Source organism: Microcaecilia unicolor, chromosome 9 (genome assembly GCF_901765095.1).
Source record: "Microcaecilia unicolor chromosome 9, aMicUni1.1, whole genome shotgun sequence".
In the NCBI taxonomy this organism is placed as follows: domain Eukaryota; kingdom Metazoa; phylum Chordata; class Amphibia; order Gymnophiona; family Siphonopidae; genus Microcaecilia; species Microcaecilia unicolor.
The window spans coordinates 222475799-222547887 of record NC_044039.1 but is presented as its reverse complement, the minus strand read 5'-3'; positions in this window follow the sequence as shown (position 1 = coordinate 222547887).

Here is a 72089-nt window from a genome sequence, read left to right as displayed (position 1 = left end):
AGTGTTCTATTACTTGCCTTCAGTTTGTGACCTGTGCTGGCACCAACAGTATAAGCTGGTGCCTTCCACTTGTCATATGACAGAGTAAGAGAGTAAGTACATGGAGCTTGCATTCTTTGTTGGTTGATGCAGCTGGATTCATTATAGGATGGAGAGCAGCTATGCTCTCCATTCATTGCAATGGCAACAGAAGCAATGAAAATTGTGTTGGTGGGAGCTGTGTTAGTGCTGCAACAGCACATGCCACGATCCAACTTAAATGCCGAATCTCTGCAACACAACCAAACTAAAGCACGTAATGGACATAACACAACTCTTCCGTTCTCCGATTCCCTAATGTGGCTGTGCCACATGAACTTGATCTTACCACATCACCCTGTATTTGTTCACACCGGAGCCTGCAAAGACCTCTCCGGTACTGTGTAAGCCACATTGAGCCTACAAATAGGTGGGAAAATGTGGGATACAAATGTAACAAATAAATAAATAAAATGCCACAGTACCACTAGCCATCAAGGCATGCATTCTGGGCTTCTGGTTTACTGAATGGCTGCTCCCCCCACCCTCATACCAAGGAAAGGCTAAAGAGGTTAGGACTCTTCAGCTTGGAGAAGAGACAAATGAGGGGAGAGATGATTGAGGTCTACTAAATCTTGAGTGCTGTAGTACAAGTAGAAGTAAATCGATTTTTTACTCGTTTCAAAAATACAAAGACTAGGGGACACTCGAGGAAGTTACATGGAAATACATTTAAAACAAAAAAGAGAAAATATTTTTTCACTCAACGAATAGTTAAGCTCTGGAACTCTCTGCCAGAGGATGTAGTAACAGTGTTTAGGCTATCTGGGTTTTAAAAAGGTTTGGACAAGTTCCTGGAGGAAAAGTTCATAGTCTGCTATTGAGACAAACATGGGGAAGCAACTGTTTGCCCCGGAATTAATAGCATGGAATATTGCTACTATTTGGGTTTCTGCCAGGTACTTGTGACCTGGCTTGGCCACTGGTGGAAACAAGATACTAGGCTAGATGGATCATTCATCTGACCCAGTATGGCTATTCTTGTGTTCTTATGAGGAAAGCTCTCATCACAAATGCTTGAGTCATCTGTGCAGCCCAGGAAATACTATGTCGGCTGATGTTTAGACTCTTATGATATATAATCCTAGAGCTTCCCCCTAAACACTATTATTCATAGTGAAATTGTAATAAATGGTAAACTGTGCAACTTTAATCACATTTCTAATGAAAAATGAGAAGTACTTTTTTATGCACTTGGCTCCTCTCTAACAAAGTTCAGTTCTGCAGTGAAGAAAATAAGTCCCCAGAGCCCAACCCAATGAGTTTCATTGAGCAGTTCTTCAGGGGATGGGACATGTAACACTGCTATTTTCCAAATAGAGCCCTTTTTGCTTATTTGTATTTGCTTTGATCCTAATTTGGGGAGTATATTTTGTTGATGAGTACTATGGAGACAGCAAATTGAGTTACTGATAGTGTAACATTTGTAGAAAAGTAATTCTGTGGATTACCTGTCCTCATTAAAGTGATGAAGGCAAAGTGAAGGCAAGATTGGAGCAGATGCTGGTTGTCTATGATTGAATTTCTTCTCAGGGTTTGCAAGACCTTCAAAAGGATGGGCCTCAGTGCATACGCTTTGTCTGGTTGGCTGACGGACTGCATCTCATAAGAACAGAAGAATAGCCATACTGGGGCAGATCAATGGTCCATTTAGCCCAGTATCCTGCTTCCAGGAGTGGCCAATCCAGGTCACAAGTACCTGGCAGAAACCCAATTAGTAGCAACATTCTAGGCTACCAATCCCGGGGCAAGTAGTGGCTTCCCCCATGTCCATCTCAATAACAGACTATGGACCTTTCCTCCAGGAACTTCTCCAAACTTTTTTTTTAAAGCCAGAAACACTAACAGCTGTTACCTCATCCTCCAGCAACAAGTTCCATACTTAACTATTCTATGAGTGATAAAATATTTCCTCCTATTTATTTTAAAAGTATTTCTATGCAATTTCATTGAGTGTCCCCTGGTCTTTGTACTTTTTGAATGAGTGAAAAATCTATTTACCTTCACCCTCTCCACACCACTCCCCCCTCAGCTATCTCTTTTCCAAGCTTTACTTGTGCCCAGGCTGGGGGTCGTGTCTCAGCTCACAATGTGAGAGCCATGCCTGCTTTGATAGCCCACTTGAGGTCAGCTTCCATTGAAGAAATTTGCAGAGCTGCGATGAGGTCTTCAGTCCACACATTCACATCTTTGTACTGCCTTGAACAGAATACACGACGCGATAGCCGGTTTGATCAGGCAGTTCTATAAAATTTGTTTGGAATCTAGAATCCAACTCTACCCTCCTAGGCCCATTTTTCTTCTGTTCCAGGATGCACTATCACAACAAGACTATATATAAATTCAGGCTACTTGGTTTCTACTTGGCTATGCCATTGCAAGACCCCATTGTCTTTTGTTTGTTGTTTTCGGGTGAGCTAGGTAGATAGAGATTCTCACTTGTGAGATTCTATATCCTGCTTGTCCTCGAAGAAAGTGAAGTTGCTTACCTGTAGCAGGTGTTCTCCAAGGACAGCAGGACAAAAATTCTCACAGTCTCTCCCACTTCCCCTAAGAGTTGCATTCTTTATGCTTTTTGATCCAACTGTGTGTTCCACATGACTTGGGCAGATAGGAAGAAAATCATGCATGAGTGGTGTGGGCCTATCAAAAGCTATGTGAATACTAGGAATACTGACTAGTGTCCGCATCAGGGGACATCACCTACTTGTGAGAATCCTTATCCTGCTGTCCTCAGAGACCACCTGCTACAAGTGAGTAACTTCACTTTCTCCAAGGACAATGGGACATGGAAAGGGTGTTCCAGGGCAGAATACTCTATACATGTAGGCACTGATATTCAACCAGGTATAACTCAAAGCATTCAAGCCAACCGAATAAGTAACACGCATAAGTGGTAAATGGTGGTATATGCGTAAGTAGACATGTAGCTTACATGGGTATTCTCAGCAGCACAAAGTACACGTGTAAGGCCACTGAGGATACAGCTAAGCTACATGTGTACTTATCCTATATAATAATTCTCACCTCCAACATTCTGATTTGCTGCCTGGGACTGTGGCTCATTCTGAGTTGGTCTTCTAGGCTCCGTAGATCAGGCTGACATCACCGTAGCCATTATGATGTCAACTTCAGAACCCGGGGGACAAAAAAAAAACATACCTCACAGCTGATCCATGTCCAGAGGAGGGTCGCTGGACATGGATGACTGCAGGGGGGGCAGGGGAGAAAGGAGGGTCGCTGGACATGGGTGGCTGAAGGGGAGCAGAGGAAAACCTTGCTAGCGCCCGTTTCATTTGTGTCAGAAACGGGCCTTTTTTACTAGTATGTATATATTGACCTCATAATATTTCTGTTCCTGGAGGGCTCATAATTACAAAATAAATATGTATACACTTGAAAAAAGGAGAGAGATGTGATATGCTGTTGATGAACTAGCATAGCTTGTGAGGGCTATGAGATTTGTGCTCGTTGAGGCTTTTTCCTTCTATTTTTGATGTGAGTTTCCCTTATTGGGCTCTAATTGAGAACTATATTTTATTGGAGGTGATGTGATACAGACATTTAAGTACTTGAAAGTTATTAATATACAAACAAACCTTTTCCAGAGACAAAGGGGCAGTAGAACTAGAGGACATGATTGGAGGTTGCAGGGAGGTAGACTTAGGAGTAGCATCAGAAAACCCTTTTTCACAGAGAAAGGAGTGGACGCCTGGAACATCCTTTCACAAGAGGTGGTAGAGTCAAAAATGGTTTACAAATGTTTAAAATGTGTGGGATAGACACAGGGGATGCCTAAATAGAAAGAGGATGAAAATGCAACATGGCTTTTGAGGTGTGGTGTTAGACAAGAGTAGTGGGAACTAAGGCTGAAGCTGGATAGACTTCTATGGTCTGTGTCCCACAAATGCCAAAAAACTGAAAGAAGATTTAGCCAAATCCAGCATAGGGGAACTAAGGCCAATGCTGGACAGACCTCTACGGTTTTTATCCCACGAATGATGTAAGACAGGTGAAGTTCGGCAACTCCAGAGTTGTAGATCACTTTTGGGCTCATTTTCGAAAGAGAAGGACGCCCATCTTTCGACACAAATCGGAAGATGGACGTCCTTCTCACAGGGTCGCCCAAATCGGTATAATCGAAAGCCGATTTTGGATGTCCCCAACTGCTTTCCGTCGCAGAGACGGCCAAAGTTCAAGGGGGCATATTGGAGGCATAGCGAAGGTGGGACTTGAGTGTGCCTAACACTAGGACATCCTCGACCCATAATGGAAAAAAAAGGGCATCCCTGACAAGCACTTGGACGACTTTACCTGTTCGTGTTTTTCTTACGAACAAGGCACAAAAAGGTGCCCGAAATGACCAGATGACCACTGTAGAGAATTGAGGATGACCTCCCCTTACTCCCCCAGTGGTCACCAATCCCCTCCCACCCTCAAAAAATATCTTTCAAAATATTTTCTGCCAGCCTCAGATGTCATACTCAGGTCCGTGACAGCAGTATGCAGGTCCCTGGAGCAGTTTTAGTGGGTGCAGTGCACTTCAGGCAGGCGGACCCAGGCCCATCCCCCCCACCTGTTACGTTTGTGGAGGAAACAGTGAGTCCTCCAAAACCCACCACAAACCCACTGTACCCACATCTAGGTGCCCCCCTTCACCTGTAAGGGCTATAGTAGTGGTGTACAATTGGGGGTAGTGGGTTTTTGGGGGGCTCAGCACACAAGGTAAGGGAGCTATGTACCTGGGAGCAATTTATGAAGTCCACTGCAGTGCCCCCTAGGGTGCCCGGTTGGTGTCCTGGCATGTCAGGGGGACCAGTGCTTGGTTTCCATTATCGCCGAAAATCAGAAACGACCAAGTCTAGGGACGACCATCTCTAAGGACAACCAAAATTTCAAGATTTGCACGTCCCTAGCCGTATTATCGAAATGAAAGATGGACATCCATCTTGTTTCGATAATACGGGTTTCACTGCCCCTCCATAGGGACATTTTGCGAGGACGTCCTCAACAAAACTTGGACGTCCCTTTCGATTATGCCCTTCTTTGTGGTCACTGGCTGCGACTGAGGGTGCTGTGCAGCTCAGGGGGGAGAAGACACTTTGACTGGTGAGTTGAATACTGTCAGTAATACTTGGAGATAATACATGGTTATAAGGGAAAGGGAAATGGGACCTGATATGAAAGTGCGAAACCCCTATGAGAGAAACTACACTGGCTCCCACTTAAAGAACGCATCACGTTTAAGGTATGCACCCTGGTTCATAAAATCATCCATGGTGATGCCCCAGCCTACATGTCAGACCTAATAGACCTACCATCCAGGAATGCAAAAAAATCTTCCCGCACATTCCTTAATCTTCATTTTCCCAACTGTAAAGGTCTAAAATACAAATTAATGCACGCATCTACCTTCTCCTATATGAGCACGCAACTCAGGAACGCGTTGCCACGCAACCTGAAAGCGACCTATGAAAGGACCAGCTTCCGCAAATTACTGAAGACTTATCTCTTTGACAAGATATACCACAAAGATCAACACATGTAAAAATCCCCAAATATATCCAGCAATGTCTTATAACATCTTCTGCTATACCAATATCATGTATTTCCTTCTGTAAACCAAATGTATGTTCTCTTCCTATTTCCATTATCCATGATGTATTGTAAGCCACATTGAGCCTGCAAAGAGGTGGGAAAATGTGGGATACAAATGCAATAAATAAATAAATATACCAAGACTCTATCTTGTTTGGCTGCCTATATGGTTGGCACAGTGGAGAGTTGACAATCAGTGTTAAGCATGTTGGTGGGCTCAGCTCTGGTCACCTTGTTGGGCAGACTGGATGGACTGTGCAGGTCTTTATCTGCCATCATTTACTGTGTAACTGTGCAATTAAACTATTGTGGTATCATAGTTAAAAGCTAATCTCTGCCACGCACAAAAAAAAAGTAGATACTGTAAGCAACTCAAAAAGAGAAATGACATAGCAAGTCAGGTCTGAAAACTGACCTTTTCTTAAATTATTACTCTGTTTAAAATTCCAAGTCAGCACTCAAAGCTGCATGGTTCACTGTGCATAGGCTGCCCTAAGAGCTTAAGACCTAGTGACAAGTAAATAGATGAGGGAGGAGGTCACGGAAGAAAAGATCAGAAGCTATCTCGGGCTGGTGATGTCTGCCTCCACATTCCAGGGGTGCAGTGACAAAGAACAACAACAAATCTTTAGCACAGCAGGTACCAACTTGACTTCAGAAAAAGTGGCTTACAGAAAAAAGTGAGAATACAACTGCAAGTCTTGTCTCTCTCCCCACTCAAAATTACTCTGGAGATGAAATGAGAACTTGGGGACTTAAATGAGACATGGATAGTGGGGAAGAGAGGCTACAATAAAAGGGCAATTTTATAATTCCTTTCGTTGGCATACTTTTGCTAAGTGAAATTTGCCTGATTTTCAATAACCTTTACTTTGAAAATTACTCCAGAAACACTGTGGGGTCAATATTCAAAAGGGTTTAATCAGGCAGGAGAGGCTCCTGCCTGGTTGAATCTTGCTGAGCTTGCCATTTCCGGATATTCAGTGGCACTTAACTGGATGCCACTGAAAATCCCCTCTGACCGCACAGCAGTAACCAACTAAGGGCAGGGCCAATACAGCCAGTTAACAGCGATATTCAGTCCACTAACTAAATGAGCTGATAAAGGCTCTCCTAACTTTATCCACCAAGCTAACCGCATAGCTGTCTGAATATTGGCTGTTACAAGTTAGCTTCCAGGTTGCCACACATGCCCCAGTATTGAATTTGCTTACGGCTGTGGGCTGAATATCGACCCCTATGTGCACACCTTTAAACTTGCTGTTTGGGGTGCACCATTTTCTGTGAAGAATTACATACACCTAAGTGCAACCACCCCCCCCCCCCCCCCACCCCCCGTCCTGTTTCCAGCAATGCCTTTGCTCACCACAGGTGAAAGGAAGAATGTAAAGGCTATAAATACATACTTTTCTCCATCTATAAGCAGGATGACTCAGCTGAACAAGTGGAGTTATTGGGACACAGTAGTTCTCTAAGAGATCAGAAAATACCAGAAAAAGATTCTGAGCACACCTACTTCTGAAATGGTACCTCAGCTTCTCTTTTTAAGCTCCGTGAAACAATTGTGAATTATTTTTTTTTTTAGATCTCATCCCTAACAGCCTCAAACCTTTTATTTTTAGTTCTTTTCCCCTCTTAATCTAAACAAATATAAATACAAAAACAAACCCCTTCCTAAAAATTTCTTATGCTCCCATTTTTCCAACAACCACTGATTCTGACTAAGCCTCCTGGCTCTTAGTTCAATGTCAAAGAGAAGCTGCACTTTAAGAGACGTCTAAGCTGTGGATGAAAAATACAGTTACAGTTGTGAATATATTTGTGGTGATTCCTAATGCAGGACCTTTATAATGCTAGGTTCAACATTAGGAGTCACCACCCATGAAAAGGATTTAGGCATCATTGTGGAAATAATATGTTTGACATTGTCTGCTCAGTGTGCAGCGGCAGCCAAGAAAGTAAATAGCACGGTGGGATTATTCGGAATGCAATAGAGAATAAAATAGAAAATATCATAACATCTCTTTATCGCTTCATGGTACAACTACACCTTGAGTTTTGTGTGAAATTCTGGTCACCACATCTCAAAACGATATAGCAGAATTAGAAAACGTACACACACAAAAAAAAAACGATCAAAATGATAAAGGAGATGGAACATAGAAACATGACAGGCAGGTAAGGGCCAAATGGCCCATCTAGCCTACCCCCCTCAGGAGTTACTAACTCCTCCTTTTCCTAAGAGATCCCACGTGCCTGCCCCGTGCTTTCTTAAATTCAGACACAGTCTTTGTCTCCACGAACTCCATCAGGAGGCCATTCCATGCATTCACCACCCTTTCCATGAAATAATATTTTCTTACATAACTCCTGAGACTATTTCCTCGTAACTTCATCCTATGCCCTCTCATTCCAGAGTTTTCGTACATGAGAAAAGGCCAAAGAGGTTAGGGCTCTTCAACTTGGAGAAGAGCTAGCTGAGGGGGGATATAACAGAGGTTTATAAAATATAAATGGTGTGAATGGGGTAAACGCAAACTGGTTGTTTACTCTTTCAAAAAGTACAAAGACACACACTGAAGTTAAGTAGTACATTTAAAATGAATCAGAGAAAATATTGTTTTCACTCAGTGCATAATTAAGCTGTGAAATTTGTTGCTGGAAGATGTGTAAAAGCTGTTAGTGTAGCTGGGTTTAAAAGATGTTTAGACTAGTTCCTGGAGGAAAAATCCATAAATCATTGTTAAGGTGGATTTGGAGAAATCCACTGCTTATCCCTGAGGTAAGCAGCATGGAATGTATATACCTTTTGATATCCTGCCAGGTACTTGTTGACCTTGAGTGGCTACTGTTGGAAAATGGATACTTGGCTTCATGGACCTTTGGTCTGACCCAATATGACAAATTCTATCTGGCTGAAATTCAAAGCAATTTAAGTGGGCAGCAGCCTCTCCTTCCTGTTTAAATTGCTTACCACTGCCTAACCCCCAATATTCAGTGGCACTAAAGTGGGCAGTTCCACTGAATATCACACCTCTGACTGGCCCCAGAAAAAATGGGCAGGTCAGGGGTGGTAAGGAGGACAGTGGTGTTAGGAAGGAGCTGGGGGTTATGTGGATGCCAGCAATATTAAATGCTGGGACCCGCATAGCTAAGCATTATACATTAAAGAAGACAAAACAGCTTTGGGATTAACAATATCATTAAAAATATATAAAATATCAAGGTGAAAAATCTGCTGTTTCTAATGTCATTACGGATCAGACGTTTGTTCACAGAAAGACTGAGCAACTTGAGAATTTTAATAGGAGACTGAACCTGAGAGTTTTGAATTTTCCAAAAGTTCTGGGTGTGACCCCTGCTGACATGTTTAAAAAGTTTCTTCTTGAGATTTTGAAAGTTCCCTCTGAATCTGTTCTTCCTTTGAATGAGGTATATTATTTGCCTGTTATGACAAAGAATGCCACAGAGGTTGAAAATTGGAACTCCAGTTCAGCCCATCACTGGAGAAAATGATTTGAAGAGGAAACATCCATGAACAGGTAGGTTTTTAAATCTGTCTTGAAAAGTTGAAGAGAGGAATGGAGTCTAAGGCGATTTGGTTGAGGCGTTCCAGAGTTCTGGACCCTGGACGGAGAAAATGGAACATCTGCTGGAGTCGTATAGGATTTCACGGAACAAGGCAACAACAAGCCTGTTCTGTTGTAGTGAACACAGCGTTCTAGATGGACAAAATTACAACAGAAGGTGATTTTATAACAAGGAATAACGTGAAAAAGCACCTAATTTCGCACTATTTAATAAAGACACTTAGGGGCTTATCTCTCTTTATAAAATACTAGAGCAATCCAGTTGCAATAGTGCCTACATTGAAAAAGCACTTGTAAAAGTCAGACTGATTAGCATGTTTGATAATCAAAGCGTGTATCAAAAGTGACTTCATGGCTCTGGGAGAGAGAGTGAAGCAGGCAGGTGTGCAGGTGGTATTCTCGTGGAGCCTCCCTGTTGAGGGTAAAGACCAAGGCAGAGAAGCTCTCAACCTGGAGATGAATTTGTGGCTGCGCAGATGGTGTCATCAAGAGCATTGAGTGGAAATGATACGTTGCCCTGTGGAGGTCAGTTTTAGAGCTGCATGCCAGGATTGAGCACTCATGATGAATTTTTTCCTTATTTCTTTTTAGACTAGGGGATGGGGGGGGGGGGGAGGGAGGGAAGCTGTCCAGCAGGTGGATGAGTATGAGAGGTGAAAGGAGTGTATGGTTAGATGCACGTAGGGTTTGTTTAGGATAGAGAGTGGTGAGAATTTGGGGCTGATGGGGGTGGAAGTTTTATTATGAAAACATTCTGCAGTGGTGGACGGCACTTGTTCTATTTCTTCTAGATGCTTTTCTATTGTTAAATTATTATTTATTATTATTATTAACATTTGTATAGCGCTACCAGACGCACGCAGCGCTGAACACCTGACATAGAGAGACAGTCCCTGCTCAATAGAGCTTACAATCTAAAAATAATACAGACAGACAAGACAATTAAGGGCGAGAAAAGTACTGGGTGAGAAGGAACAAGGATAGGGGAATTGAGTAGTGGTTAGGAGCCAAAACATTCCATCTAGAATCTCCAATAGTAGCAACATTCCGTGTAGAATCTCCAACAGTAGCCAACATTCCACTTTCCACTGCACTAACCACTAAGCTACTCCTCCGCTAGCAACAGTCCCTGTAGAAGCCTGCCCTTGCAGATGAGCAATGCGGCCGCACAGGCTTCTGTTTCTGTGAGTCTGACGTCCTGCACGTACGTGCAGGACGTCAGACTCACAGAAACAGAAGCCTGCGCGGCCGCGTTGCTCATCTGCAAGGGCAGGCTTCTACATGGAATGTTATTATTATTAACATTTGCATAGCGCTACCAGACGCACGCAGCGCTGAACAACTGACACAGAGAGACAGTCCCTGCTCAAAAGAGCTTACAATCTAAAAATACAGACAGACAAGACAATTAAGGGCGAGAAAAGTACTGGGTGAGAAGGAACAAGGATAGGAGAATTGAGTAGTGGTTAGGAGCCAAAACATTCCATCTAGAATCTCCAATAGTAGCAACATTCCGTGTAGAATCTCCAACAGTAGCCAACATTCCACTTTCCACTGCACTAACCACTAGGCTACTCCTCCGCTAGCAACAGTCCCTGTAGAAGCCTGCCCTTGCAGATGAGCAATGCGGCCGCACAGGCTTCTGTTTCTGTGAGTCTGACGTCCTGCACGTACGTGCAGGACGTCAGACTCACAGAAACAGAAGCCTGTGCGGCCGCATTGCTCATCTGCAAGGGCAGGCTTCTACATGGAATGTTATTATTATTAACATTTGCATAGCGCTACCAGACGCACGCAGCGCTGAACAACTGACACAGAGAGACAGTCCCTGCTCAAAAGAGCTTACAATCTAAAAATACAGACAGACAAGACAATTAAGGGCGAGAAAAGTACTGGGTGAGAAGGAACAAGGATAGGGGAATTGAGTAGTGGTTAGGAGCCAAAACATTCCATCTAGAATCTCCAATAGTAGCAACATTCCGTGTAGAATCTCCAACAGTAGCCAACATTCCACTTTCCACTGCACTAACCACTAAGCTACTCCTCCGCTAGCAACAGTCCCTGTAGAAGCCTGCCCTTGCAGATGAGCAATGCGGCCGCACAGGCTTCTGTTTCTGTGAGTCTGACGTCCTGCACGTACGTGCAGGACGTCAGACTCACAGAAACAGAAGCCTGCGCGGCCGCGTTGCTCATCTGCAAGGGCAGGCTTCTACATGGAATGTTATTATTATTAACATTTGCATAGCGCTACCAGACGCACGCAGCGCTGAACAACTGACACAGAGAGACAGTCCCTGCTCAAAAGAGCTTACAATCTAAAAATACAGACAGACAAGACAATTAAGGGCGAGAAAAGTACTGGGTGAGAAGGAACAAGGATAGGAGAATTGAGTAGTGGTTAGGAGCCAAAACATTCCATCTAGAATCTCCAATAGTAGCAACATTCCGTGTAGAATCTCCAACAGTAGCCAACATTCCACTTTCCACTGCACTAACCACTAGGCTACTCCTCCGCTAGCAACAGTCCCTGTAGAAGCCTGCCCTTGCAGATGAGCAATGCGGCCGCGCAGGCTTCTGTTTCTGTGAGTCTGACGTCCTGCACGTACGTGCAGGACGTCAGACTCACAGAAACAGAAGCCTGCGCGGCCGCGTTGCTCATCTGCAAGGGCAGGCTTCTACATGGAATGTTATTATTATTAACATTTGCATAGCGCTACCAGACGCACGCAGCGCTGAACACCTGACATAGAGAGACAGTCCCTGCTCAATAGAGCTTACAATCTAAAAATAATACAGACAGACAAGACAATTAAGGGTGAGGGGAAGTACTGGGTGAGAAGGAACAAGGGGAGGCAATTGAGTAGTAGCTAGGAGCCAAAAACAGAGGTGAAAAGATGGGTTTTCAGCATAGATTTGAAAACAGGTAGAGACAGTGGCGTACTAAGGGGGGGGGGGGGCGGTGGGGGCGGTCCACCCCGGGCGCACACCGCTGGGGGGGTGCCGCACGCCTGTCGGCTCCGCTTGTTCCGTGCTCCCTCTGCCCCGGAACAGGTTACTTCCTGTTCCAGGGCAGAGGGAGCATGGAACGAGCGAAGCTGACAGGCTTCAATTCTTTTTACATCCTTAGCAAGATACGGCCTCCAAAACTGAACACAATACTCCAGGTGGGGCCTCACCAACGACCTATACAGGGGCATTAAAACCTCTACACAGCCTAGCAACCTTCTAGTTACGGCCACCGCCTTGTCACACTGTTTCATCGCTTTCAGATCCTCAGATCCCTCTCCCCGTCCGTACATATCAGACTCTCACTGCCTAGTGGTTAGGGTGGTGGACTTTGGTCCTGGGGAACTGAGGAACTGAGTTCGATTCCCACTTCAGGCACAGGCAGCTGCTTGTGACTCTGGGCAAATCACTTAACCCTCCACTGCCCCAGGTACAAATAAGTACCTGTATATAATATGTAAGCTGCATTGAACCTGCTATGAGTGGGAAACCATGGGCTCTCATCCAGAGTATTAATAGAACTGAAAAATGAACTTGTAGAGCTACTGTTAGTAATATGCAATCTATCCCTAAAATCAGGTGTGGTACTGGAAGACTGGAGGGTGGCCAATGTTACGCCGATTTTTAAAAAAGGTTCCAGAGGAGATCCGGGAAATTATAGACTGGTGAGTCTGACGTCGGTACCAGGCAAAATGGTAGAGGCTATTATTAAGAATAAAATTACAAAGCACATACAAAAACATGGGCTGATGAGACCAAGTCAACACGGATTTAGTGAAAGGAAGTCTTGCCTCACCAATCTACTGTATTTTTTTGAGGGGGTGAACAAACAAGTGGACAATGGGGAGCCGGTGGATATTGTGTATCTGGATTTTCAGAAGGCATTTGACAAAGTGCCTCATGAAAGACTCCAGAGGAAACTGGAGAGTCATGGGATTGGAGGTAGGGTATTATTATGGATTAAGAACTGGTTGAAAGATAGGAAGCAGAGAGTAGGATTGAATGGTCAGTATTCTCAATGGAGAAGGGTAGTTAGTGGGGTCCCGCAGGGGTCTGTGCTGGGACCACTGCTTTTTAACATATCTATAAATGACCTAGAGATGGAAGTAACTAGTGGGGTAATTAAATCTGCAGATGACACAAAATTATTCAGGGTCGTCAAGTCGCAGGAGGAGTGTGAAAGATTACAGGAGGACCTTGCAAGACTGGGGGATTGGGCGTTCAAAATCAAATGTAATAAACATTTCTCAAAAACAAATGCAAGTTTTGGAACAGGGATTATCTTTTGTACCTACGGTATGACATAATGCTTTTTCCACTAGGGTAGATCTAGCACGCATTTTTCGGAATCTACAAGTCAAACTATTTTTTTCCCAACAAGAGGACCATATGGGAGACATATCTGTTTTCCGTCCTAGATCACGATGGATCCCTCCAGGTCTGATAGACCCTCATATAGCTATGTTTAAGGCTTTAGTATTGAGGGACCTTAAGAATTTGGAACACACTGAATTGATGAGTAGGGGTCATAAAAGATAATATGTTAACTTTTCAAGAGGAGAACGTATTGCTTTACAGGACTTGTCCAAGGACCCAACTATTGTTATACGTTCTGCTGATAAGGGGGGCTCTATTGTAGTCCAAGTCAGGGAGGCTTATATCGCTGAGGTGCATCGCCAAATTTTGGATAACAGGTATTATCAACCATTATCTGAAGATCCGAGTAAGGCGTTAAAGACATCCATTGCAAACATTGTGGAAGAAGCTGTGAGAGAGGGTTACTTGATGAAAGCAGAGTCTCATTTTCTAAAAACCACCAATGCAAGAAGTCCTGTATTTTACACCGTGCCCAAGATTCATAAGGATCATAATAATCCTCCAGGGCGTCCTATAGTGTCTCTAAGTGGCACGATATTGGAACCATTATCAAAATTTTTAGATCATTTTTTGCAACCCTTCATGAAAACAGCTAAATCATATATCCGAGACACAGCCCATTTTTGAGGCAACTGTCGGAGATAGAGGAAGTGTCTTCAGAGGCATGGCTAGTTACCTTAGATATTGAATCATTATATTCTAATATTCCGCAGGAATCAGCCCTGACCATTGTGGAACAAACAGAAAAATGATCTATAGACGACAGAATACCATCTACGTTTTTGTCAGTGCTAGCACAGTTAATGTTAAAACACAATTACTTCAAGTTTGATTCCTTATTGTTCCTCCAAACAAAGGGTGTTGCAGTGGGCACAGCAGCGGCTCCCAGTGTTGCTAACTTGTATGTCAATGAGTTCTAAGAAAGACATCTATATAGTTCTCCTTGGTTTGCTGATATTGCTCACTGGTATAGGTTTATAGACGATATTTTCTTTATCTGGCTTTCTACAGAACAGCAATTAGTCCATTTTTTGGAGTGGCTAAATAGTAGAGACATGTCTTAAATTTACGATGACTAAGAGCGAAAAACAAATTGCCTTTCTTGACACTTGGATTTATAAAGACAATGAAGGATTGCATTCTACAGTATGTCAATAGAAATCAAACAAAATAAAACATGGAAAAGAAAATAAGATGATACCTTTTTTATTGGACATAACTTAATACATTTCTTGATTAGCTTTCGAAGGTTGCCCTTCTTCGTCAGATCGGAAATAAGCAAATGTGGTAGCAGATAGTATATATAAGAGTAGAGGCTGTAGGTCTCTTATGATTTTCCTCAGTTTCTCCAGCTCTGGGTTGTATGTCACTACAAGGGGAATTCTGTCTGTGGCTTTTTTTTCTTTGTACTGTAGAAGATTTTCCCTGGGTGTTTTGAGGGAGGAGGCAATATTCTTGGAGATTATTTTGGGGTTGTAGCCTTTCTGTTTAAAGGGTGCAGTCAGGGTTTCAAGGGAAAAATATTCAACATAAAGGAATCTTTTACATGCTCATCTTCCAATGTGGTGTATATCATTCAGTGTAAAAAAATGTAACGAAGGATGCTATATTGGAGAAACAGGCCAGATGCTTAAGACAAGATTCAATCTGCACAAACATCACATGAAAATAGCCGGTGCCAGTCAGGCCCCCACCCCTGTGGGCCAACACTTTACAAGACCAGAACACTGCACCAGTGATTTCACAGTAAGAATACTGAAAGGTAACTTTAAAACAATACAGGAACGTAAGACCTTTGAAGTCAGAATGATTGAATATTTTGACACCCAACAGATAGGACTTAATAAGGATCTGGGTTTTCTAGCCCATTATAAACCATAAAGTTGAAGTTCTCTGTTTATTTCTCTACCAACACCCATCCTGTTAGAATATCAATGAAACGCTTTGATGTCCCCATGCATACCCCCACCCTCCCACTCTGTCAGACTGTCAAAGTAATGCTTTGATGTTTCTCTTATATATACTATCTGCTACCACATTTGCTTATTTCCGATCTGACGAAGAAGGGCAACCTTCGAAAGCTAATCAAGAAATGTATTGTTGAAATGTATTGTTATGTCCAATAAAAAAAGTATCATCTTATTTTCTTTTCCATGTTTTATTTTGTTTGATTTCTATTGATAACCTTTAAGAGTGGACTAACACGGCTACCACCATAGGCGGTCGGTGGCCCAACTGTTTGGGGAGGCTAAAGGGGGCGGGGTTAGGGGTGGGGCCAGGGGTGGAGCTTAAGTCCATAATTGTCTGATAACACGCTGAAAAAATAAATAAATAAAAAGTCACAATTAATACCTTTTATTAAATTTAGATATTAGATATGTATCATATGTCAAAGAATAAAGTGGTTGCTCAAAGCATATTCTAACCACAATCGCTCAACTGCAAAACACTATGCACAACTTTGTCCAAAAACACACTCAGAACCTTACTGTACCATAAATATTACACTGGGCAGACCTAATACACCAATATACCACCCATACAGAAAATGCAGACCATCAACAATATGAAACAAGGGATCATATCATCACAATTCTCATGTAGAGCCACAAAACACCCTAATTCATGTTTATTGTGGGATAAAATGCCATAAATAAGTAAATAAATATAAACTTTTAATGTTGAGCACCTGATTCTCAAAGTGGACATATTCCAAACACTATAATGAAAATAAAATGATCTTTTCTACCTTTGTTGTCTAGTGACATTTTCTGATCATGCTGACCCAGTATCCGTTCTGCTGCTATCTGTCCTCAGTGCAGGTCAGGAAGTCATCCTCCTTAAATATCTCCCTGGCAACCCAGGACACCTCCAGCCAACCCCCCCCCCCCTGCTTTCCCAGCAGTAAGGTAAACAAACCATAAACCAATTTCTACAACTGCTAGAGGGCTTTCACTGCAGCTCCTGCTGTGAGGATGGAGGTAAATCAACAATTTAATCCCCTCAGAGCAGCTGGACTCCACAGCTGATCCATTCTGCTGCAGCAGGGGGGAGGCTTAGCCTCTCCAAGCCGTATATACCGGGCGCCTATGGCTACCACACCTCTCTATAGTATGTCATAAACCCATTGATCGAAATACTTTGTTATTATTTAACAGTCATCATCCCCATAGATTAAAATGGTCTCTGCCCATTGAACAATTCTTACGTCTACGAAGAATATGTTCTACAGACAATGCATTTAAACAACAGGCGATTGAGTTATCAGATAAACTACGGGCACGTGGGTATTCAGTGTCTTGCATTCGACAGGCTTACAAACGAGTCTGGTATGCTCAAAGGTCGTTACTGTTATAGATAAACCCAAAGAACGAATGAATAAAATGGTCTGTGTTCTAGGATTTTCCACTCTGGCCCCTCAGGTGGCTCGACTTATATATAGACATTGGCAAGTACTGACTTTCCATTCAATTTTTTCACAACAACCATGCATTGCTTGCACACGGGGACGTAATTTAAGAGATCATCTTGTACACACTACTATAGTTCAGGAGAACCATTCCATGGAGGAAGGCTTACATCAGCCCTGCGGCGAATGCCAATTCTGTATTCAGACCACCACCATGAAAGAATGGACATATATGGCAATGCAACAAACATATAAACTTAGCCACAATACCACGTGCCTGTCATCTTTCGTGGTATACATAATAACATGCCCCTGCCATTTATACTATGTAGGACGCACTATTAAGCGGATGAAAATACGATTGACTGAACATAAGAGCCGATTGGTGACAAATACCGTTACTGCTCCCATCATGACTCATTGTGAGCAATTTCAACATAGATTCACTGATTTATGATGGTTTATCATAGATCACATTCCCGAGTCATTTAGGGGAACGGATCGGGCAGCAGCTTTGGCCCGTCGGGAACAATGGTGGATTTTTACTCTACAAACTATTAATCCTAAGGGACTTAACAAGAGCGTTGAATGGAATACTATTATTTGATTTGATTTTCCTGTATGAACTTGTTGAATGTCTGTGTGTTCATAGGCTTTTGCAAAATCTGTTTCTATAAAGTTTGTTGTTGCAGTGATGTCATCAAAGACACTTTCAGTGTGAGGCTTTAAGATGGGCGCCTATATAAGCTACAACAACGACTGTTAGAAGAGTCTCGCAGTATTCATACAAACAAAGAGAGTGGACGGCCTTAATCCTAGTCCCTGAAGAAAGCATTTGAAACCCGTGGAGTAGAGCGGTTTCAGGGGAAGGCGACTGGGCATTTATCATTTTCAGCGAGGCACCTCTAAGAAAGATAAGTGCATTGCGATTGAAATATTATGCCATTCTTGTTATATTTAATGATACTTGGTGCAGGGTGAAACACTACAAAGTATTGTGAAAAATACTATATTAATAGCACTTGTGTGGTTTTGGAAACAAAAAAACAAAAAACCTAAAAAGAGTAATCTGATGAAGAAATGCTATACCACCAGTTAGCAGTACTATTGTCTGCTTAAAAGAGTGGGTAAATCTGAGGGCACTCTATAAAAAGTAAATTACATTCAAGAATGGTAATAATGCTTGTGATATTGAAAAAATTTCTACATAGGTAGCAGTAGTCCTGGCTTTATTAGTGGATATAGGAATATATGGGCATCTCTATCATTTAGTGCACGCTTATTTTTAGAGCACGCTAAAAACGCTAGCGTGCTTTTGTAAAAAGACCCCTCAACTGGCTATGTGAATATTCAGCACTGGCTGGTTACTTTAGTAGTGGGAAAGATAAGCCTGCTTATGCAGTCCAATTTGCTCACTAAACTTAGCCAGCTAGTGATTGTATATTCGAGATACAGCCAGTTAGCTGCTATGCGCTAAGTGCTAATATTCAGTGGAGATAACTTGTGATCTCACGCTGAATATTAGCTCTTAGACAGCTAAGCACTATATAACCAGCCAGGAGCTGTTCCTGACTGGTTAAATAGCACTGAATATTGGGCCCAAAATGTCCATATTGTTGTTTAGAAAGGGTTTGAAGTGTTTTCTGATTATTAAGATGTTTCATGTGTTTATATGCTCTTGTATTTTATAATATGTACACCATCTTGACTGGGATTTCCCAAGGAGATGATTTATAACGTTTTAAATAAATAAATAAAAATATCATCCACATGAAACATGTACTTAACATTAACTCTGAGATCAGTGTAGAGACCTTTGGGTTCTGCTCCCTCAGAAAATGCAGAGACCTCTAGTGGCTCTACTGATGTACTGGAGTTTGATTTGTAAATGTCCCCACAGCTTCCAGAAACAAGGGAGGTCTGTGGGGAAGGCTGCAGCACTAGCCTTAGGAGAAAGCTGTAATGGGGAGGGGGGGGGGGGAACTAAAGACGGTAGAGAAGATCCAAATTGGAGAAGCAGGAAGATTAGCATAAGGAGGAGAAGCATAAAGAAACTTGCAGAATTCCCATCCGGGGAGGACATTGTGATTAAACACTTTCTTTGGAGTCTCCATAACACAGAGAGTTCTGAAGAAGCCAACAGGAGAATGCCAATGATAGCAAGTATTTTTTGCTTTAAGCCTCCACCTATTTTGTTGTGGTGGTAAATAATTGTCCCTTATTTTGCTTACAGGCGTTATTTTAAGTAAATCTGCTGGTTCAGAACACCCAATTCTAACTTGGACTAGTATGGAGTGAGTAGATTATTTGTGCCAACAGCCTCTTAGCGCAACTGGTTCCAGCCCTGGCCTTCCTACAAACTATTAAATTATGTTGAAGTAACCTACCTGATGCTTACCCGAGCAAAAAACAGGTTACATCTGTAAGAGGCTACATATATAAAGTAAAAGAATTGATTCCCGACATAGTCCTGGAACTAATGGCCAGATACAAGATACTGCAGAACCCCATTACAAATGGTGTGATCTCCCTGTAACAAACGAGGAAAACCAGGCTAACACTTTTCTTATCACCCCACAAAAATAACATCTATTGAGTAATAATTCATAATCTACCGTATTGAATATAATAGCTGTAATAAGACTAATGAACAATCGTGACCGGCATCAAGAATTCTCTCTGTGTTATATTGCTTTCTGAAAGTAGATTGCCTATCTGCCAAAAATACAATGGTTTTCTAGGTAATCCGTAAACTACACGGCTACAGCTTTTTCTTTCATTTTACCTATAAATGGCAGGTGTGGAACAGGTCTAAAGCCTAAGACCCATCCTCCTTCAAGGAGTCATTGTACATATGAAGTTTGTCTCTATAGAGATTGACACTGATTAGGTAATTTTGTTACTGATTAAATCCTCATCATTACTATTTAAAAAATTAAACCACCTTTTTTTTTAAATAAATTCTACTTTTTTTTTCTACTTATCCTTTTACTACTATTGTTTATGTATAGTGAAAAGATTTTCCATCTGAGTTTGTTTTCTGTCTCTCTCTAGTTTCCCCCTTTCTCCTACTCCCTCCTCCTTCCATGTCTCTTGCCATATTCCCATGTGTATTGGTTACAAATACTGTAGAAAAAAAACACCTCAGAGTCTGTTTAAAATTCCTCAGTGTGCAGTGCTCTGTTAGCATACTATTTTATTTAATACTTATTTGGAGAAAATTGATCCATTGTGATTTCTGAGACAACAATGTACACTAAGTACATGCTGCTGACAATGTACAAACAATACATATTTCCTAGCAACAATATTGTTTATAAAAACAGTTTCAGTAGCAAGTTTAGGAATAATTTTGTTACAAGTATTTCTATCCGCATTTCGAATGCTTAAAATGCTACTGGTACATGCTCATCTGAGGGCTTGCAATTTCTTTTCCTTCCTCCAAAAAGAACAGGAATGATATTTGACGTGTTTCTGCACATCTCTTCTGCAGCTGCTTTAGTAGATGATTGTGCTTTGATGTGATTTTAAGAGTATGGTGTGCTAGTTACGATGGATGAATTTTACGCTGGTGGGTTCAGTATCTCTGGAGCTACAAGAGCACCCCTGCCATGGCTATGCCCCCTTAGTGGGATTTTTGCATATTATTACTTGTAGGACACTGCACTCCTATCTTTAGAGTCACTCTGTGTGGCAAGACTTATTTGTGGGAAAGAACTGTGGAGCATCAAATTTATCAAAGGGCATCTGGTGGGATGGGGATAAACATTTAAGGCTTAAGTGAGGCAACATCCACAGATGTATTCAAAGTAAACTGGACGTGTGCCTAGCTTCTCAAATACATGCATCGAAAGAGTGATATAAATAGAATACTCAGAAGACTGAACCAGAATGACAACTGTTGTTTAATTTAGGTTGGGGGTGCAAAGGAAGAAGTAGCCGCCCAGAGTTGTAGATGGTGCGGGATGCAATATGTTTAAAATAAATAAAAATAGGACACTGCCACTCCTGCACCTATCTCATAACATTCTTTTCTAACACAGGGGTCCTTTTACGAGGGTGTGCTAAGAGGTGGCCGGTGGTAACTGTAGGGCATGGTTTTCCCACATGCTCCAGCCACCTCTTAGCGCAGCTGCCAAAAAGCCAAATTTCTATTTATGGCAATAAAGGTCAGGCACTTCATTCCAAATTAGCACCTGGCCATTTACCACGTAAACACTTACTGCCTCCTATTTAGTAGGCAATAAAGGCTCACTTGCTAACCCGGTAGTAATCAAGCAGCACGCGGCAATGCTGCTGGGAACACCCTCCCCCCCACAGTAGAAAATTATTTTCTACCACGGGAAACAGCGCATGCCAAAATCAGACCTACCGGCGGGCACCTAGGAGTAGTGCTGTTTTAGTGGGCACAGCAGGCCTACCACACCTTCATAAAAGGCCCTCATAATAATCAACCCATCTCATAATATTCTTATTTAATACAATAATTAACCGTGACAAACAGAAATAAGCCAAATGTGCTGGGAAAAAGCCAGCTACTGCCTATGGATAAAGCAATAGGATGCTAGACTTCTTGTCCTCAATCAAATATAACTCCTTGATCTGAAATGCATGCTATAGCAGACGAAACAACATAAAAACTTAAATTATTATTAAAAGGCGGAGCTAATAATGTTATAGCGCCAGTGAACACAAGTGCCATTTATGAATTTTCACTGATTAGCTCTTCCTGTTATAAATAATTTCATTTTTATGTTGTTTCATCTGGTGCTGCTGTAGTGCTATGGTGTACATTGAATACCAAGGACTTATATTTGATTAGCGTAGTTGTATATTCTCCTTGAGATTCATGTATACAGTTGGCATTTTGTCCTCTTCATGTCTGAATGAATATGTGCAAGGTTACATGTTTGCCTGCATTGTACATCCTAGGATATAAACAGACAGCAGCAATGTGTGAAACGTGACTGCATTCTTCGACTCACAGCCTCAGGCTTGTTTTCCTAACAATTAGGAATCTGCCAGATATTAGGTTAACGTTTAAAGAAGTTCCGTGGCACTTCCATGCCCCCATTCATACTACTTATTAAAAGAAAGTGCTGACAATACCCTGCCTATGATCTCCACAATGGAACAAGACCTTAAAAGAAAAAGAAGAAAAGAGCCAGCATAACACAGGTGAAGAACCAGAAGGAACAAGGTCAAATAAACTGGAGTATGCCAGAGCTTTTTTGAGGGGGTACTGAGTACCGGCACCTTTTCCATTATCTGCTAAAATTGACCCATGGACCCCAAATTTTAATGAAAGAGCTCAAGCTGTACACAACAATTCTGCCTTGTCATAGATTCTACTACTACTACTACTTAACATTTCTAAAGCACTACTAGGGTTAAGCAGCGCTGTACAATTTAACATGGAAGGACAGTCCCTGCTCAAGGAGCTTACAATCTAGAGACAAGTGTACATCTAAAAGACAAGTGTAGAGTCCGTCTGATAGGTAATACTATATTTCACGAGAGGTTAGGTTCTGTGACTGGTTGCAGGGGGCCTGGTGATTATGGGGGTGGGTCCCTCAGTGATCACCCCACTCCTGAAGGGTGGCCTAGCATTTGAGTACTGGCACCTTTTTTGCCCTTTGGCTAAGATCTAGGTGTAAGATCAAAGCTAGCCATGAGCAGAGGATAGTCCTTTCTTAGTCTCTTTTGGCTGAGACTGAAAGCCTGTACTATATAGAGGACGTTAATTCTTGCCACCCAACCCCTATAGGAAACATGGTGATATATAACAATGCATTGCCCATTGTTAAAGCAAAGAATAGAACTCTGCTCCCCACAAAAAAAAAAAATTCCAGAAGGTAAACTACTTCAGTCAATCCTTCTCCTGAAGATCTTTGCAGAATCTATTCCATACCACACATACAGCAGTCTGAACTGCAGAGATAGTCAATCTTTATTTTCAAATCCAGCAGATCCTAACAACTGCTGTGATAGATATTTCTACATAGCTGCCTGCTATTTTTTCTAAGAAAGTATATATACTAAGTGTAACGGGAGATGGGAAGTCACGTAGTAGACCATCAATAAAGGAGAAGATAAAATTAGCCTGCAGCTGTAGAAATAGGGCTGTGTAAAATGACCATGTACAACAAACATTTGTCCGTCATGCAAGTGCAAATAAGCAGCTGCCTATAATAAATACATATGCTGTCAGTTACGCACTTCACCTACACAAACCCTATCCGCATATACATACTCCCTCTAGAGCAGAACAATTGCTTGCCATCTCTTGATAGCACTGTTTCATTAACAGAACATCTAGAAAATAGCAAATGCCCATAAGGAGATGCCTCACTGATGGGCTAAAGACAGGGTTTAGACGGACTGTACAACAAGAAACAAAGTATGCATGTCTTTTTTTTTTTCTACCATTTTAAAGCTCTACAGTTATCTGCCCTTCCAACACTAAGATCCCGAGTACTGCAAGCAGCACAAGGAGAATTCATGGTGCTGCCTTCAGCTGAGCTCTTTTTTTTTCCTTTGGTATTAATGCCAGGCTGTTTTTCTGAACTTGTTCCAAGTGGCTGAGTGACAGACAATTTTCATTCTGTTTGTTCGAAAGGCTGATGGCTGGAGCTGGAAAATGAAGTAGACATCCTTAATCTTAAAGCAGAGGGGGGAAAAAAAAATCCAGCAAAGTCTGTGCCAATTATTCTCCTGCCAATAGAAACCCTTGTGTTTTGCTTATACAAAACAATCAGAAGTTGTTAGGAAGAAGAAAGCTTTATTGAAAGTATGCAGAAGCAGCTGAGCCTGCAACATTCAGTGAGTTCACAAAATACTGGATGCATTATACGTAGAATGCATTCCCAGTGCCAGGGCAATGCTCTGTTAAAAAAAGAAGTTGCAAACTAGCCAGGGAGGGGTTTAGGAGATCACTATCATCACCTTGGCAAATGTAGGTTTTCACGGCTGCCACATACTTTATGCTGCTCTCTGTAAAAGGAGGGCCTTTGCGATGAACTGTGTGTTTTTGGGGGGGGGGGGGGGACGCTGCAGACCCCTGGCACATCACTGTCGGGGTGTGCAGAAAATAATTGTTTTTCAAAATATATAGGCATGCAAGCAAAAGGGTGGAGTGAGCGCTAAAAGCAAAGCCTGTGTGGAGAGGGATGGCTTAAGACCTCATGCAGCCTCCCTATTTTCTGTTTTGTATAATCTGCACTGATGACCCAGTACATGTGGAAAATTTTTAGTGCACTGCAGTGAATGGTATGAGGATTAGTGGGTTGTTGTTTGGCTTCCGCTAAGTACTTGGCTGGCAGCCAGGCTTGCTGAAGGATTCTGGGAAGTGAGCCTCCCAGAGTACAAACTGGCAGCATTAAGCAGCCTGTCAGCTCGGCTCCTTCTGAACTTGGCAGCAGTTCAAAGTGCTCTTTCATTTCAGCTGCTGGAGCCCTGCCATGTGCACACACATTTGCTTTGCCTGATAAATGCCCTGACTGTTGCTATGGGGACCCAGGCTATCAGAATGGCCCTGTGATCTGCAGTACGGCTAAATGTTCTGCAAAGGGTTAACCCTTTCTTAGGTAAGCAGCAGTAGGCTTACAGTTTAACCCTTGCAGCGCCTGCCATTTTGCTGCAATGTGTGACTCTCTGAAATTAAAACAAAGCACAGATTACATATTTAGCAGGCTGGTACATATTTCTGAAATCTGAGACTTCCAAAAAAAAAAAAAGAGGAGTTTCTTAACTATTTTGGCTTCAGAACAATTTGTGACCTCCTAGTTTAAAAAAAAAACCGAAATTCGGGCAGCACAACAACAGAGCGGGACTTGCTTTAAAATGGCGGTGAGGGAGGAGAAAGTTGTATTCCCAGGACTCTATGTGAAAGACAAAGGAAAAACGGAGACACTTGGATCCCCGTCCTTGCACTCTTCCTGCTGCCACCCCCAAACTTGAGCCCCTGAGCTGGGAAGGGAAGGGGAGTTCGTTCCTGAATTAAAAGGCAGAAGCAAAAGGGGAAAAAAAGGGAGGGGGGGGAGGTTGGTACAGCTGCAGTCTCAAACACAGACATGGGATTGATGCAGAACTGCAACTGTCTCAAATATAGACATGACAGACAAAGGAGTACAGAGGCAGTCTCAAACTCGGAAAGATTGATGCAGAACTTCAGCTGTCTCAAATATAGGCAGGGCAGAGATGCACAACTGAAGCTGTCTCAAAAAACAGAACAGACAATGCAATACAGAGGCAGTCTCAAACAGGAACATGAGAGAGATGCACATCTGCAGCTGTCTCAAACACAAACCAGGAGAGCCAAAACAATACAGAGGCAATGTCACAGACAGAAGAGAGATGCACAACTGAAGCTGTCTCAAACACAGACAGGACAGACAAAGCAGTACAGAGGCAGTCTCAAACACAAACAGGAGAGTGATGCACAACTGCAGCTGTCTCAAACACAAACCAGGAGAGCCAAAACAATACAGAGGCAATGTCACAGACAGGAGAGAGATGCACAACTGAAGCTGTCTCAAACACAGACAGGACTGACAAAGCAGTACAGAGGCAGTCTCAAACACGAACAGGAGAGAGATGCACAACTGCAGCTGTCTCAAACACAGACCAGGACAGACAATGCAGTACAGAGGCAGTCTCAAACAGGAACATGAGAGAGATGCACATCTGCAGCTGTCTCAAACACAGACCAGGACAGACAATGCAGTACAGAGGCAGTCTCAAATATAGACAGGAGAAATGCACAACTGCAGCTGTCTCAAACACAGACAGGACAGACAAAGCAATACAGAGGCAGTCTCAAACAGGAACATGAGAGAGATGCACATCTGCAGCTGTCTCAAACACAGACCAGGACAGACAATGCAGTACAGAGGCAGTCTCAAACAGGAACATGAGAGAGATGCACAACTGCAGCTGTCTCAAACACAGACCAGGACAGACAATGCAGTACAGAGGCAGTCTCAAACAGGAACATGAGAGAGATGCACATCTGCAGCTGTCTCAAACACAGACCAGGACAGACAATGCAGTACAGAGGCAGTCTCAAATATAGACAGGAGAAATGCACAACTGCAGCTGTCTCAAACACAGACAGGACAGACAAAGCAATACAGAGGCAGTCTCAAACAGGAACATGAGAGAGATGCACATCTGCAGCTGTCTCAAACACAGACCAGGACAGACAATGCAGTACAGAGGCAGTCTCAAACAGGAACATGAGAGAGATGCACATCTGCAGCTGTCTCAAACACAGACCAGGACAGACAAAGCAGTACAGATGCAGTAGTCTCAAACACGAACAGGAGAGAGATGCACAACTGCAGCTGTCTCAAACACAAACCAGGAGAGCCAAAACAATACAGAGGCAATGTCACAGACAGGAGAGAGATGCACAACTGAAGCTGTCTCAAACACAGACAGGACAGACAAAGCAATACAGAGGCAGTCTCAAACAGGAACATGAGAGAGATGCACATCTGTAGCTGTCTCACACACATACAGGACAGACAAAACAATACAGAGGCAATGTCACAAACAGACAGGAGAGATATGCACAACTGCAGCCATCTCAGACACAGACAGGATAGACAAAAGATTACAGAGGCAGCTCAAACATAGGCAGGAAAAACATATAAGGGTGGTTAATAAATAGCAATTTAAAAAAAGGCAAGTTAGACAATGGAGTACAGCAAGTCTGAAACACAGACAAAAGCGAGAGAGAGAGACACGCAGAACTACAGCTGTCTCAAAGAGACAAGATAGAAAAAGGATTATATAGAGGCAGTCTCAAACATAGGCAGGAGAGACATATAATTTCAGCCATCTCAAATATAGGCAGGAGAGATGCAGAACTGCAGCCCATAGACAAGCAGTACAGAGGCAGTCTCAAACATTGGCAGGATGGATACAGAAGTGCAGCCATCTTGAAACACAGGAAGAAGAGAAGCAGAACTGCATTGATCTCAAAAGACAGGCAGGATAGACAAAGGAGTACATAGGTAGTTTCAAACATAAGCAGTACAGACACAGAACTGCAGCTGTCTCAAACACAGGCAGGATAGACAAAGGAGTACAAAGAGAATCTCAAACACAGGCAGGAGAGAAGCAGAACTGCAGCTGTCTCAAAATACAGATAGGAGAGAAGCATAACTGCAGCCCTTTCTAACACAGACAAGGCAGACAAAGGAGTATAGAAGCTATCTCAAACACAGGCAGGAAAAAGGCAGAACTGCAGCCATCTCAAAATACAGGCAGCAGGAGAAAGATGCAAAACTACAGCTGTCTCAGATACATGCAATACAAACAAAGGACTACAGAGACAGTCTCAAACACAAACAAGAGAAACAGAGAACTGCAGCTGTCTCAAACAAAGGCAGGAGAGACATAGAGTTGCAGCTGCCCAAACAGAGGCAGGAAAGATGCAAAATGGCAACCATCTCAAATACAAGTAGGAGAGACAGAGGAGTACAGAGGCAGTCTCTAACACAGGTCGAGCTGATACAGATTAAACACACGCAGGGTAGACAGAGGAGTACAGCAACAGTCTTAAACAGATGCAGGGGACAAAACTGCAGCCATGCCAAATTCAATCCAGGATAGACAGAGTACAGAGGCTGTCTTAAACAGAAGAAGGAGAGAGCTAGAACTGCAGCCATTTTACATACAGGCAATACAAAAGAGAACAGAGACAGTCTCACACACATGTAGGGGTGATATAGATCAAACACAGGCAGGACAGATAGAGTGTAAAGTGGCAGTTTCAAATATAGGGAAGAGAGATGCAGATATATAGTAACATTCTTGTCACAGGCAGGATTAGATGGGGTACAGTACAGTCTCAAAGGCAGATGAGAAGCAAAAGTTAAGGATACGATTGATCAACAGTACAGTGGTAGTCCCAAACATGTAAGAACATAAAAAAGCCATGCAGTCAGATCAAGCTCCATCAAGCCCAACATCCTATCCCAAACAGTGACCAGTCCAGTCACAAGTAACCAGCATCTGTTTCTTATAGCTCATGTTCAGGATGAGCAATGACTGTCCCAAGTCTCCTTGGCTAATTACTTTTTATAGACTTTTCCTCTAGGCCCTAACCTGTTCAGCCTCTCATTATAAGGGAGACATTCTATGCCCTTTATCATTTTATTGCTGTTCTCTGAACCTTTTCCAGTTCTGCTATATCGTTTTGGAGATGGGGTGATCAGAACTGTACACAGTACTAAATGGACTCATATTGAGGTATAATGAAATTCTCAGTTTTGCCCTCCATCTCTTTTCAAATAATTCCTAACTATTTGTTTTGGGGTTTGTTTGTTTTTTAGCAATTGTGGCACATTGGTCTTAAAATTACAATGTTAGTGTCCACAGTGACTCCAAAATCTTTTTCCTGGGTGCTGACTCCTAACTCAGAACCCTGCATTTTGTGCTTGTAGTTGGGATTATCTTCCCACATGTCCACATTACATTTCATCTGCCATTTAGATGCCCAGTCTTCCAGACTCACACAATCCTTCTGCAAATGCCCAATTCTCTGCCTTTTTAACAACTTTGAACAATATTATCTATGACTTTGATCACATCATTCCTATCTCCAGATCATGTGTTAATATGCTGAAGAGCACAGGTCCCAATATAGACCCTCGGGGCATCAATTACTGCCTTTTTCCCATTTGGGTAGTGTAGTTACCATAAAGCTGGCACAATAGTTGACTATTCATTCCTACTCTCTGCCAGTTTGAACCCACCAAAGAATATGGCCTCCTCACCCAACCCCCTAGAGAATACCAAATAAGAGAAAGATTCCCTTATTTGGCAGACTGATCCTGCTCTGTGTGTCCCAGCATGCACCAAGTAGGGTCAGACACCACCATAGTCTAAGATGGTGATGCCAGAGGCAGGAGCAAGTGGGCATCACTCTTACATCTTGAAGTTACATACAGGGAGGAAGGTGTTAAAGGCTCAGGGGAGGAATTGGGGGGTGGAGGTGGGCTGCAAGATACCAGGGATTGCTTTATTAATTGAGGAAGGGAGCTGCTAAACTACCAGGAATTTTAAGGAGCTGATGGAGAAAGCTATGCTGGTGGCCTTTTTTTCCTTCAAATGTCCCCCTTCCTGTCAGTGTCTTAGCCAATCACTGCTCACATACTGACAGGAAGGAGGACATTTTGGGATGATCTGCACAGTTGTAATGCAGCAGTAATTTGCATGTTCATTGATTACTGCATCCCACAGGTAATTTTTTTGCAGGAATCTCATGTTAGAAGCCATGTGGTCAGCAGAGGCTCTAGAGGCAAGAGGACACAGTGAGAACATAGCTGCAGTCCCAAACATAGTAACATAGTAGATGACGGCAGAAAAAGACCTGCACGGTCCATCCAGTCTGCCCAACAAGATAACTCATATTTGCTGCTTTTTGTGTATACCCTACTTTGATTTGTACCTGTGCTCTTCAGGGCACAGACCGTATAAGTCTGCCCAGCACTATCCCCGCCTCCCAACCACCTGCCCCTCCTTCCAACCACCGGCTCTGGCACAGACCGTATAAGTCTGCCCAGCACTATCCTCACCTCCCAACCATCAGCCCTGCCTCCCAACCACGGGCTCTGGCACAGACCGTACAAGTCTGTCCAGCACTATCCCCGCCTCCCAACCACCAGTCCCGCTGCCCACCACCGGCTCTGGCACAGACCGTACAAGTCTGTCCAGCACTATCCCTGCCTCCCAACCACCAGCCCCGCCTCCCGATCTTGACTAAGTCAGGAAAGAGAGGCAAAGATGATGTGTAGCAGCAGACTTAAACACAACCAGCTAGGAGACAGACACAGGGATATGGCAGCAGTTTCAAGACTGACAAAGGACTTCAGCCACACTCTCAAGCACAGGACAGCACAACAATTGTCTCAATTAAACACACAGGAGAGGGCTGAGGCTGTCATGAATGTCAACATAGCAGCAATCCCCAACATATAAGTGAGAGAGAATACAGCAGCCCTGTCAAACACAGACATTAAAGAGAGTACAATAACATCTGAAACACAGCCAGATGCAGTCTGAAATGCCCACATACAGAAGGAGACAGCAGGTAGCAGAAATCTCACATATATGCAGTGACGTATACAGCAGTTTCAAACATTTACAAGTAGGAGAGAAGCATCTACTTTACCAATCCTAAAACATACTTTAGTCCCAATACGGAGGAGATAGGGAAAGAATCCAGTGGAAGTCTGAAATATGGTGAGGCATGTAATCCTTGAGGCACTGTACAAACAAGGGTTAATGGGTGCAGGTACACCAGTAAGTAAATCATATCTCTGTGTTTGGGGGCTCACATTTCTCTACTTATCATGCCAGCATGACCCCTTGATAGATATATTTATTTTAGGCCTGGCAGTCCTAGCTCAGTCCTAACTAGCCTCCACTGGGACTATGGCACCATGAACCTTCGCTCACAACTTATCTTAGCATTTTCTTCATTTTAATCATCTTCACCTTCCTTCTAACCAAATCATTTCAGCAATAGTCTCTGGGCTGGGACCACAAACCCCCCAGCTCTCAACACATGTGCACCTGATGTCTAGCCGCTAGATATCAGTGTTACATGATGGCCTGGGCTTCCTACTTCTGATTGGCTTGCAAATGCTATTCTGAAGCATCTACAGCCAGCCCAGGAACAGAAATCTGGTCCAGAAATGAATTTGAGACACTGGGCTAGCCTGGAAGTATGTATTTTTATTACACTGTGGTTCATCTGCTAATCTATTAATATTGCACAGAGGCAGGCTTAGCAGCTCTTCCAACAATTTCTTGGCTCAGTGGGGGGGGGGGGGGGGGTTGGTTGGTGTGTTTTTTTTTTTTAGCAATTGTCTTCCTTTCACAAAACTGAAAAAAGTTTACACTTGACATCAGATACAAAATATAGTATGAAGTATCTAGGTTAATGTTCTCATTTCTATGAAATATTTTATATACTGAAACATGCATGCACGGTTCAGGAGAAAGGCAGTGAAACAATGTGACAAGGTTGTGGCTGTAGCTAGAAGGATGCTGGGCTGCATTGAGACAGGAATCACCAGCAGAAGAAAGGAGGTGTTGATGCCCCTGTACAAGTCATCTGTGTGACCCCACTTGGAGTATTGGCTCAGTTTGGAGGCCGTATCTTGTTAAGGACGTAACAAAAATTGAAGTGGTTCAGAAAAAAAGTGACAAAAAGGATATGGAGTTTGCATCAAAAGATGTAGGAGAAGAGACTTGAGGACCTGTCCTAAATGTGTGTACCCTGGAGGAAAGGAGGGATAGGGGTGATACGATATTTGAAAGGTAATAATATGCAAACCTTTCCCAGGGAAGGGTAAGTGGTAGAACTAGAGGACATGAATTGAGCTTACAGAGAGGCTGGCTTAGGAGTAATATCAGGAAATACTTTTTCATGGAAAGGGTAGTGGATGGCTGGAATGCTCTCCCGCAGGAGGTGGTAGAGGCAGAAATGGTAACAGAATTCAACAATACGTGGATTAAGCACAAAGGATTCCTATATGGGAAGAGAATGGAATGAATAAATTCGACATGCTTAAGTAGCAAATCCAGTAGTTGGGAAGTAAGGTTAGGGTCAGGCAGACTTCTATGTCTGTTTCCTGAAAATGGTAAGGACAGCTCATATGTTATCGTATCATATACTAGGAGATCATCTTGTCGGATGGACCATGCAGGTCTTTATCACCTACTTTGTATGTTATATGTATGATACATGTGGCCTCAGAGATTAGGCTAGACAAGCAAAACATTGTTATTTTCACTCCTAGCTGAGCACTAGCCAATGGCAACCAGCTAGTTTTCTGATTGACCTGGACCACTGGAAAAGTGCAAGTGCTACAAATTTTTACATTTTACAATGTTCTGACTTCTCCATATCCGCTCTCCCCCTTTTCCCTCAAATTGGCTTGTTTATTTACCTTTCATTGCATTTTCCTTTTTAAAAGTTTTTAGTAAGGTGTATGTATGTGAGCAGGCTCCAGTCTGTCTGTCCTCCCTGGAGCTGAACAGATCAATTTCTTAATGGCCCTGCTAATGACATCACAAACAGCTGTTCTGCACTCCAGCTGCAAGGGTTAGGTTAGACTAAATCCTGAAGCTAAATTTAAACCAGCAGGACAGGGAATGGATATGACAGAGAAAATATTTTACACATATTAATAATGCATATGTAAGTAAACCTTTAACAAATGAAAGCAAGTTATTGAACTAGGTCACAAAATAAAGCTCCAAGGGGAAAGTCTAAAAGCACATCAGAAAATATATTTTCCCAGAAAGTGTACTGCATGCATGGAATGCCCTCCCAGAGGAGGTAGTGGAGATAAACATAGTAATAGAATTCAAAACAGTGCAAGCAGGGCTGGTTTATTTATCATTTATTTATCTGGATTTTGCTCACACCTTTTATCAGTTGTAGCTCAAAATTAGTTACATTCAAGAAAACTAGGTATTTTGCTGTCCCTGGACTGCTCATAATTTAAGTTGCATTAAATGTGTTGTGGTCCAGAGCAGAAATTTAGGAAGGAACTCCAAAGTCCATCAGCAAGATGAATCTACTTCAGCTTCACGGCCCACTGTAGCATGAGATCTCAGGACAAATCCCGTAATGGTAGTCCTGGTTTCAAGAGGATAGACTCTTAGATTGTAAGCTCCTTGAGCAGGGACCGTCCCTCTTTGTTAAACTGTACAGCGCTGCGTAACCCTAGTAGCACTCTAGAAATGTTAAGTAGTAGTAGTAGTATTACATATAGCAGTGATTTAACCAGAGCTGATACTGTGATGTCATAATGCCTCATTCCACCAATGCCTAAGAGCCAACCTCATCAGTGATGTCATAATGGCTCGACTGTCCTATACTTGGCCCACTTCCCCCCTTAGTGTGAAGAGTTTCAGTCTCTGGTATCCAGAGCTGAGATTGTGATGTCATAATGCCTCATTCCACCAATGCCTAAGAGCCAACCTCATCAGTGATGTCACAATGGCTTGATTGTCCTATATTTGTCTCACTCTTATCTATTAGATTGTACGCTCCTTGAGCAGGGACCGTCCCTCTTTGTTAAATTGTACAGCGCTGCGTAACCCTAGTAGCGCTTTAGAAATGTTAAGTAGTAGTAAATGCAGAACTAGGGTAGTCTTCTAGAGGCCGACCAAATTTCTGCTTCAGTTTTGGATTTGGCACCAAAACCGGACCGAAATCCCAGGTTCAAGTTTCAGCCAAAAATCTCTGTGCATTTTCGGCTAAACCCCAAAACACACTCCTCCCACCTCACGATCACTCCCCCCATCTCCCCCATAGACCCTTCCCAGGGCTACCTTAGGAAGGCCTACTGGTCTAGTGGAGTCTTCAAGAACAGCAATGAACCCCATTGATTCCTGCCCCGTGCTGCTGCTCCATTTCAATGGCTACAGAGACTTCCTGCTGCAGTCTCAGACAGATTTTCAAGATTGTAAATTATCACTGCCAACTGCTGAGCAAGTTGTAAATAGGAACATAGAAACATGATGGCAAATAAAGGCCAAATGGCCCATCCAGTCTGCCCATCCACTGTAACTCCTAACTTTTCCTAAGGGATCCCACTTGCTTATCCCACGCTTTCTTAAATTCTGACACAGTCCTCGACTCCATGACCTTTACCAGGAGGCCATTCCACACTTCCACCACTCTTTCCGTGAAATAACACTTTTTTAGATTATTCCTAAGCCTTTTCCCTCTTAATTTCATCGTATGCCCCCTTGTTCCAGACTTTTCCTTCAATTGAAAAAGGCTCAATTCCTGTACATTAATGACCTTGAGATATTTAAACGTCTGTCATTTCTCTTCTCTCCCTCCTCTCTTTCAGCGTATACATGTTGAGGTTCATAAGCCTGTCCCTATATTTTTTGTGTTCAAAACCACGTACTAATTTTATAGCCACCCTCTGGACCGACTTTATCCTGTTTATATCTTTCCATAGGTGTGGTCTTTAGAACTGCACACAGTACTCTAAATGGGGCCTCACCAGAGACGTACACAAGGACACTATCACCTCTTCTTATCCTGCTGGTCGTCTCTCTATGCACCCAAACATCCTTCTGGCTTTGACCGTAGCTTTTTCTACCTGTTTGGAAACTTTAAGGTCATCAGACACAATCACCCCCAAGTCCCTCTCTTCCTTCATACACAGAAGCACATCACCCTCTATATCGTACCGTTCCCTCAGATTCTTGTGACTCAAGTGCATGACCCTGCATTTTTTAACATTAAATCTTAGTTGCCAAATATCGGACCATTCCTCCAGCTTTGCTAGGTCCTTCCTCATGTCATTCACACCCTCTGGGGTGTCTACCCTGTTGCACAGTTTGGTATCATCCGCAAAGAGACAAACCTTACCAGACTGCCCACCAGCAATATTGTTCACAAAGACGTTAAAAAGAGCTGGCCCTAGGCCCGATCCCTGCGGTACTCCACTGATAACATCCCTATCTTCAGAGCAAGCTCCATTTACCACTACCCTCTTTCTCCTTCCATTCAACCAATTTTTAACCCAATCAGTTACTCTAGGTCCCATACCGAGGGCACTCAATTTATTTATCAGTCGCCTGTGCGAAACCGTGTCAAAGGTTTTGCTGAAATCTAAGTATACCACATCTAGCGGCCCTCCCAAGTCCAACTGTTTGGTCACCCAGTCGAAGAAATCAATCAGATTTGTCTGACATGACCTGCCTCTATAGTGAAGCCATGCTGCCTCAGGTCCTGCACGCCATTCAATTCAAGAAACCTCACAATCTTACACTAGAAGCGTTTCAATTAGTTTACTTACCAACGAGGTCAGACTGACAGGTCTGTAATTCTCAACCTCCTCCGTACTTCCGCAAAGGGACCACATCCACCCTTCTCCAGTCCTCAAGGACCACTCCAGTTTCTAAGGAAGCATTGAAGAGGTCAGTCAGCGGAGCCGCCAAAACTTCTCCGAGTTCCTTGAGCACCCTCGGGTGTATCCCATCAGGCCCTATCGCTTTGTTCATGAGGAGCTAGTTAAACTAAAAGTAGAAAAAGCAATGGGGCCTGATGGGATACACCCGAGGGTGCTCAAGGAACTCAGAAGTTCTGGTGGCTCTGCTGACTGACCTCTTCAGTGCTTCCTTAGAGTTGAAATAAGGAGGAGGTTGTGTTTGAAATGTCTGTATGCAAATGTCAGAAGTCTAAGAAATAAGACTGTGGTGGGGCACATAAGGATCTTGGCATTTACGAGTAGCCTGGAGGGAGAGTTTGGTCATCTAGTAATACGGAGAATGGCTCCTGAGGCTGGATGATGTTTGAATGTCAAAGGCTTGGCTATATTTGAACCATTGTGCTCCTTGGACCTGATGCACAAAACTCTGACACTAGAGGCAAGAGCAGACATCCCTCATATCGCAAGAACAGTGCTGAAAACTAGTTCCCCAATGCCCAAAGCAAATGGGATACAAATTTTATGCACGCTGGTAAAGCAAAAGCTAATGGGAGGAATGTGATTGACATATGTGCACAACAGCTATGCTTACCGCAAAACTCCTGTGCGCATGCGCCAGGCAAAAACAGGAAGAGCAACAGTACATCAGCACGCTTCCCCTGCGCCATGAAATATAAACCTCCCCAAAACATTTGCAGTTTAAATCCCTGAGAGGCTCACACCAACGTACAGGAACATAGGCGCCAATGCCCACCCTCGCCCCCAGCTTTGCTCGGACTTGCAGACATGTTTTTTTCTCACTATCAGCAGTATAGGCCATACGGGCTTCTTTCTCAGAAACCAGTAATTTATGTTATAAGTTTATTTTGTTTTTTTATATTATGAATGTAATCTTGTGATCTGCTAAGAGCTATGGATTAAGCAAAACAGAATTTTTGTAATAAATAAATAAATTAAATCGTGCAGGTTTTTGCTTGGCTTTTGTCAGCTTTCTTGTGTTTAGTTTAGATATTAATAGGAGTTTCTACCAATCTGTAAACCAGTTACAACAGTGTAGGCAAGAGGTGACTGCTGTTTCACAAGCTGCCTCACACTGCCCAAAGCAGACGTTTCTTCATAACGGTAATTCAGAAAGGAGAAGTAGCTGAATGGCAGCTGAGCTCGACTGGTTTTTACCTGCACCTTTCTGTTTCTTTTTTGTTGGCGGGGGGGGGGGGGGGGGGGGGGGGGTCTGACTGAGGTTGCCATGGTCATTCCAAGGTCTTCTTACAGATTCCTGTTTCTCTCTGGAATTTCCTGCATATTCAGTAGGGATGGGTTGTCCTTTGCTATGACATAGGAAATGTCAACAACATTCCTCAATTTGATATATGTCACGAACAAATGAAAACAAGCAAAAAAAAAAAACAGCCAGTTTGTGGTTTTTTTTCATTTGCCATAAGAGTGCACTATCAAGAAAGAGTGTACACTTATACCATAATAGCATGCACTCTTACCAACACTGCCCCCTCAAATGAAAATGAAGACCAACCCAAAACAAAGTGAACAATGCTGCAAACAAAGCACACACTTTTAGGCTGCCCATCCCTAATATTCAGACTATTCCCAAAAACGTCTCAACTTGTACATCATTTTTATTTTATTTTTGTTACATTTGTACCCTGCTGACTTGCCCAGAGTCACAAGGAGCTGCCTCAGTTCCTCAGGACCAAAGTCCACCACCCTAACCACTAGGCCACTCCTCCGCTGCCCATCACACACACAAGCACAGAAAAGACTGCTAAATTTTCAAGCTCTGAGTGGAAAGAAAGGGTTTCATAGCACAGCCCTGTGGCAGATCTGTTCACGCCAAAATAGTTTATTTTATTCACAGGTGCAACAGCCTTTAAAAGAAAGAAAAAAGACTACAGAAAGCATAAATCCATTCACCCAGGTAAATGGCTGAATGATTCAGGACACAGTGACTACACACTTCTAATTGAAACACTTAGGGGTGAATAATTAGCTGACTGCTGCCGGTGTTATTCCCAGATATTCAGTGGCGGGTCATATCCAGGCTTCGGTACTGAATATCTGGTTTATGTGGAGCCAGTTAAGTTCAAATTCATCACTTAACTAACCATGGGTTACTGCATGAAGAAGGAACTGGATTTTATGCTGAATATCAACACTTAACCAGCCAAGTGTTAACTCCAGCCCCGGAACACCCCCAAAATAGCTGGTTTTACTTAGGCGCTAACCGCTACTTTTCAGCAGCGATAACCAGTTAAGTGCTGCTGAAAATTAGCGGATAGCACCAATCAACAATTTAACCAATCAACGGCCATTTCTGGCTAGTTAAATCCTTTTGAATATCAACCAGTTAGGGGTTAATATTCAAAGGCTGGAGAGGCTCCTGCCCAGTTAAACTGCGCAGCGCTGGCCGGCCACTGATATTCAGCTTCAGTTAACTAGGCAGTGCTATGGAATGTCAGCAGCAATCACGCATTCCTTAAATGGCTAGTTTAGAGGCGGTCCAGGGGCAGAACCATGACTTACAACACTAAGCAAATAAAGCTAGGACAGCAAAACAATGTCCTAATTTTACCTGCCAAGTCTGAATATTGGCTGCTGCCTGGTTAACCTCAGATTGTCATATTAACCCCAGGTATTCAGTCCTGGAGGCTGGACATGCCCAAGAATTGAATACCTGGGGTTAAATCAGCCCATGGCTGTGAGTGACTTTCAAGCCACTTACCACTAAAGGCTGAATATCAGGCCCTTAGGATACACTGATAGCCTATGTTTTTATTACACACATGTTATGTTTTATGCTTTTGCGACAGATTAATGAGGAAACAGCCACACTTTTTCATTAAAATTTTGGAGCCCAGTGAAAGAGGCCGTCATTATTCAAGTATTTTCAGTCTAACCAACCTCACACAAATACTAATTCTTGTGTTACTGCAGTCTTCAGATGGACATGCAGGGATGGAACTGCATGCCACCTGCCTGAAAGGGCTTTTTCCTGCTCCAGACTTTGACTGTACCCAAACAATGCTTAGCAGAAGCTGGGAGCAACATATTCATTTGGATTTAGCTCACACACTTTGCAGTAGCAGTTCAAGTTGTGTTACATTCAGGTACACTAAGTATTTCCCTTTCCCAGTGACGTAACTAAGACTGGATAGGCCCTGGGCGGAAACATTTACATGAGTCTTTATAACACCATCTCTCTCCCAAGGTAGTGAGGTCCGGAACTGAGGGCTCTTCAGAGCTCAAGTAACCAAACTTTACAAAAAATAAGCACATTCTAGACCTCTACAAAAGAAAAATAAATCCTGTCATAATAAAGCAGCACTAATGTCCAGGACTCAAACAGCAACAACCCTACCACTGAAAAAGCAGCACCCTAGAATATCAATATATATAGAAATTACACAATAGCACAATACATCACAGAAACCAAGCACTAGCAGAACATTTCACAGAAACTAAACACTAGCAGAATACCTCATAGCAATTAACACTAGCAGAATACCTGACAGAAACTACACGCTAGAGGAATATCTCAGAGAAACTACACGCTAGCAGAATGCCTCACAGAAACTACATGCTAGCAGAATACCTCACAGAAATTAACACTAGCAGAATACCTAAGTACATAAATATTGCCATACTGAGACAGACCAAAGGTCCATCAAGCCCAGCATCCTGTTTCCAACAGTGGCCAATCCAGGTCACAAATACCTGGCAAGATCCCAAAAAAGTTCAATACATTTTATGCTGCTTATCCCAGAAATAGCAGTGCATTTTCCCCAAGTCAATTTAATAATGGTCTATGGACTGTCCTTTAGGAAGCCGTCAAAACCTTTTTCAAACCCCACTAAACTAACCGACTTTACCACATTCTCTGGCAATGAATTCCAGAGTTTAATTACACATTGAGTGAAGAAAAGTTTTCTCCGATTCGTTTTAAATGTACTGCTTTGTAGCTTCATCGCATGCCCCTAGTCCTAATATTTTTGGAAAGAGTAAACAAACGGTTCACGTCTACCCGGTCCACTCCACTCATTATATTATAGACCTCTATCATATCTCCCCTCAGCTGCCTTTTCTCCAAGCTGAAGAGCCCTAGCCACTTTAGCCTTTCCTCATAGGGAAGTCGTCCCATCCCCTTTATCATTTTCGTCGCCCTTCTCTGTACCTTTTCTAATTCCACTATCGGGCTCATTTTCAAAGCACTTAGCCTCCCAAAGTTCCATAGAAACCAATGGAACTTAGCCTCCCAAAGTGCTTTGAAAATATGCCTATCTTTTTTGAGATGTGGCGACCAGAATTGAACACAATATTCGAGGCGCAGTCGCACCATGGAGCGATACAAGAGCATTATAATGTCCTCATTTTTGTTTTCCATTTCTTTCCTAATAATACCTAACATTCTATTTGCTTTCTTAGACCCAGCAGCACACTGAGCAGAAGGTTTCAACGTATCATCAACAACAACACCTAGATCCCTTTCTTGGTCGGTGACTCCTAACGTGGAACCTTGCATGACGTAGCTAAAATTCGGGTTCCTGTTTCCCACATGCATCACTTTGCACTTGCTCACTTTAAACGTCATCTGCCATTTAGACGCCCAGTCTCCCAGTCTCTTAAGATCCTCCCGCGATTTACCAACTTTGAATAACTTTGTGTCATCAGCAATTGTAATTACCTCACTAGTTACTCCCATCTCTAGGTCATTTATAAATATGTTAAAAAGCAGTAGTCCTAGCACAGACCCCTGGGGAATACCACTAACTACCCTTCTCCATTGAGAATACTGACCATTTAACCGTACTCTCTGTTTTCTATCTTTTAACCAGTTTTTAATCCACAATAGGACAGTACCTCCTATCCCCTGACTCTCCAATTTCCTCTGGAGTCTTTCATGAGGTACTTTGTCAAACACCTTCTGAAAATCCAGATACACAGTATCAACCGGGTCACCTTTATCCACATGTTTGTTCACCCCTTCAAAGAAATGTAATAAATTGGCGAGGCAAGATTTCCCTTCACTAAATCCATGTTGGCTTTGTCTAATTAATCTGAATATGCTCTGTAATTTTGTTCTTTATAATAGTCTCTACCATTTTGCCTGGCACTGACGTCAGACTCACCGTCTATAATTTTCCGGATCCATAGGAGCCAACTTTTCAAAATGATTGGGGGTACTGAATTTTTTTTTAACAGATGGTGCATTCCCCTCCCCCTCTTCCCTCCCTCTCCCAGTTCCCCCTCCCTCTCCTCCGAGTTCCAGGCCCCCCCCTCTCCTCTGAGTGCCAGTCCCAACCCCAGCCCGACCTCTTCTCCCACAACAGTCCTCTGCCCTTGCCTTCCTGCGTGCCGCCCAGAATTTTAAAACTCATATTACCTTGGGTCCTGGCGGCAGCAGTGAAAGGCGAGAAGGCTCGGCGCTTCAGCCTTCCCTTCTCTCTCAGCTCTGGTCCCGCCCTCATTTCCTGTTTCCGCAAGGGCGGGACCAGAGAAATTGTAACTTCTGAAAAAGTATCCCATGCTTCACTAGAATCAAAATCCCCATCTGCATTTGGAAAGACTGAAGAGTCAAAAGAAACAACTATAGAATCAACCTTTTGCTGAAATTTATCATCAAATGATTGACAACTAGGTAAATCTGATAATCCTGAAACTGAAGCAGAGGTCATTTTAGAAACTACTCTAAATGATCCATGAGAATTTGATGGAGCTGCCTCAATTTGATGATTATAAAATGCCTTTTTTTCACTAACCTAGTAGCTCTTCAATAATAGTTTAAAGCTGACTCATATTCCTACCTTGTTTCATTACAAACATTATTTCTCCATGCGTATTCTAATTTACGTAAACATGCTTTTCATCCCTTAAATTCACAGTATGGTGCAATCTCATTTAATGAACATAAGAACATAACAGTAGCCATAGTGGGTCAGACCAGTGGTCCATCTAGCCCAGTATTCCGTTTTCCAAACAGTGGCCAAGCCAGGTCACAAGTGCCTGACAAAAACCCACATCGTGGCAACATTCCATACTACAAATCCCAGGGCAAACGCTTTCCATATCTGTCTCAATAGCAGACTATGGACTTTTCCTCCAGGAATTTGTCCAATCCGTTTTGAAACCCAGAAACACTATCTGCTGTTACCACATCCTCCAGCAAAGAGTTCCAGAACTTAACTATTCATTGAGTGAAAAAATATGTTTTAAAAGTATTTCCATGTAATATCCTCAAGTGTCCCCTAGTCTTTGTACTTTTGGAATGAGTAAAAAATTGATTTACTTCTACTACACCACTCAGGACTTTGTAGACCTCAATCATATCCCTTCTCATTGGTCTCTTTTCCAAGCTGAAGAGCCCTAACCTCTTTAGCTTTTCCTCATAGGAAAGGAGTTCCATCCCCTTTATTTTTTTTATTTTATTTGTATCCCGCGCTTTCCCACTCATGGCAGGCTCAATGCGGCTTAGGTACTTATTTGTACCTGGGGCAATGGAGGGTTAAGTGACTTGCCCAGAGTCACAAGGAGCTGCCTGTGCCTGCAGTGGGAATTGAACCCAGTTCCCCAGGATCAAAGTCCACCACTCTAACCACTAGGCCACTCCTCCACTCCATTTTGGTCGTTCTTCCTTGAACCTTTTCTAATTCCGCTATATCTTTTTTGAGATACAGTGACCAGAACTGAATGCAATACTCAAGGTGCAGATGCACCATGGCATGATACTGAAGCACTATAGTATTTTCAGTCTTATTCACCATCCCTTTCCCAAGAATTCCTAGCATCCTGTTTGCTTTTTTTGGCCACTACTGCACACTGATCAGAAGATTTCAGCGTATTATTTCAGCACTAGTAAAAAAAGGCCCGTTTCTGACACAAATGAAACGGGCGCTAGCAAGGTTTTCCTCGGAGTGTGTATGTTTGAGAGAGTGTATGTGAGAGTGACTGTTTGAGAGTCAGAGTGAAAGTGTGAGTGTGTGAGAGAGAGAGTGAGTCTCTCCCTGAGCCCTGCCCTCCCAATCCATGGCCATCCATGTTTCTCTGTCACCTGCCCCCTCCATTCATCCCTATCCTGCATTTCCCCTCTCTGCCTGAGGCCTGCCCTGCAATCCATATCCATCCATGCCCATCTGTCCCCTCCATTCATCCCTATCCAGCAATTCCCCTCTCCCTGAGTCCTGCCCTTCCAATCCATGCCCATCCATGCTCCTCTGTCACCTGGCCCCTCCATTCATCCCTATCCAGCAATTCCGCTCTCTCCCTGAGGCCTGCCCTGCAATCCATATGCATCCATGGCCATCTGTCCCCTCCATTCATCCCTATCCAGCAAGTCCCCTCTCCCAGAGTCCTGCCCTTCCAATCCATGCCCATCCATGCTCCTTTGTCACCTGGCCCCTCCATTTTTCCCTATCCAGCATTTCCCCTCTCTGCCTGAGGCCTGGCCTGCAATCCATATCCATCCATGGCCATCTGTCCCCTCCATTCATCCCTATCCAGCAATTCCCCTCTCCCGGAGTCCTGCCCTTCCAATCCATGCACCTCTGTCACCTGGCTCCTCCATTCATCCCTATCCACAATTCCCCTGTCTGCCTGAGGCCTGCCCTGCAATCCATATGCATCCATGCCCATCTGTGCCCTCCATTCATCCCTATCCAGCAATTCCCCTCTCCCTGAGTCCTGCCCTTCCAATCCATGCCCATCCATGCTCATCTGTCACTTGGCCCCTCCATTTTTTCCTATCCAGCAATTTCCCTCTCAGCCTGAGGCCTGCCCTGCAATCCATATCCATCCATGCCCATCTGTCCCCTCCATTCATCCCTATCCAGCTTTTCCTCTCTCCCTGAGTCCTGCCCTTCCAATCCATGCCCATCCATGCTCATCTGTCACCTGGCCCCTCCATTTTCCCTATCCAGCAATTGCCCTCTCTCCCTGAGGCCTGCCCTGCAATCCATATCCATCCATGCCCATCTGTCCCCTCTATTCATCCCTATCCAGCAATTTCCCTCTCTCCCTGAGTCCTGCCCTCCCAATCCATGCCCATCCATGCTCCTCTGTCCCCTGCCCCCTCCATTCATCCATTTCCAGCAATTCCCCTCTCTCCATGGGCACTGCCCCCTCCATTCATCCCTATCCAGCATTTCCCCTCTCTGCCTGAGGCCTGCCCTGCAATCCATATCCATCCATGCCCATCTGTACCCTCCATTCATCCCTATCCAGCAAGTCCCCTCTCCCTGAGTCCTGCCCTTCCAATCCATGCTCATCCATGCTCCTCTGTCACCTGGCCCCTCCATTCATCCCTATCCAGCAATTGCCCTCTCTGCCTGAGGCATGCCCTGCAATCCATATCCATCCATGCCCATCTGTCCCCTCTATTCATCCCTATCCAGCAATTTCCCTCTCTCCCTGAGTCCTGCCCTCCCAATCCATGCCCATCCATGCTCCTCTGTCCCTTGCCCCCTCCATTCATCCATTTTCAGCAATTTCCCTCTTTCCCTGAGCCCTGCCCTCCCAATCCATGCTCCTCTGTCCCCTGCTGCCTCCATTCATCCTTTTCCAGCAAGTCCCCTCTCTCCCTTCCATGGCCCCCCCTCGCATCCATGCTCCTCTCTCTCCCATGTCCCAGCCTGGCCCGCCCTCTTCCCCCACCCCCCTTTCGCATCCATGCATCCCTTTTTTGTTTTTTTTATTCTTTTTAACTTTACCTCCGTGGCGTTTCCGGCAGCGAAGCGTCAGGGAAGGAGGCGGCGCTCCCGACGTCTAGCTTTCCCTTCGCTGTGTTCCGCCTTCAAAAAAAGGCGGAACACAGCGAAGGGAAGGCTAGACGTCGGGAGCGCCGCCTCCTTCCCTGACGCTTCGTTTCCTGATTTGTTTGTTTAGAAGCGAGGGCGGGGCAGAGACGGCTGGGTGGCTTCACACCACGAACGCCACGAACCCCACGAACCCTACAGCCAGGGACTCAGGGAGTGACGTCAGATGGCTTCAGAACGTTGTCCTCATTAGAACGTTCACGGTGCGTTTTATTATATTAGATAGATTAGATATGACACCTAGATCTTTTTCTTGAGTGCTGACCCTCAAGGTGGACCCTAGCATCAGGTAACTATGATTCGGATTATTCTTTCCAATGTGCATCACCTTGCATTTGTCCACATTAAATTTCATTTGCAATTTGGATGCTCAGTCTTCCAATTTCCTAAGGTCTTCCTGTAATATTTCACAGTCCGCACGTGTTTTAACAACCTTGAATAGTTTTGTATCATCTGCAAATTTAATCACCTCACTCGCCGTTCCGATTTCCATATCATTTATAAATATGTTAAATAGCACCGGTCACAGTACATATCCCTGCGGCAATCCACTGTTCACCCTCCTCCATTGAGAGAAATAACCATTTAACCCTACCCTCTGTTTTCTGTCCAATAACCAATTCCTAATCCACACCAGAACACTACCTCTTATCCCATGACTCTAATTTTCTCAGGAGTCTCTCATGAAGAACTTTATCAAAAGCTTTCTGAAAATCTAGATACACTACATCAACTGGCTCACCTTTATGCAAATGTTTATTCACGCCTTCAAAATAATAAAGCAAATTGGTGAGGCAAGACTTCCCTCGGCTGAACCCATGTTGACTCTGTCCCATTAAACCATGTTTGTCTATGTGTTCTGTAATTTTATAATAGTTTCCACTATTTTGCCCAGCACCGACATCAGGCTTACTGGTCTATAATTTCCCGGATCACCCCTAGAACCCTTTGTAAAAATCGGCATCACATTGGCCACCCTCCAATCTTCAGGTATTATGGATGATTTTAATGACAGGTTATATATTACTCACAGCAGATCAGTAATTTCATGCTTGAGTTCTATCAGTACTTGAGTTTCATGCTTGAGTTCGGTCCAGTAAATTATCTGGACCAGATGTATGCCATCCGGTTCAGGTGATTTACTACTATTTAATTTGTCAATCTGGCTCAGTACATCTTCCAGGTTTACAGAGATTTCATTCAGTCCACTGCATCATCACCCTTGAAAAAAACTCATCCCATAATTCAACAGCCTTATCAATCATACAATTTTCAATTCCTGACAACACTGGAAGACATGTCTGATATGTACTGAGGGGGAGAGGGATCTTGGGGTGATAGTATCCAAGAATCTGAAGGCGACGAAACAGTGTGACAAGGCAGTGGCCGTAGCCAGAAGGTTGCTAGGCTGTATAGAGAGAGGTGTGACCAGCAGAAGAAAGGAAGTGTTGATGCCCCTGTACAAGTCGTTGGTGAGGCCCCACCTGGAGTATTGTGTTCAGTTTTGGAGGCCGTACCTTGCTAAGGATGTAAAAAAAAATGGAAGCAGTGCAAAGAAAAGCTACGAGAATGGTATGGGATTTGCGTTCCAAGACGTATGAGGAGAGACTTGCTGACCTGAACATGTATACTCTGGAAGAAAGGAGGAACAGGGGTGATATGATACAGACGTTCAAATATTTGAAGGGTATTAATCCGCAAACAAATCTTTTCCGGAGATGGGAAGGCGGTAGAACGAGAGGACATGAAATGAGATTGAAGGGGGTAGACTCAAGAAAAATGTCAGGAAGTATTTTTTCACAGAGAGAGTGGTGGATGCTTGGAATGCCCTCCCGCGGGAGGTGGTGGAGATGAAAACGGTAACGGAATTCAAACATGCGTGGGATATACATAAAGGAATCCTGTGCAGAAGGAATGGATCCTCAGAAGCTTAGCTGAAATTGGGTGGTGCAGCCGGTGGGGGGACGAGGGGTTGGTGGTGGGGAGGCGAAGATAGTGGTGGGCAAACTTATACGGTCTGTGCCCACCACATAAAGGAATCCTGTGCAGAAGTAATGGAATGGATCCTCAGAAGCTTAGCTGAAATTGGGTGGTGGAGCCGGTGGGGGGAAGAGGGGTTGGTGGTTGGGAGACGGGGAATAGTGCTGGGCAGACTTATACGGTCTGTGCCCTGAGCCGGGGAATAGTGCTAGGCAGACTTATACGGTCTGTGCCAGAGCCGGTGGTGGAAGGCGGGACTGGTGGTTGGGAGGAGGGGATAGTGCTGGCCAGACATAAGGTCTGTGCCCTGAAAAAGACAGGTACAAATCAAGGTAAGGTATACACATGAGTTTATCTTGTTGGGCAGACTGGATGGACCGTGCGGGTCTTTTTCTGCCGTCATCTACTATGTTACTATGTTACATATGTGCATAACAAAGACAGATCCTCAAGGAAACAAGGGACTACAGATCAATAACAGAACTAGAAACTTCAAGAAGTCAGACTCTGCATGTACAGCAATACTAGAGAAACAGAAACTGAAATACAAGATATCAAAAATGCACATGTCCCAAAACTGACATAGTCCAATTAATAAATTCATAATAAAATATTTTCTACCTGTGTTGTTTGCACATTTTATTCTTCTATTTGCTTTGGTCCATGTGTTTCTTTATTTGCTTTTCTCTGTTTTTCTTAACTCTCTTTCCCAAGTCTCCTGTCCATTTGACATTTCTTCTCTCTCCATGTCCACAATCCAACTTCACTCTGCATTCCTTACCTGTCCTGTCCAGCATCTCCTCTCTGTGTCACTGTCTCTATCCTCCCCCATGCTCAGCATATGTCTTCTCAGTATCTCTATCCCTCCCCCGTATCCAGCATCAACCCCTCAGTGTCCCTGTTCCTATGCTCCTTCCACGCCTGGCATCTCTTCTGTGTTCTGTCCCTTCCCTTGTCCAGCTTGTTCCCTCTCTCTTTCCTTCCTCTCACACCCCCCACCCTGGAAGTCAGCATCTCTCTCTATCTCTCTGACTCTTCCCCCACACCCTGCAGTCCAGCATTTCTCTCTTCCTCCGTCCTTCTGTTAGTCCAGCATATCTCCCCCTCTTTTCCGCGTTCCATAAATCTGATTTCTCTATATCTTTTCCCTCCACTCCTCCCCTGGTCCAGCATCTGCCCCATCTGTTTTCTCTTCCCTCCATTGCCTCCAACCCCCACCCCACCCCTGCAGTCCAGCATCTCTTCATTTTCTTCCTCACCTCCTCCATGGGTCTGTCATCTCTCACTCTCAGTCTCATTGCCCTCCCTGTGTGTCTGGTGTCTCTCCTTAGCCTCCTTCCCAGTCCTACAAATTTACAGTGGTCTCTGGCAGCAGTTATGATGCAAAGACTTGCTGCTTCCAGTCAGCCCTTCAGTCTTCCCTCTGCTGTGTCACACCCACAGGAAGTTGCATCAGAGGAGGCAGGACATGGCAGCGGGAAGAATGAGGGACCAGCCATCTGGAAGCAGTGTGTCTTTGCATTGCTGCTGTTGGTGGCAATCCTTTGTAAGTGCTTAGGGACATAAGGAGGGGTGTTAGGAAAGGTAAAAGGAGAGATGCTGGACCTATGGGGGCCAAGAACAGGGAGTTAGGAGCAAATGCAAAGAGGAGTGTGGCACAGCAAGCGGCCATGGGCTTTTTGCCAGGCTTGCTCAATGGTAACTATGCCCCTGCCTTGCTTCTCCCCTACTCAATCCCCAAAAATACAAATAAAGCTCAAATGTACCTTTTTGTCTTAATTTAATCTAGGAATTTAAAAACACTTTTGAGGTGCACTTCTTTTTAAAATTCAGACCATTTTCTTTATTCTGCCTTCTACTCACCCTGTGAGTTTGTCTATCTCCTTTGAGTAATACTCTGAAAAAGGAGGCCACATGAGGGACAGTTGGGAGCATTCTGAAGAATGTGAGCACTGAATAGATTTTCCTAAAAGATGTAGCTAGTGGGGTGGTAGACAGCTGCTATGATGTAAGGGTACATGTGCAAGCTACAGCATTTGACCCTTGCTATGAATAATTGCTGAGTACATCTGTCCTACTCACGACAGCAGCAAGTTTCTAACTTAATTCTCATCTACTCCTGGAATTTGATTTGTAAGTTTGCACTGAAACTTTTACACAACCACAGTGCCCAGTGTTCCTTATGCTGTTCTAATGGATAATAAAATATTACATTATATATCATTTTAAAAAATACGAATTGAAAGTATTTCTTCAGTGCTGCCGCATGAGGCTATTCCATGACTTTGAATCCACTAACTTAGACTGTGAGTTCTCCAGGGACAGAAAAATACCTATTATACAAGAATGTAACTCTCCTTGAGCTATTACTGAAAAAGACATGAGCCAAATGAAAAAGCGAATGCTACATACCTGTAGAAGGTATTCTCCGAGGACAGCAGGCTGATTGTTCTCACTGATGGGTGACGTCCACGGCAGCCCCTCCAATCGGAAACTTCACTAGCAAAGTCCTTTGCTAGCCCTCGCGCGCCCGCGCGCACCGCGCATGCGCGGCCGTCTTCCCGCCCGAAACCGGCTCGAGCCGGCCAGTCCAGTATGTAGCAAGACAATACACTTCAAGGGAAGACACAACTCCAAAGGGGAGGCGGGCGGGTTTGTGAGAACAATCAGCCTGCTGTCCTCGGAGAATACCTTCTACAGGTATGTAGCATTCGCTTTCTCCGAGGACAAGCAGGCTGCTTGTTCTCACTGATGGGGTATCCCTAGCCCCCAGGCTCACTCAAAACAACAACATTGGTCAATTGGGCCTCGCAACGGCGAGGACATAACTGAGATTGACCTAAAAAATTTACCAACTAACTGAGAGTGTAGCCTGGAACAGAACAAACAGGGCCCTCGGGGGGTGGAGTTGGATCCTAAAGCCCAAACAGGTTCTGAAGAACTGACTGCCCGAACCGACTGTCACGTCGGGTATCCTGCTGCAGGCAGTAATGAGATGTGAATGTGTGGACAGATGACCACGTCGCAGCTTTGCAAATTTCCTCCATGGTGGCTGACTTCAAGTGGGCTACCGACGCTGCCATGGCTCTAACATTATGAGCCGTGACATGACCCTCAAGAGCCAGCCCAGCCTGGGCGTAAGTGAAGGAAATGCAATCTGCTAGCCAATTGGATATGGTGCGTTTCCCTACAGCCACTCCCCTCTTGTTGGGATCAAAAGAAACAAACAATTGGGCGGACTGTCTGTGGGGCTGTGTCCGCTCCAGATAGAAGGCCAATGCTCTCTTGCAGTCCAATGTGTGCAGCTGACGTTCAGCAGGGCAGGAATGAGGACGGGGAAAGAATGTTGGCAAGACAATTGACTGGTTCAGATGGAACTCCGACACAACCTTTGGCAGAAACTTAGGGTGAGTGCGGAGGACTACTCTGTTGTGATGAAATTTGGTGTAAGGGGCCTGGGCTACCAGGGCCTGAAGCTCACTGACTCTACGAGCCGAGGTAACTGCCACCAAGAAAATGACCTTCCAGGTCAAGTACTTCGGATGGCAGGAATTCAGTGGCTCGAAAGGAGGTTTCATCAGCTGGGTGAGAACGACATTGAGATCCCATGACACTGTAGGAGGCTTGACAGGGGGCTTTGACAAAAGCAAACCTCTCATGAAGCGAACAACTAAAGGCTGTCCTGAGATCGGCTTACCTTCCACTTGGTAATGGTATGCACTGATTGCACTAAGGTGAACCCTTACGGAGTTGGTCTTCAGACCAGACTCAGACAAGTGGAGAAGGTATTCAAGCAGGGTCTGTGTAGGACAAGAGCGAGGATCTAGGGCCTTGCTGTCACACCAGACGGCAAACCTCCTCCAATGAAAGAAGTAACTTCTCTTAGTGGAGTCTTTCCTGGAAGCAAGCAAGATGCGGGAGACACCCTCTGGCAGACCCAAAGAGGCAAAGTCTACGCCCTCAACATCCAGGCCGTGAGAGCCAGGGACTGGAGGTTGGGATGCAGCAGAGCCCCTTCGTCCTGCGTGATGAGGGTCGGAAAACACTCCAATCTCCACGGTTCTTCGGAGGATAACTCCAGAAGAAGAGGGAACCAGATCTGACGCGGCCAAAAGGGAGCAATCAGAATCATGGTGCCTCGGTCTTGCTTGAGTTTCAACAAAGTCTTCCCCACCAGAGGAATGGGAGGATAAGCATACAGCAGACCTTCCCCCCAATCCAGGAGGAAGGCATCCGACGCCAGTCTGCCGTGGGCCTGAAGCCTGGAACAGAACTGAGGGACCTTGTGGTTCACCTGAGATGCGAAGAGATCCACCAGGGGGGTGCCCCACGCCTGGAAGATCTGTCGCACCACACGGGAATTGAGCGACCACTCGTGAGGTTGCATAATCCTGCTCAACCTGTCGGCCAGACTGTTGTTTACGCCTGCCAGATATGTGGCTTGGAGCACCATGCCTTGACGGCGAGCCCAGAGCCACATGCTGACGGCTTCCTGACACAGGGGGCGAGATCCGGTGCCCCCCTGCTTGTTGACATAGTACATGGCAACCTGATTGTCTGTCTGAATTTGGATAATTTGGTGGGACAGCCGATCTCTGAAAGCCTTCAGAGCGTTCCAGATCGCTCGCAACTCCAGAAGATTGATCTGTAGATCGCTTTCTTGGAGGGACCACCTTCCTTGGGTGTGAAGCCCATCGACATGAGCTCCCCATCCCAGGAGAGACGCATCCGTGGTCAGCACTTTTTGAGGCTGAGGAATTTGGAAGGGACGTCCCAGAGTCAAATTGGAGCAAATCGTCCACCAATACAGGGATTCGAGAAAACTCGTGGACAGGTGGATCACGTCCTCTAGACCCCCGGCGGCCTGATACCACTGGGAGGCTAGGGTCCATTGAGCAGATCTCATGTGAAGGCGGGCCATGGGAGTCACATGAACTGTGGAAGCCATGTGGCCCAGCAATCTCAACATCTGCCGAGCTGTGATCTGCTGGGGACGCTCGCACCCGCGAGACGAGGGACAACAAGTTGTTGGCCCTCGCCTCTGGGAGATAGGCGCGAGCCGTCCGAGAATCCAGCAGGGCTCCGATGAATTCGAGTTTCTGCACTGGGAGAAGATGGGACTTTGGGTAATTTATCACAAACCCCAGTAGCTCCAGGAGGCGAATAGTCATCTGCATGGACTGCAGGGCTCCTGCCTCGGATGTGTTCTTCACCAGCCAATCGTCGAGATATGGGAACACGTGCACCCCCAGCCTGCGAAGCGCCGCTGCTACCACAGCTAGGCACTTTGTGAACACCCTGGGCGCAGAGGCGAGCCCAAAGGGTAGCACACAGTACTGGAAGTGGCGTGCGCCCAGCTGAAATCGCAGATACTGTCTGTGAGCTGGCAGTATCGGGATGTGTGTGTAGGCATCCTTCAAGTCCAGAGAGCATAGCCAATCGTTTTGCTGAATCATGGGGAGAAGGGTGCCCAGGGAAAGCATCCTGAACTTTTCTTTTACGAGATATTTGTTCAGGGCCCTTAGGTCTAGGATGGGACGCATCCCCCCCTGTTTTCTTTTCCACAAGGAAGTACCTGGAATAGAACCCCAGCCCTTCTTGCCCGGATGGCACGGGCTCGACCGCATTGGCGCTGAGAAGGGCGGAGAGTTCCTCTGCAAGTACCTGCTTGTGCTGGAAGCTGTAGGACTGAGCTCCCGGTGGACAATTTGGAGGTTGAGAGGCCAAATTGAGGGTGTATCCTTGCCGGACTATTTGGAGAACCCACTGATCGGAGGTTATAAGAGGCCACCTTTGGTGAAAAGCTTTCAACCTCCCTCCGACAGGCAGGTCGCCCGGCACTGACACTTGGATGTCGGCTATGCTCTGCTGGAGCCAGTCAAAAGCTCGCCCCTTGCTTTTGCTGGGGAGCCGCGGGCCTTGCTGATTCGCACGCTGCTGACGAGAGCGAGCGCGCTGGGGCTTAGCCTGGGCCGCAGGCTGTCGGGAAGGAGGATTGTACCTACGCTTGCCAGAAGTATAGGGAACAGTCTTCCTTCCCCCGAAAAATCGTCTACCTGTAGAGGTAGAAGCTGAAGGCTGCCGGCGGGCGAACTTGTCGAATGCGGTGTCCCGCTGGTGGAGAGACTCTACCACCTGCTCGACCTTTTCGCCAAAAATGTTATCCGCACGGCAAGGCAAGTCCGTAATCCGCTGCTGGATTCTATTCTCCAGGTCGGCGGCACGCAGCCATGAGAGCCTGCGCATCACCACACCTTGAGCAGCGGCCCTGGACGCAACATCAAAAGTGTCATAAACTCCTCTGGCCAGGAATTTTCTGCACGCCTTCAGCTGCCTGACCACCTCCTGAAAAGGCTTGGCTTGCTCAGGGGGAAGAGCATCAACCAAGCCCGCCAACTGCCGCACATTATTCCGCATGTGTATGCTCGTGTAGAGCTGGTAAGACTGGATCTTGGACACGAGCATAGAGGAATGGTAGGCCTTCCTCCCAAAGGAGTCTAAGGTTCTAGCGTCCTTGCCCGGGGGCGCCGAAGCATGTTCCCTAGAACTCTTAGCCTTCTTTAGGGCCAAATCCACAACTCCAGAGTCATGAGGCAACTGAGTGCGCATCAGCTCTGGGTCCCCATGGATCCGGTACTGGGACTCGATCTTCTTGGGAATGTGGGGATTAGTTAATGGCTTGGTCCAGTTCGCAAGCAATGTCTTCTTCAGGACATGGTGCAAGGGAACAGTGGACGCTTCCTTAGGTGGAGAAGGATAGTCCAGGAGCTCAAACATTTCAGCCCTGGGCTCGTCCTCCACAACCACCGGGAAGGGGATGGCCGTAGACATCTCCCGGACAAAGGAGGCAAAAGACAGACTCTCGGGAGGAGAAAGCTGTCTCTCAGGAGAGGGAGTGGGATCAGACGGAAGACCCCCAGACTCCTCGTCAGAGAAATATCTGGGATCTTCCTCTTCCTCCCACGAGGCCTCACCCTCGGTGTCAGACACAAGTTCACGGACCTGTGTCTGCAACCTCGCCCTGCTCGACTCCGTGGAACCCCGTCCACGATGGGGGCGTCGAGAGGTAGACTCCCTCGCCCGCATCGGCGAAGCTCCCTCCGCCGACGTAGTCGGGGAGCCTTCCTGGGAGGTGGCCGCGGTCGTCGGGGACCTCAACCTGGGCGATGGGCCAGCCGGCGCCACGCTCGACGGTACCGGTGGCGCAAGCACCGCCGGTACCGGAGGGGTAGGGCGCAACAGCTCTCCCAGAATCTCTGGGAGAACGGCCCGGAGGCTCTCGTTTAGAGCGGCTGCAGAGAAAGGCTGAGAGGTCGATGCAGGCGTCGACGTCAGTACCTGTTCCGGGCGTGGAGGCTGTTCCGGGCTGTCCAGAGCGGAGCGCATCGACACCTCCTGAACAGAGGGTGAGCGGTCCTCTCGGTGCCGATGCCTGCTGGGTGCCGAATCCCTCGGCGACCCAGAGCTCTCGGTGCCGACACGGGGAGGAGACCGGTGTCGATGCTTCTTCGATTTCTTCCGAAGCATGTCACCGGAGCTCCCCGGCACCGACGAGGAGGACGTCGAATCCATCCGTCGCTTCCTCGGGGCCGAGACTGAAGAAGGTCGATCTCGGGGGGGCTGTACCGCAGGAGCCCTCAGGGTAGGCGGAGACCCACCCGAGGGCTCACCGCCACCAGCAGGGGAATGGACAGCCCTCACCTGCACTCCACCCGATGCACCACCGTCCGACGACATCAGCAGACGAGGTCCTGGTACCACCGACGTCGATGCAGCTATCCGATGTCTCGGCGCCGATGCAGAGGCCCGATGCCTCGATGCACTCGATGCAGGGGCGGCCGAGGAAGATGGTCTGGACGCTGACGACGTCGATGCACTCGAAGATCCCGGTGCCGATGCCGACGAAGAGCCCGAGAACAACACGTTCCACTGGGCTAGTCTCGCTACCTGAGTCCGCCTTTGAAGCAGGGAACACAGACTGCAGTTCTGAGGGCGGTGCTCGGCCCCCAGACACTGAAGACACGAAGAGTGTCGATCAGTGAGCGAGATAACCCGGGCGCACTGGGTGCACTTCTTGAAGCCGCTGGAAGGCTTCGATGTCATGGGCGGAAAAATCACGCCGGCGAAATCAAAAGCCGAAATGGCGAAATTTGAAGCACCAAATTTAGAGGGAGAAAAAATCTCGACCGAGGCCGAAAAGAGGCCTACCCCGACGACGAAAGAAAACTTACCGGGGCAAAAAAGCTGGAAGTACGGGGAGGATTTACACGAAACCCGGCGGGGGGTTTCCGGAGCACTTCCCGACTAGGACAAAGCTTTCCCGAAGGAAAAAAACACGTTCAAAACAAATTGGACGCGCGAGGTCGACTTTCCGGGGCTCGACACGGCGAAAACACGACCGTACCGAGTGCGGACAAAAGAAGACTGGCCGGCTCGAGCCGGTTTCGGGCGGGAAGACGGCCGCGCATGCGCGGTGCGCGCGGGCGCGCGAGGGCTAGCAAAGGACTTTGCTAGTGAAGTTTCCGATTGGAGGGGCTGCCGTGGACGTCACCCATCAGTGAGAACAAGCAGCCTGCTTGTCCTCGGAGAATAAAAAAATAGACAAACAATATAAATAAATTTATTTTCTAACCAGGACAACTCAGGACAAAAGGCACCCTCTTTTTCACGTTTAGACTAGTCTCAGAAAAGGGCAGCATAGCAGGTAGCAGCTCGTTTGCCCCTGCTTCCCCCTCATCCCCCCCCCCCCCCCCCCCCCCCCCCGGTTTGGCACTCCATGCGGTCACCCTGCTTACCCACTTCTTTCCATTTGCAGTGCAAACAGATTGTTCATATTGTTCCTTCCTGTGCCAATGTCATCAGATAATTAACTAACATCATTTCAGAATTTATTTTCCCATTGTCTTACAGGGCCAGCTACTACTACTACTATTATAAATCATTTCTATAGCGCTACTAGTCGTACGCAGCTACAGAAAGAACACACCCTGAGCTTCAAATTCACTTTGCACTCTGCCAGAATTGATCGTCATAAAATGATATTTAATTAGCAACTGGAACACAGCTAAGCAGTCTGTTTCAGTCCCATTTCCCTCCCCCCCCCCCCCCCCAAGTGACCTAACAGGATTGGATGTTGAAAATCAGAATAGGGGCAGGAATTAGCTATTTACTTGTGTAAACAAACTGAGAAATATGACCTTACTCAAACCTTGGTACAACTAGGCAGCATTGAGCTTAGTTAACTAAAAATAACCTTAGAAACCCTCTAATGATTAACTGAATGTATGCATGCCTTGCTCTGGCAACATACAACCTTGGTATTTCAAAACCCTCAATATGGATGTTAGTTTAGAATGGTACAGAATCAAACAAACTAAAAAAGAGAGCACCTATGCTGGCTCACTCAAAATAATATTGAGAGAAAACCTATACCGACTGATATACCAGTTTGTCTATAGGTACTGTCCCCTCATCGTGGAAAAAGGCTGTTGTCTGCCCTATTCTCAAAACAGCTAGCCTTCATCCATCCCTTCCACAAAACTATCACCCTATTTCCAACCTATGCTTTTTGTCCAAGCTGACCAAACCTTTTGTGTTTGATCAGCTGTCTGCTTTTGTAGATCAGGTTGCCCTGACAGTCCGGTTTCTGAAAGATCACAGCACCAAGACCATCATTACAGCTCTTCTAAGTGGTCTACTCTGCCTTTGAAGAAGGCAAAATTGTTCTTCTAATCTCTAGATCTTTCTGCTGCTTTTGACCTCATTGATCATTCCTTGTTACTAACCCATCTCGCTGACCTTGGTATTACAGGTACTGTTCACAGTTGGTTTTCCACTTTGCTCTCTGATTGTTCCTTTTCTGTTAAAACCTCATCCTCCATCTCATGAATCCATTATCTTTTATGTGGAGTTCCACAAGGCTCCTTTCTGTTATCTCTCATTTTTCTCAGTTTATTACTAACCATCATTCAGGAATATTCCATTTCTTCTTACACATATGCAGATAACACTATTAGTTTATCCAGTTTACTCCTCTTCTTGTTTTTCGACTGTCCAGGCTTGTTTAAAGGATATGGCTACTTGGTTCACGTCCCATAAACTGCTGCTGAACCAGAACAAAATAGTAGCATGCTGGTTGACGGGGTCCTCAATTTGTCCTAGTTTCACCTCAACCTCATTTAAAAAGACGTGAACGGAATTATCCTCACTTCACCAGATCACTGTCCTAGAGATTATTAGTCTAGTAATGGTGAAAATGCCTGTTTTGAGGGATAGAATTCCAAAGGCAGGGGGGCCAGCAAGAAGAAGGCAGAATGCCTAGGGGATTCGTAATAAGCTGTTTTGGGTGAGGGCAGCACCAAACAGTGGACATCCAGAGAATGCCAACTTGTCTAGCAGGCCTATCAGCAGAAATTACATTAGAGAGGTAGGAGGGGATACCAGAGTGAAGTGCTTTGAAAGCCAAACATAAAATCTTAAAGTGAATATGCCAGTAAATGGGAAGCCAATGAAGGGATTTCAACAAAGGTGTACAGTGATCAAACAGGAAAGCATTACAAAGAAAACTGGCAGCTGCGTTGTGAAGTGTCTGGAGGCTCTTTAATTCCAACTGAGAAAGGCCTGTGTATACTACATTACAGTAGTCGATATGAGAAATCACAAATGCATGAATCAGTGTGTGCAGGGGGGGGGGTGTTAATTTCTTCAACAGACATAATTTATGGAGAGCTAGAAAGCCTGATTGACGAACTTTGGAGACTTCTTAATGGAAAGAAAGAGAAGTATCAAAGATAACACCTAGGTAATTGAAAGAATCAATCATAAGATTTAATTTATGTTTTTAAAATTTGATAATGTATTTTTTGTTGTTTTTAAGCTGATTATTTTCTTGATTGAATGTCCTTGTTTTGTCTCTTTCTTTTTAAGAATTGTGTTCCTTTCTTTTTCCTATAATTAGTCTGTACACCGCTTTGACCTACCCAGAAAAGGCAGTATAGTAAGTCTTTTAATAAACTATATTTAGCCCACAGCAATCAGTGCTGGGCCATGTGTTGAGAAATAAGTTTAAAACCAGGGCTGGACAAAACATCTCCTTCCTGGAGCCTATAGTGTAGCCATGAGGAGGCAGGGACCCACCAGCAGTTATGCACATCATCTGTATTGCTGGTAGGGACTAGAGAGTTGCAAGGGAATGAGGATTCCCGTGGGTATGGAAGAAGTTCCACAGGATTTCCACAGGGATGGAAGAAGTTACCATATGATTTCGGTGGAAGTATAGCTGAAACCTGTGATGCCTCCAGAATGAGGCTTGGAATGCACTAAAAGAGGCAAATGGAGCACCAGAATGAGGCTTGGAACGTACGAAGAGAGGCCGTTGAAGCACCAGAATGAGGCTTGGAATGCCCAGAAAGGCATCTGGAACGTCAGACTGAGGCTTGGAACACTCATTGGTTGAATAGTGAATACCATCTAAAAAAAAAACACAGGAAGCTGTTGGAGTTGGAAGGAAACAGAGGGCTGCAAGCAAGTAAATAACAGTGTTAACTTCTGTGGGTATGGGTGGGGATGATGGAGGAGATTAATTGTGAAGATGGAATGGATCTTGGTGGGTATAGGTTAGATTCCATTGGGGATGAGCAGGGATGGGTGAAATTTCTGTCCCCGTGCAACTCTCTAGCAGGGACCTCAAGCCCCATCAGCTGAAGATCTCCTTTGCTAGAACACCCTGGCCCTCTGAACAGTGTACATCAAATGTATGAATTCCCACAGGATACATATATAACTTCAGCGATTAATGTTGTTCAAGAAAAAAAAAGTAAAAATAGAGTGAATATGCTCATAGGCTAGCGGGACTAACACTGACCGACTAGGTCAACTATATGTCCAACAAATTTAATCATTGAACACTACATTTCCGGATAATTTTTCATTGTGCTGTTCATTCCCAAATCAAAAATGTATCCAGAAAATTTTTGACAACACTCAAAATACCTTCATTACTTATCTTTATGAGTTCCATCATGGTCCATATTTCGCATCTCACTATTTCAAGGAACCCAAATTGAAAGTCACTGTGTCAGCCCCTAAGTCAATGGCCATGCTCTCTGCCACTGACATCAGTACACCCCCACGCATGTTCAGATCTTGTGCATGTTCAATTTACGCACAAGAACCAAGTGTGTGGGGGGGGGGGGATATTGCTGTCAGCTGTTTGGAGTGCAGCCACTGACTGCTATAGTGTTCAGGTGGTCCGGGGGTTCTGGTGAAGGAGATTTTCAGCTAGCAGGGCAGGGGATGCCCACCAAGCAAGCTATTCATTTTTAATGTTTGGTGGGTGAGCAAGTGGTGGTAGGGAGATGGGGTGGAGAGGAAGTGCATGGGCCCACTTAGAAATTGCTTTCTGGCTACACCACTACCTGGAACTGGGTAATCTTTTTATTAATTGAAATATAAAGAAAACAATACAATACAGTGTCTCAGAGTATTTTGTGATTTACATATACTGTACTACTGTCATGCTATATCATATAGTATTAAACAACACCTTCCCCCCGAGACAGTTCCCAAAAGTCATGTAGTATGTCAACATGATGTAACAACAGAATTTGATGGCCTGAGGTCTTGGCTCTTAAAACCTCAGACCATCCCAACATAATATTCCAAACCCAAACTCCACAAAAAATCCTCCCCTCACCTCAAGAGCCCAGGAAGTACTAATTTGCTACACTAGCTGTTTCCTGAAACCTATTCAACACTTGACTGCTTATCAATTGTAAATATTTATTTATAGGAATTTATTAACCGCCATTATGAAGAGATTCACCTAAGGTAGTGTACAGCAGGTACAGCTTAACATCAAACTTATAATTTTGTTAATAGTATAACAATAGTACAATGTACAAGTATAAACAGAAATATGATGAATGAGGTAAACTTGAAAACAGCAAACCAAAACCTAATAATAAGACTACCAAGAAACAGGATAAAAAATATACACATTTAACAGCACTGAAATTCAAATAACAGAGATATAATATAATATTAGCATAATACTGATGAAATATCTAATAAGCACCCATTACAACATTCAAATAACGTTGCTATGATACTAATGCCTTTCTGATTAGGTGGGACACAGGGCTCCTTCTGGAACCCAGTTTCATGGGCTTCAGTCCAGAACTCAACTAATAGGTACTAAGAACATAACATAAAAATTGCCACACTGAGTCAAACCATCAAGTCCAATATCCTGTCTACAGAAGTGGCCAATCTAGGCAGAAGGTTCCTGACAGGATTCCAAATCGTAGCTAGATTCCATGCTGCTTTCCCCAGGTCTTTAGCTATGCAAACTGCTTTTACCACATTCTCCAGCAATGAGCTCCAAATCTTAACTATATATTCACGGGGGAAAAAATGGTTCCCAGGCCTCCCAGACCAACAAGAAACTTTTTTATGTTTTGAGAGGAAATAAGCTCCATAGGATTCCCATAGCATGGAGCTTGTTTCTCCAATAACAAAAGGCTGGAGGCTGAACTTGAAGTCCATAATTGAGAATACATTTTTTTCCTACAATATAGGTTTTACCCAAAAACAACTTTTCTCCTTGACCCTGAGCCCCGAACAGGCTGGATTTGTGGAAAAGAATCCCTTCAACTGACAAATATAACAAATGTCCCAACAAGTGTTGAAAGTAATTTATTTTATTTTATTTATTTATTGGGAATTTAAAAGTGCTACCTGAAAAGATTTTATCCATCTGCACTGCTATAAATCATGAGAGTGTTATCGCAAGTTTGACATGTCAGACATTGAGGGGCATCGGCTCAACCTACATGATAGGCTTGCCTTTGAGAAATGAAAACATAGAAACATGACAGCAGATAATGGCCCATCCAGTCTGCCCATTCTCTGAAACCCTTAACTCTTCCTTTTCCTAATTGATCCCACATGCCTATCCCATGGCTTTTTAAATTCTGACACAGTCCTTGGCCCCACAACCTCCATCGCGAGGCCATTCCACGCCTCCACAACCCTTTCTGTGAAATAATACTTTCTTAGATTATTCCTAAGCCTATTCTCTCTTGACTTCATCATATGCCCCCTCATTCTAGAGCTTTCCTTCAGTTGAAAAAGGCTCACTTGCCCCAGTTGTCCAGCCCATCTGCCCCAGCTTGTTTGGTCCAGCGTCGCCCAGTCCGCCTGATCCAGCTCGCGCCAGTCCGTCTGTCCCAGCTTGTCCCAGTCCCGCTGCTCTGCTGCTGTCTTCCGCTCCTGATTACTCCAGTCCATCTGTTCCAGCTTATCCCGGTCCTCCTGCTCAGCTCTTCTCTGCTCCAGCTTACTCCAGTCCATCTGCCCCAGCTTGTTCCAGTCTGCCTGCTCCAACTTATTCCAGTCCACCTGATCCAGCTTGTTCCAGCGTGTTCCAGTCCGCCTGATCCAGCTTCTCCCTGCTTGTTCCAGTCCATCGGCCCCAGCTTGTTCCAGTCCGCCTGATCCAGCTTCTCCCTGCCTGTTCCAGTCCATCTGCTCCAGCTTGTTCCAGTCCACCTGATCCAGCTTCTCCAGCTTGTTCCAGTACTCCTGATCCAGCTTCTCCCTGCTTGTTCCTGTCCCTGCTCGTTCCAGTCCACCTGATCCAGCTTCTCCCTGCTTGTTCTAGTCCTTCTGCTCCAGCTTGTTCCAGTCCGCCTAATCCAGCTCGTTCCAGTCCTTCTGCTCCAGCTTGTTCCAGTCCACCTGAGTCCCACTGCTGTGCTCTCCACCGCACTCACCTGTTCCTGCCTGCCAGCCTGCTAGCCAATCAACCAACCTCCAAATTATTCCAGCTTGTTCCAGTCCTGTTGCTGAGCTCTCCACCACACTCACCTGTTCCTGCCTGCCTGCCTGCGAGCCAATCAACCAACCTGCTCTTCAACTTGCCTGCTTGTCTGCCCATCAACAACCTGCCTCCTAGCCTGCACAACTACCTACCTGCCTCCCCGCCTGCCGCCTTGCCAGCCCATCACTCTCCTGACTGACTGCTCACCCTTCATCCTGCCTGCCTGCCCCCCAGCCCAGCAACCTACCTGCCTGCTTGCCCCCCAGCTCAGCAACCTACCTGCCTGCTTACCCCCCATCAACCTACCTACCCACCTGCCAGCCCCTCTACCTTCCTTCCTGCCAATCTGCCTGTCAAACCACCATCACTACATATGCACCCGTAAACACCTCAGTCACTACTTATGGCCCCCTTACACATTCTCTTCATTGCCCTGTCCCTTCCTAATCTATTCCCCCTCCCCCCACCACTGTATACCGCACAAACTCACTGCCCATCCATGTCCTCTCCCGTCCTGCTCACTACTGCAATACCCTACCCACCCCCATCCCCCACCACCACACCATCTCTACTGTCCTCCTCCTCCTTCCTAGCTCTCAACCTTCAACATCTCCTGCCTGCCATGAACCCTTCCCCATTCCTCCTAAGCGCATCCCGTCTTCATCGCCTTCGTCGCCTTACCTCCCCCACCCTCCTCCGCACTCTCTTGTTCCTTCTCCTGCTATCCGCGGGAGACATCAATCCCAACCCAGGTCCCCCACACCTGTCCTCGTCCTCGTCTCATCCATGCAAACGTTTCAGCGATGTCTCCAATCTCATCTCTATTCCCCTCCTCCCCCCTCCTCCCTCCCCTTCTCGTGTGCCCTGTGGAATGCCCGCTCGGTCTGCAACAAACTTTCCTTCACCCATGATCTCTTCATCTCCCGTTCCCTTCAACTGCTCGCCCTAACTGAAACCTGGCTCACCCCCGATGACTCTACCTCAGTCGCGGCCCTATGCCATGGAGGTTATCTCTTCTCCCATTCTCCCCGCCCAGTTGGCCGCGGTGGCGGCGTCAGGTTACTACTTTCGCCCTCCTGCAGTTTTCAACCTCTCCTCCTACCGCAGTCTCACTGATTCTCATCCTTTGAAGTTCACTCCATCCGTCTATTCTACCGGCTGCCACTCAAAGTTGCAGTCATTTACCACCCCCTGATAAGTTCCTCTCTTCCTTCCTTACCGACTTCGATGCCTGGCTCTCCGTTTTTCTTGAGCCCTCATCCCCATCCCTCATTCTTGGAGACTTTAACATACACACTGATGACCCATCCGACTCTTATGCTTCTCAGTTCCTCACTCTAACCTCCTCCTTCAACCTCCAACTGAGCTCCACCACCCCTACTCACCAATCTGGCCACTGTCTTGACCTCGTCCTCTCCTCTACCTGCTCACCCTCCAATTTCTGCGCCTCAGCTCTTCCTCTCTCTGACCATCACCTGATCACCTTCACACTTCATCACCCTCCCCCTCAGTCCCGCCCAACACTAACCACTACTTCCAGGAATCTCCAGGCTGTTGACCCTCCCACCTTATCCTCTAGTATCTCTAATCTCCTCCCTTCCATTATGTCCTCCAAGTCTGTCGACAAGGCTGTCTCCACTTACAATGCCACTCTCTCCTCTGCACTGGACACCCTTGCACCATCCATCTCCCATCCTACAAGGCGTACTAATCCCCAGCCCTGGCTGACCCCTTGCACCCGATACCTTCGCTCCTGCGCCCGATTGGCTGAATGCCTCTGGAGGAAATCTCGCACCCATACTGATTTCATTCATTACAAATTCAAGCTATCCTCCTTCCAGTCCTCCCTATTCCTCGTCAAACAGGACTATAACACCAGTGGACTAATTCCCTCAGCTCTAACCCTTGTCGTCTCTTCGCCACCCTTAACTCCCTCCTCTAAGTGCCCTCCGCTCCCACCCCCACCCCTCACTCTCTCCTCAATCACTGGCTGATTACTTCCGCGACAAGGTGCAGAAGATCAACCTCAAATTCACCACCAAACCATCTCCTCCTCTTCACCCTTTAACCCTCTCTCTCAACCAACCAACCCAGGCCTCCTTCTCCTCTTTTCCTGATATCACCGAAGAGGAAACCGCCCATCTTCTCTCCTCCTCGAAATGCACCACCTGTTCCTCTGACCCCATCCCCACCAACTTACTCAACACCATCTCTGCTACTGTCACCCCCCCCCCCCCATCTGTCATATCCTCAACCTCTCTCTCTCCACTGCAACTGTCCCTGACACCTTCAAGCATGCTGTAGTCACACCACTCCTCAAAAAAACCATCACTTGACCCTACCTGTCCCTCCAACTACCGCCCAATTTCCCTCCTACCCTTCCTCTCCAAGATACTTGAACGCGGCGCCGTTCATAGCCGTTGCCTTGATTTTCTCTCCTCTCATGCCATCCTTGATCCGCTTCAATCCGGCTTTCGCCCCCTACACTCGACAGAAACGGCACTATTTAAAGTCTGCAATGACCTGTTCCTTGCCAAATCCAAAGGCCACTACTCCATCCTCATCCTCCTCGACCTATTCGCCGCTTTTGACACTGTCAATCACAATTTACTTCTTGCCACACTGTCCTCATTTGGGTTCCAGAGCTCTGTCCTCTCCTGGTTGTCCTCTTATCTCTCCCACCATACCTTCAGAGTACATTCTCATGGTTCTTCCTCCACCCCCATCCCGCTCTCTGTTGGAGTTCCTCAGGGATCTGTCCTTGGTCCCCTTCTTTTTTCAATCTACACCTCTTCCCTGGGCTCCCTGATCTCATCTCATGGTTTCCAATATCATCTTTATGCTGACGACACCCAGCTTTATCTCTCTACACCAGACATCACTGCAGAAACCCAGGCCAAGGTATCAGCCTGCTTATCCGACATTGCTGCCTGGATGTCCAACCGCCACCTGAAACTTAACATGGCCAAGACCGAGCTTATTGTCTTCCCACCCAAACCCACTTCTCCTCTCCCTCCACTCTCTATTCTCAGTTGATAACACCTTCATCCTCCCCGTCTCATCTGCCCGCAACCTTGGAGTCATCTTCGACTCCTCCCTCTCCTTCTCTGCGCATATCCAGCAGTTAGCCAAGACCTGTCACTTCTTCCTCTATAACATTAGCAAAATTCGCCCTTTCCTCTCTGAGCACACCGCCCGAACTTTCATCCACTCTCTCATTACCTCTCGCCTTGACTACTGCAACCTACTCCTCACTGGCCTCCCACTTAGCCATCTATCCCCCCTTCAGTCCATTCAGACCTCTGCTGCATATCTTATCTTCCGCCTGGACCGATATACTCATATCACTCCTCTCCTCAAGTCATTTCACTGGCTTCCGATTAGGTACCGCATACAGTTCAAGCTTCTCCTACTAACCTACAAATGCACTCGATCTGCAGCCGCTCCCCTACCTCTCTACCCTAATCTCCCCCTACGTTCCTACCCGTAACCTCCGCTCTCAAGACAAATCCCTCCTTTCAATACCCTTCTCCACCACCGCCAACTCCAGGCTCTGCCCTTTCTGCCTCACCTCACCCCATGCTTGGAATAAACTCCCTGAGCCCATTCGCCAGGCCCCCTCCCTGCCCATCTTCAAATCCTTACTCAAAGCCCACCTCTTCAATGTCGCCTTCAGCACCTAACCACCATACTTCTATTCAGGAAATCTAGACTGCCCCAACTTGACATTTCGTCCTTTAGATTGTAAGCTCCTTTGAGCAGGGACTGTCCTTCTTTGTTAAACTGTACAGAGCTGCGTAACCCTAGTAGCGCTCTAGAAATGTTAACTAGTAGTCGTAGTAGTTTTGAGAGGGACTTGGGCGGGCTTAAAATCTGGACATTTTTCATCGATAATGGGACAGAAAAAAAAAGATCCAGGACAATAAAGAAGTACATTTTTATCTAGACCTGTTTCAGTCACGACTAACTCAGACAAAGGTGCCCTAACTGACCAGCAAACCACTGAAAGAATTAAGGCATGATCCCCCTCCTTTTTAATCTCCCAGTCCTCACTGACCTCCTCCCACCCCTGACCCCCAAAGATGTGATAGTGACAGTAGATACCAGGGTCTATGATTGCTCCAGATATTATGGCCATTTCTAGGAAAGCAGCAAGCAAGTGGATGGAGTAGCCCTGTGGTCAGTGCAGTGGACAGTGAACAACGGGATCCAGGTTCAATTCCCACTTTAACTCTTTAATTTCAGTACAAAAGTGTGAGCCCTCCTGAAACATAGAAATAGCTCCTGTACCTAAATATATAAGTGACTTGCAAGCCTGAGAGCTATTGTAGTGGTGGACCTTTAGGTACAGTAGGTTTTCTCTATTCCTGGAGGGCTCACCAAATAATAAGAAGGAGTTTAGGTGGAATTTGTACCTGGGTTCTTTTATGTGAAGTCCACTGCACTGCTGGGATGTCTGTGTGGTCAGCTTACTAGGAATTCTGCCAGACAGATGTCCCTATGCAGGGCCGGTCTTAGCAATTGCTGGGCACTATGCAGACCAATTCCCCCCTCATCCACATCCAGTGATTTTCCTCTGTCCCCTGCCCTCTCCTCCCATCCATGTCCAGCATTTCTCCTCTCTCCCCTCCATCCATGTGCATCTCCTTCCTGTCTTCCGTCACCTCCATCCATGTCCAGCATTTCTCCTGACCTCTCCTCCATCCATCCATGTCCAGCAACTCTCCTCTCTCCCCTGCCCTCCCCACTCATCCATGTCCAGCAATTCTCCTCTTCCCTCCCATCCATGTCCAGCGATTCTCCTTTACCCCCTGTCCTCCCCTCATTTACATCTAGTGATTCTCCTCTGCCCTCCCCTCCATGTCCAGTGACTCACTCCAGCCCCAAACTTACCCCCCTTTTCAGCCCCCGAGTTTCAGTTCCCCCCAGTCCCAGCCCCACCTGTACCCTCAGTTTTTCACAGCCCTCCTTTCCTTCCAGCCGCCCTGTGCTTAAAAAGTCGCAGCGACAGCGAAAAAGCAGGCTCGTCTCTAGCCTTTAAGCCTTCCCTTCTCTCTCAGCGTGCACTGTGCTGCATTTCTCTGATGCAATTTCCTGATTCCGATTTCCACGAAGGTGGCACAGTGCACGCTAAGAGAGAAGGGAAGGCTTAAAGGCTAGAGGCGAGCTTGCTTTTTCGCTGCTGCCGCTGACATTTTTTAAACGCAGGGTGGCTGGAAGGAAAGCAGCTGAGGATCAATCACAGGGAGCAAGAGGAAGCGCCGCGGGGCCCCTGGAGGCGCGAGACCCTGTGCGACTGCTCCTGTCACCCCTGCCTAAGACCGGCCCTGTCCCTATGGCTTGCTTTTCTTCATTTTTCCTTTGGATTTTTTTTTTCCAAAAATGGTACTTGGACGTGATAAGCATGAAAACATCTAGTTCACAGCCATAAACAAACCAGAAATGTAGATATTTTTCTGGTTCGATTATGGCTGTGAGCTAGACATTTTTTTGAGATGTTTACAGCAAAAGGTCTCAATTCAGACTTAGACGTCATATCGAAAATGCCCCTCCAAGTGGTTCTCAACCAAGTAGCAGGACAGTTTTTTGCCATGTCGTCCTCCTTTAGCAAACAGATAACAATGTAAGCAACAAAATTCTCTCTGCTGCCATTGCAGCAAGCATAAAACAAGCAGGGCAAACCGGGTGTGTGACAGAAAAAGAGAGCACACACATCTTGGTGCTGCACTTCATGCACCTGATTAACACTCAGGAATTAACTCCCCTGCTCGAAGATTCCTGCTGCGCCATATATTTAGTCGCCTCTGGCATAGCGCTTGTATACATAATTTTGAGCCACAGTATAACAGGCTGAAATGTACCTATAGTTCCACCAGCCTGGAGCATATAGGGAGAAAAGCTCTCTGTGTCAGTGACACTTTATTAGAGTAATCTTGAAAACAAAGCCCTATTTTATTATATTCCAGAGACTTTCCATTTCGTACAGTTTGCAGGATCTCCAGCTTGTGAACATAGTTCAGCAATTTGAAAATCACTACCCGTGGGTGCTCAGTATTATTTTGCAATTGCTCCATGTAACGTGCCCTTTCAATACACAGAGGGTCGCAGAATTCGACAGCTAAAGTGAATTTGTAATCCAGGTTTCCAAGAAGCTTCATATGTCATGATTCATAATCAACTCGAGCAGACCCACTAAATGGGGGTTATTCCTCTGCGAGCGATTCTCAAGTTCTTTCACCTTATCCAACAGCCCGCAAAATTTCTACTACTACTTATCACTTCTATAGCGCTACAAGGCATACGCAGCGCTGTACACCATACACAAAAAGACAGTCACTGCTCAAACAGCTTACAATCTAAATAAGACAGGTAAACAGACAGAACAACTAAGAGGCAAGGGAATAAAGAGGTGGGGATAAAAGGACAGGGTTAGGAGTCAAAAGCAGTGGCAAAGAGGTGGGCTTTTAGTCTGGACTTGAAAACGGCCAAAGACGGGGCTAGACGTACAGGCTCGGGAAGTCTATTCCAGGTGTGAGGTGCAGTGAGATAAAAGGAATGGAGTCTGGAATTAGCAGTAGAGGAGAAGGGGACAGATAAGAGAGATTTATGAACAGAATGGAGTACCCGAGGGGGGGGCGTAGGGAGAGACAAGAGTGGAGAGGTACTGGGGAGTGGCAGAGTGAATGCACTTATAGGTCAATAAGAGAAGTTTGAATTGAATGCGGAAACAGATAGGGAGCCAGTGAAGTGACTTAAGGAGAGGGCTAATGTGAGCATAGCGACTTTGGTGGAAAATGAGTCGCGCAGCAGAGTTTTGGACTGATTGAAGAGGAGAGAGATGGCTAAGTGGGAGGCCGGTGAGAAGCAGGTTACAATAATCAAGGCGAGAGGTGATGAGTGTGGATAAGGGTTCTAGTTGAGTGTTCAGAGATGAAGGGACGGATTTTGCTGATGTTATAGAGAAAGAAATGACAGGTTTTGGCAATCTGCTGAATGTGAGCAGAGAAGGAGAGAGAGGAGTCAAAGATGACCACAAGGTTGCGAGCTGATGAGACAGGGAGAATGAGAGTGCCATCCACAGAAATAGAGAAAGGAGAGAGAGGAGAGGTAGGTTTAGGGGGAAAGATGAGAAGCTCGGTTTTGGCCATGTTAAGTTTCAGATGATGTTGAGACATCCAGGCAGCGATATCAGATAGGCAAGCTGAAACATTGGTCTGGATGCTAGTTGAGATTTCAGGGGTAGAGAGGTAGATCTGGGAGTCGTCAGTATAGAGATGGTATTGAAAGCCATGGGATGATATCAGAGAGCCAAGGGAAGAAGTGTAGATGGAGAATAGGAGAGGACCGAGAACATAACCCTGAAGTACACTGATTGGTAGAGGGATAGAAGTGAAAGAGGTGTGAAGCGAGAGGTAGGAGGAGAACCAGGAAAGAACAGAGCCCTGGAAACCAAGTGAAGACAGTGTATCAAGGAGTAGGTTGTGATCAACAGTGTCAAAAGCAGCGGATAGATTGAGAAGGATGAGGATAGAATAGAGACCTTTGGATTTGGCTAAGAACACGTCGTTGGAAACTTTAGTGAGTGCAGTTTCAGTTGAATGAAGAGGGCGAAAGCCAGATTGGAGTGGGTCAAGAGCAGCTTGAGATGAAAGAAAGTCAAGGCAGCGGCAGTGAACGGCACATTCAAGTAACTTGGAAAGGAAAGGGAGGAGGGAGATGGGTCGACAGTTGGAAGGACAGGTAGGGTCAAGTGAAGGCTTCTTCAGGAGTGGTGTAACCACAGCATGTTTGAAGACATTAGGAACGGTTGCAGTGGAAAGTGAAAGATTGAGGATATGACAGATAAAAGGGGTGATAGTAGGAGAGATGGTGTTAAGAAGGTGGGTAGGAACGGGATCAGAGGAACAGGTAATTCGTTTAGAGGAGGAGAGAAGATGTGATGTTTCTTCATCAGTGACTTCGGGAAAGGAGGAAAAGGACGGAGGGGTTGGGGAGATAGGGGAACGGACAAGGGGAGGTACAAGGGGAGGGAGAGGTGGGGGTGGTTTGGAAGAGAATTCGAGGTTTATCTTTTGAATCTTGTCATGGAAGAACTCAGCTAGAGTCTGGGGAGATAGTGAGGGGGGAGTTGGGGGTGGAGGCACCTTGAGGAGAGAGTTTAGTGTGGTGAAGAGAAGTCGAGGGTTTGAGCCGAGAGAATTAGTCAGCTGGATGTAGTAGTCCTGTTTGGCAAGCAAAAGAGCAGATTGGAAGGAGGTCAACATGAACTTGAAGTGTGTGAAATCAGCAAGGGCACAAGATTAGCCAGAGACATTCGGCGGAATGGGTACAGGAACATAGGTAGTGGATTTTAGAGGTCAGCCAGGGCTGGGGTTTGGTACGTTTTATAGGACGGGGCATGAGAGGTGCAAGAGTGTCTAAGGCAGAGGATAAAATAGTAATGTTGGAAGAGACAGCATCATTGACAGATTTGGATGGTGCAGTGGTAGAGAAGAGGTTTGAGACATTGGAGGATAGGGTAGTAGGGTCAATGGCCTGGAGATTCCTAGATAAATTGGTCAAGATTGGACGGAATTGAGAAGGAGGAAGTTTAAGTGTGAAGGTTATTAGATGATGGTCAGAGAGGGGAAGATCTGAGGTAACTGTCACGGTCATGCCCTGGTTTCAGGTTCTCAGTCATCTCGCCCCCTGGTGGCCAGGCCTGGTGGCTGCATTGGACTGTCTGTGTGCTGTTTCCCGTTCCAGACTTCAGCCCAGTCCAGTCCGGATCTTCCGGCCTGCCAGACTTGCTTGTCTTGTTTGAGCCTGCACAGCACCCATAGCTGCCTGGTGATTGCTGCAGCTGTGAATCTCAGCTGCTGCTGGGCTTATTAGCCATTTGGAACCTCTCTGCTTTGCCTTTGCATCCCCTAAGGCCCTGGTTTGTTGGAGCTTGTTGCACTTCTGCCTAGCTTGGTTTTTATTCTAGTTCCTTGTCTGATGCTAGTTAGTCTGTGTGTAGTTTAGCTTCGGGTTATTGTTTGTTTCCTAGACTTGTTCCTTGTCTGTCTTTTGTGTTTAGTTTCTGTTTGTCTGTGTTTCTTGTTCAGTGGCTGCTTGGCAGCTTTCAGTCTGTCTCGTGTTTGTCAGTGTTTGTTTCCTGTTTTAGTGGCTGCTTGCAGCTTCCAGTTCCTACCCTGTCCTGTAAGTCCCGTCGGCCGCCTGCAGCCAGGGGCTCAACTCCTGAGGAAGGGCAGCTAGTGCAGGTGAAAGTCTTGCTGTTCCTATCTGAGTTCTGTCTTGTTCCTGGTGTGGGGTGGTTTTGCCTGCCGCTCCTCGGCAGTGGCCCAAGGGCTCACTAAACTAATTGCTGCTTTGGAAAACGTGACAGAATGCAAAGACGATGAGATTGGTATGATCACTCTACCTGCTGGGTCTCCGGCCTATGACTTTTTCCTTTGTTGGCACTCCGGGGTTCTGGCCGAGGGCAGCTCCTAGTTCCAGTTCGGATTCCAGTCTCGCCTCAGTTTCTGACCTTTATTGTAAGATAACGCTCCAGGATTACCGTGATAGACTTTGTTCTGACCCACTCTTGAAAAATACTCCTGAAGCTGCTGCTGAGAGGGAACGCCTCGGGGGGGGGGGGGGGGGCTTAGTTTCCGGATAAACCCAGTTTCCGCCATTGATCCTAAGACCTCGCTCTTCAAGTACCGTAACCTACTTATCTCCGATCCAGGCTTGCGAGATACTCTGGAGGCTACCGTTGAAAGAAGACGTCTGAGAAGTCCCGAGTTTTTGGCTCGCCTGCCGCCTTTTTGGAGGCCCAGTTTAGATTCTGTTCTGAGTCTCGGCCAAGATGCTGAGTCCACTCCGAGTTTGAGTTCCAGCCAAGATGATGCTGAGTCCACGCTGAGTTTGAGTTCCAGCCAAGAGGGTGCTGAGTCCACTCCGAGTTTGAAGTCCAAAGATGATGCTGAGTCCACTCCGAGTTCCAGTTCCAGCCAAGATGCTGAGTCCGGATCGAGTTGCAGTTCCAGCCAAGATGCTGAGTCCGGATCGAGTTGCAGTTTCAGCCTTTCCCTCTCTGCTGTTTATAACGTCCTCCACCATCCCCCACTCTCTGCTGCATAGCCTGAAGCTTAGTGGAAAGTGTGTTAAATCCTTGCTCCATATTATCGAGCTTATCTAGAATGAGCTGTAGTTGTTTACCCACAATATATTCCATGGCTGCTGTACCTCAGTTTGATTTCTGCTGCCCATTTTGAGCTGAGGGGGGAGGGGTAGGTTGCAAGACTTTTAACAGCATCATTTCTATCCAATTACTTTGCAGCTTTTTCTCAATTTTATAAAAACAATATTTGTTACTGTCCTCATACCACATGCATGATGCACATGTATTACTAGACATCCAGCTAAACCAACATCCTAACATCCACAAGAAAGACTGTGTTTCTATGACTTTCAACTGTTTATTGCAGGAATAAGCAAAACCATAGCTTACTGAATGCATTTGAACAGTTGAAATTCAAGAAAACAGAGTTTCCTTGTGGATGCTAGGCTGCTACTGGTACAGCTAGCTGTCTAGTCATGCATGTGTATATGGTATGAGGACTATATCATCTTTGTAAGTCCAGAACAGTGAAAAAAGAGTTTGTATGCTCTGAGCCAAAATGAAAAACCTGACTTGCTTTGCTGGGAGAAGGTGCAAGAAGAGGGCAAGGAAAGAGACCAAGACAAGGGTACAGTGCATGTCACTAAGTGCACTGAAGCAAGCATCTGCCAGGAGTCCAGCAACTGGATGGAGAGGGTGATTTATGAAGAATCAGATTGTAAGGACCATCAGGCAGTGACAACCAGCCTATTATAAACATGCCAGAGCTCAAATATAAAAACATCACCTTAGGTGAACCTCTTCATAAGGGTAGTTAATAAATCCTAATAAATAAATGGAGAATATGTACAAATAACTATGGGGCAGAACAATGTTTATACAGTAATGTTGGAAACAAGGAAACATTATCAAGTAACTTTTTGAAAATATGGCTTCCTAAGAGACTCCCATTGAGTACTGCTCCTTTATTAGGACCTCTGCCAATCAGGAAACAAGAGCATCTACCTTCCAGAAGATCTCAGACTGTCCTTTACATATATACATGTTTATGTGTATGTATTTGGCGCTCTGTGCCTCCACCTAGGGTGAAGATGTTTTAATGGATAGTATTTCCCTCCTTTTTCGCAGGAAACTACAACAGTGCACAATACTTAATAGCCATGAAATAAAATGAAAAACAACTCCATTACAATATAGGACAGAAAAACACAGCCATACAACCAAACCATTCACAACTTTAGAAAATGAGTCTGCATATCAGTTACATCATCTGTATTGTCAGCTAACTCAGTCAAAAGCTATAAAAAAGATGTGATTTCAACACTTTCTTGAAGTTAATA